Genomic DNA, 72,089 nt, shown 5'->3' with positions numbered 1-72,089 from the left:
GACAGAGCCAAGCCTCCATGAACCAATGTACATCTTCCTCTCTTTCCTGGCTGTCATTGATCTGTTCTTATCCACTTCCACTATGCCCAAAATGCTGTGATGCTGCTGTGGTTTGATAGAACAGAAATCTCTTTTGATGCCTGTCTGATCCAGATGTTCTTGATTCCTTTCCTGTCAGCCGTTGAGTCTACAATTTTGGTGGCCATGGCTTTTGATCGCTTCATTGCCATATGTCATCCCCTGAGGCATGCTTCCATTCTAACCAATCCACTCACAGCCAAAATTGCTCTGATGGCAGTGGTCCGTGGTGCGCTGTTCTTTGTCCCCCTTTCCCCTTCTGATTAAGAGGTTGCCCTTTTGCAAAAACAATGTTCTCTCACATTCTTATTGTGTGCACCAAGATGTAATGAAACTGGCCTGTGCTGATACAACCCCCAATATAGTATATGGTTTACTGGCCATTCTAATGGTCATGGGTATAGATTCATTGCTCATTTTCTTGTCCTATGTTATGATTTTAAGGGCAGTCCTGAAGCTTGCATCCAACAAGGAACGCCTTAAGACATTTAACACCTGCGTGTCCCATCTTTTTGCAGTCTTGACATTCTACCTTCCCCTGATTGGCTTATCGGTGATACACCGGTTTGGAAACAGCTTAGCTCCTATCGCTCATAATTATATGGGCAATGTCTACCTTTTTATCCCCCCTGCACTAAATCCTATAGTGTACGGTGCAAAAACCAAGCAGATCCGAAGAAGGGTACTGAAGATAGTCCATCATATTATGGTTAGATCTTGATATTGTCTTTAGTATGACCCAATCCTCCAATTCATAGGAGGTTTTCCAGTGCTGAATAGCTGATCAATGGTTGCCATTCTTTCCAGCTAAGTAAGAGATATGGGCTCGACTACTAGCTTAGACCATGGCTCCTTGGCCCAAATGTGCTGTAGAATCCAAACTCATGGTGGAAAGAATAAAACAACTTCTAGAAGATTAGTTTCAGACTATAACATAACTAAGTTTCAATTGGTCTTCTAAAATGTTCAAGTAATGCAATGCATTTCACTGCAGACTATTGATTAACTCTCTAGTAGAGAATGACACGGTGACAGAATTGATCACCATTTCCTTCCCCCTGGATAACTGTGGGAAACCATCCCGTGTCATTCTTTAGTGTCTATCTCAACCTCAGTCCTTCTCCACCAGCATCTTCAATGCAAGGCTTGAGGGTCAGTGGTTTGCCCATTCATACTCTGATTCTTCCCTCTCTCCTTAAAGAATGACATGGGGATGGTTTCCCATGGTTAACCGCAGGATGGGGACAAATTCTGTCACCATTGTCATTCTCTATGAGGCTGGCAGAAACCCAAATAGTAGCAACATTCAGCAAAAGACATACAAAGCAATAAAACTATATGACGAACTACTAGCCACCAGAGCAGCGAAAATAGTCTGCCACCTCTCCAAGCTACAAACGACCAACTACAAAACATTCAGGAAAAAACTGAAAACTATACTTTTAAAAAAATTTGTCAAATGAGCTAACTAAAACCTTATAAACCTTCCCCCAGATCCCATCGCTCATGCTAGTCTTCAATTTGTGTAAGCTCACTCTTTGTATCAACTCAGTTAGCTCATCCACATGGCTCACCACTTTCAGAATCCCCCTCCCTCTCTCCTCTGGTCAAGTTATAACTCCATGTCCCTTTCTTTCCATCTTCTAGCAACTTCTTATTCCAGCTCTCTTCCCTCCTGCCCTCCTATGGGTCCATCTCTGCTCCTCTATCCCCATGGTCCAACATTTTGCTCCCTCTCTTTTCTGTTTTTCTTCCCTCCCCCCTTGATGCTGAACAATGAAATGAAGGGGGGGGGAAGAGATGCTGCATCTCTCTGCCTTCCATTTCTCCCTTCCATCACCAGATCCAACTTCTCTCCCTTTCTCTTCCCAACTGCACCCCTTCCCATCTCTCCCAACTCCTCCCTTCCCCAGGTCCACCATTTTCTCCCTTTCTCTTCCCAACAGTTCTCCCTTCAAGTATGTCTTTCCCTCTTCCTCCACACCACCCCAGGTCCAACGTCTCTCCCATCAGACCATTGCCCACCATCTCTCTCTGTCCTCTGTTTCTGGCCCCATAAGCTCTCTCCCATGCCCAATCTAGCACTTATTTTAATAACCTCCCCTCTGTACTTAAAAAAAAAAGACCAGGAGGCTTCCTCGGCCCAGTATGTTCTCCCCCTTCTCTCCGCACCCATGCATCTCTACCTCATTCCTCTCCCACCACCATGTCCAATAATTCTTTCTCTCCCACCCTCCTCTCTCTACCCAATAGTTCTCCTCTTTCTTCATCTCCCCTGTGCACCATCTCTTTCCTTCTCTCAGACACCCAATTCTCCCTTTCTATTCTCTCCAGCATCTCTTTCCTTCACTCCCTCTATTCTTCCATCTTATGGCTCATGCTCCCCTCCCTCTTTCCCTCCTAAGTTCATGCCCCTCCTTCCTTTCCTTGTCCTGTTTGTGCTCTCAAGTCCCAACACGTCATTCTCCCTCCCTCCCTTCTCCCTCCCTTCTTGCCGGCTCCCTTCTCTGTCTTGCTGCAGTGTTCACTCAAAGCCACGGGCTCCCGCGGCTGATCTGGAAGCCTTCTTTCTGATATCACAAAACATCCTCCCACACTAGATTATGGCAATGCCCTATTCACGGGAATTACAAAAAAGGAAATTCAACGCCTTCAGATTATCCAGAACACCGCTGTTAAAATAATCTTTAACGCAAAAACATTCGACCATGTTACGCCTCTGATGGTCAAAGCACACAGGTTGCCCATTCCCCATCACATCACCTATAAAATAATGCTGTTAACCTTCAAAACTAGACAAACAGAACAGCTAGAATTCATCAACAGACTCCTAGTACCCCTAACTTCACAACGTACTCTCCAGTCATCAAATCAAAATCTGCTAACAATTCCATCGCTAAAAATGATCAATACTATGTACAATAATATTTTCTCTGTTATGGCTCCCATGCTCTGGAATTTAGCACTGGCATACTTACGAGAGATTTGCACGTTGAATAATTTCAAGAAAAGCTTAAAAACAACGGGGCTCATAATAAAAAAAACCAAACATCTAAAAAGTGGCCTAAATGGGTACTTGGACGATCAAAAAGCCTGATCGTCCAAGTACCCATAATCAAAGCTGGTTTTAGACGTATCTAAAACCAGCTTAGGCCTTTTCCCTGCCTCTAAACGCATAGAGCGAAAAGAGGCATTTTGAGAGGAGGGAAAAGGGCGGGAGGTGGACGGGAGATGGGCTGACCTACACCTAGGCGTGCAGCAGGTATAACCAAAACTTTAGGCAGGTTGCCTAGTCGGCATTTATACGTTTTGACTTAGACCAAGTCAAAACAGGTATAAGTGCTGAAAAGGGGCTGCTGAGCTGATCAAGGGGGAGGTCCACCGATGGATCAAAAACTGGCTGGCGGACAGGAAGCAGAGGGTTGGAATAAAGGGACATTACTCAGACTGGAAATGGGTCACAAGCGGAGTTCCGCAGGGGTCAGTGCTAGGACCGCTCCTGTTCAATATCTACATAAACGACCTAGAGGTGGGAACAAAATGTGAGGTCATTAAATTTGCGGATGACACCAAACTATACAGCAGGGTTAAAACCATGGAAGACTGCGAAGATCTCTAAAAGGATCTAACGACACTGGAAGAGTGGGCCAAAAAGTGGCAAATGAGCTTCAACATAGGGAAATGCAAGGTCATGCATGTGGGGAAAAAGAACCTGATGTTCAGCTACAAAATGGGGGTATCACTACTAGGGGTAAGTAACCTTGAAAGAGACCTGGGAGTGATGGTAGACACAACACTGAAGGCGTCGGCGCAGTGCGCCACAGCCTCTAGGAAAGCAAACAAAATGTTGGGTATCATTAAAAAGGGTATCACGACCAGGTCGAAAGAAGTCATCCTGCCACTGTATCGTGCAATGGTGCGGCCGCATCTGGAATACTGTGTCCAGTACTGGTTGCCGTACCTCAAGAAGGACATGGCAGTACTTGAGGGAGTCCAGAGAAGAGCAACTAAGCTGATAAAGGATATGGAAAATCTCTCATATACTGACAGATTGAAACAGTTAGGACTGTTCTCCCTGGAGAAGCGGAGACTTAGAGGAGACATGATAGAAACCTTCAAGATCCTGAAAGGCATAGAGAAAGTAGACAGGGACAGATTTTTCAAACTAAAGGGGACCACAAGTACAAGGGGGCACTCGGAGAAATTGAAAGGGGACAGGTTTAGAACAAACGCTAGGAAGTTCTTTTTCACCCAGAGGGTGGTGGATACATGGAATGTGCTTCCAGAGGCCGTGGTAGACAGGAGCACTGTACAGGGCTTCAAACAAGGTTTGGATAGGTTCCTAGAGGACAAAGGGATTGAGGGGTATAGATAGGTGTAGAGATGGGTTATAGGGATGGGAGTAGAGGTAAGTTATAGGAATAGGAGTAGAGATAGGTTATAGAGCTAGTCAGGGACCACTGCTCAGGCAATGGGCCTGATGGGCTGCCGCGGGAGCGGACCGCTGGGCAAGATGGACCTCTGGTCTGCCTCAGCGGAGGCAACTTCTTATGTTCTTATGTTCTTAACCTGCCTACCCCCTACAGAAATGATCGCGGCAGGAGAGATGGCTCATCTCCCCTGCCGCGATCCACACCCCCCCCCCCCCCCCCCGACAACGATCAGGACAGGAGGGAGCCCAAGCCCTCCTGTCCCGCGGCACCTCGACGTTCCCCGACTGTATCGGGGCAAGAGGAAGCCCAAGCCCTCTTGCCCTGGCGATTCCACTCCACCCCTCCACTCCTTCGATTACGATGGGGCCAAGAGGGAGCCCAAGCCCTCCTGGCCAGCGACACACCCTACCCCCCCCCCCCACTAAGATACAGGCAGGAGGGATCCCAGGCCCTCCTGCCCTCGACGAACCTCCCTCCCCCCCGCCGATCCCTCAATTCCCCCACCACCAATCCCCCCCTTACCTTTAAATCATTGGCTGGAGAGATAGGTGGCAAGCCCGTCCGTCTAGCAGGCCAGTCATGAGTTGAATGGCTGGTCTTGGGGCCTAATTTTCCCAGGTGGCTCAAACTCCACCCACAGGTGGGGCCTGAGGCGCCTGGGCCAACCGGAATAGGCCCAGTAGCTTTAGGCCCCTCCTGTGGGCGGGACCTTAGGCACATGGACCGGGTTGTTTTGGACAGACATTGGTTACAGAATCCAGCTTTTAGGCGAAGGACTGGCTCCTCCTTCACCTAAAAGCCCTTGTTTTGGGCGTTTGGGACTTAGGCTTTTTTGGGGTTCATTATATGTAGCAAGTGTAGACGTAGTGGTGGTCTGGGCGATTAAACAGCTGAAGGTAGAGGCAGGCCATTATCAATAGACATTTTCCCTGCTTCTACTTTCAACGTTTAAGGCCTTAGGCCAAAAGGGGACTTAGACTTTTTTTTTATTATGCCCCTCCATGCTTTTTAAAGATGCCTTTGCAGTATGACTGTCCTTTTAAGGACATTTAAATTGATTTCTAGCCCAGCTTCTGTGGCAATTATAGCAATACAGTTTAAATTTTTACCCCTTACCTTCCATTTTTTCCTTAACTGTTTTTTTCTTTCTGCTTATTGTAGTTCTACCCTTTTTCCTTTCGTGTGAGTTTGATTTGTGAGACTTTGTAGATGTCTTTATTGGACAATAATTAGTTACTAATTTTAATGTGTCTGTACTACCCTGCTTTCTGTTTTTTTATGTATTGTAAAGCTGTTTTGTCATTTAAAAAGGCAGATAACAAATTTTTAATAAACTTGAAAAACTTAAACTTTCAACCAAGGTATATCCTTTAATAAAATCTTCCAACTGGGCTGGATCTAAAAACACATAAGAACATAAGAGACGCTGCTGCTGGGTCAGACCAGTGGTCACGCGGCGGCCCTTTTGGTCAATGACTGAGACTAGCCCTACCAGTGTACGTCCTTGTTCAGTAGGAACATGTCTATCACTCGCATACAGGATAAGGCACTTACACGGAAATGTTTTAAAAAGGTCGCTCCGACTGCCAGAACTTTTGGCATAAGCAGTAGGAACTGCCTCCTTTTAAACTGAGTCTGTCTAGAGACATGAGGAAAAATTATTACCCGTTGGCCACAAAACAAGTCTTGCTTTTTCACAAAATATAACTTCAAAATAGCCTGTTTCTCTAACTCTGTCTTGAAAGCCACCTTTATTTATTGTCTTTTGAGTATTCAAGAAACTGGGATATATTCAAACTATCAGGTGAAACTAATTTATCCATTTCTTCTTCCTCTGCTATTTCCTTAGCAGCTCTTGGAATGTAATAGAGGTTATCAGGTTTAAAAGTTTCCACATTAGGATTTACCAGTAATTGGTATTTAATGGTGCAATTGATTATCACCCCACGAAAAAACAATTCAAACACTTAAGTTAGGTGCTGGGAGCCACCTAACTTTCGGCAGCCTGTGATTTTCAATATCACTAGTTCTCACAGGGACTGTGGAATTCACCAGAGTCATCTAGGCTGGTTTTGATGTGCAAAACTATAGTATTAATTCCTAATAAAGGTGCTGTAATTAACAGAGGGTAGAGGCGCTCCCTTAAAGACTTGCTGTTATATTCAAGCTAAGTACTCCTACTAAATATGAATTGCTAAAAATGAAACAATAAGTAGAAAATATATTGAAATACATTGAAGAAAATTAAAAAAAATTTTGATCCAATGAAGATCGGGTTCAGTGATTTGTTTAACCCTCTGAGGATCATCACCATTCCTAATTGTTATAAGGTCTGGTTGATATAAAATATTATTTTGCCTATAGTACTGGAAGTTTTTTGATGTTGAAATCAGCACAAGGGAACCACACATTTCTCCAATGCACACTTCAGTTTCTCATCTATCATATACGTGAAATATGGACCCAGATAGTGATCTGTCAGAGAGAAATCCCATTGAAGATGATGGCAAAAATACCGGCATTTGAGGCTCTCTTTCTGCCTCCTCTTGGTTTGCCCAGGGAAGGAAAGAGCTAATTAAAGTTTGCATACTCTCTTTAATTCCTTAAGCTGCAAAGCAGCCACCTTGCTATTGAGATTCAGATTAGCCATGCCACTGGGGTGATTAATGTGTCCCTGTGCAGCTTTGCAGGAACATGTTATATAGGTACCATCCCTGTCTGTCTGTCTCTGTGTAATTGCAAGCAAGGTGGAGGTTGTGCTTTTTCCTCAAATATGCTGGATCTGGTGAGTCGGCTGGGTGATCTGACAGCATCAGGAAGTGAAACAGTCGGGAAACAGAGAGCCTCGCTTGAAGCTAATGCTCTGGTCTGCTTTAAGTCAGGCAATGCTGAGAACTGGCCTGGCATTTTTTGCAAGAGCTGAAGGTGTCCAGGATTGTAGCTAGAGATGTGTTAATCCCTTTGAAAAGTCAATGCATTAAGAACCTAAGAAGAGCCTTACTGGGTCAGACCAATGGTCCATCAAGCCCAGTAGCCCGTTCTCACGGTAGCCAATCCAGGCCACTAGTATCTGGCCAAGGTAGAGCAATATTCCATGCTACCGATCCAGGGCTAGCAGTGCCTTCCCCGTATCTTTAGAGGTCAATATTCAAAGGCACTAATTAGTTAGAAGACAGTGCTGTGTCTTACCACCTCAGCACTATCCAGACATTGTTAGGGTGGTCTGTGGGTACATAAGAACATAAGAATTGCCGCAGCTGGGTCAGACCAATGGTCCATCGTGCCTAGCAGTTCGCTCACGCGGCAGCCCTTTGGTCAAAGACTAGCGCCCTAACTGAGACTAGCCCTACCAGCATACGTCCTTGTTCAGCAGGAACTTGTCTAACTTTGTCTTGAATCCCTGGAGGGTGTTTCCCCCTATAACAGACTCCAGAAGAGCGTTCCAGTTTTCTACCACTCTCTGGGTGAAGAAGAACTTCCTTACGTTTGTACGGAATCCATCCCCATTTAACTTTAGAGAGTGTCCTCTCGTTCTCTCTACCTTGGAGAGGGTGAACAATCTGCCTTTATCTGCTAAGTCTATTCCCTTCAGTATTTTGAATGTTTCGATCATGTCCCCTTGGGTGAAGCTGCAGGTTACCTGGTTAGCAGCTAACTGGATAACAAACCAGTTAAAGTTAGGATAGGCAGCTCCAAATTGTGCAAAATACTGCTATTAAGATTATTTGCGGGGCAAAGAAATATGATCACATCTCACCTCTTTTGTTCAACGCACATTGGTTACCAGTTGAACATAGAGTTATAGAATCCTACTTCTATCATTCACAACAAAATCAAACAACCAACCCGATTTCATCAACAGACTTTTAATTCCTTATAATACATCAAAACCTCTTCGTTCGACATCACAGAATCTCTTCGCTATACCTTTCTTAAAAATGATTAATACATTGCACTCTAATAATTTTGCCGTCACAGCCCCTACTCTTTGGAACTCGATGCCTAATTATTTGCGTAGTGAACTAGACTTAAAACAATTCAAAGCAAAACTGAAAACTTTTTTGTTCCAAGACGCCTTTGGACAATAACTGTCCTTTTAAGGGCATATTTTAATATTTTCAATGTTTTAATATTTTAAAATTTTTAAATTTCAAAAATCTTAAATTCCTAAATTTTGAAAATTTAAAATATAAAATAAACTGCTATCTTACCCTAGCCTACTGTACTTTCCTTTTATGTTTTACCTTTTCTATAAAAATTGTAGTTCTTCCCCACTTCCCTATTGTTTGCATAGGTCCGTATGTCTGTGTTTTTGTTTGCTTTTTTTTTATACTTAGATTCTCTTCCAGTACCCCGTTTATATCTGTTTTTATAATGATGTACATTTTTTCTATGTATTACTACATTGTAAACCGCTTAGATATTTGATTAAGCGGTCTAAAAAATATTTTAATAAACTTGAAACTTGATAGCAAACAAATTGCCATACCTTTTACATTTCGCTATCCGGTTGGAGATCTGAATATCGCCGTGAACTGGAAAGCAATATCACTTAGTGCTAAACTGGATATTCAGCTCCGACCAGCGTCTGGATACCAGAGATGAATATCTGGTGGTACTCGACGATTTAAGATACAGTGAACTCTGGGCTGACTATCAGTGCCTTTGACTCTGTTCACCAAGGGGCTTATTTCCCAAGCACTTAGACACATAAAGTACCGTAGGGTATTTCCCCTAGTCTTACAGTATGGAAGAAAGTCTTAGGCAGCTTTTATTTGTGCATAAATGAAGTTCACCTCCTTAAATTGGAGATATTAGGGTCAAAGGAATATTAGAGCTATTTGTAAGTGTGGTTGGAAACTGCATTTTCAGTTCCATTTTAGAAACTTAAGACTTGCCATATTGGGACAGACTGAAGGTCCGTCAGGTCTAGAATCCTGTTTCCAACAGTGGCCAACCCAGATCCCAAATAGTAAAATAGATTTTATGCTGTTTATCCTAGAACTAAGGAGTGCATTCCCCAAGTTATCTCAATAATGGCCTATGGACTTCCCTTTTAGGAAATTAGCCAAAGCTTTTTTAAACCCTGCAATGAATTCTAGAGTTTAAGGACACATTGTATGAAGAAATGTTTTCTCCAGTTTGTTGTAAATCTACTACTTACTAGCATTTTTGGAAAGAGTGAACAAGCAATTCACATCTATCATATCCCCCCTGAGCCGTCTCTTCCCCAGAGGCCAAACTGACGAGAGCTAGCCTCCTTAGCCTCTCCTCATAGGGAAGTCATCCCAAACATTTTATCGTTTTTGCCACCCTTCTCTGAGGCAAAGGCATACTGGATATTAGATCGACATCTGTGTTATCCACGTAGCAAATGAAGATTGTGTTGTATGTGGGTACTTTGGGCTTGACATAGGCTGATGTGTGTGGCCAGAATTTACATCCAGATTGCCTGGGCTGAATAAAGGGAGTAAAATTATTTATTATTTTTATTGATTTAAAAAATTTCTATACATAGTTTTAAAACAGAAACATGATAAAATAAACATAAAAACAACCTTAAAAACATGTCTAAACTAAACCTTAATTTTATGTACCGCATTCTCTATAAAGATATAGCTCGGCACGGTTTACAGGAACTTTAATAAAAGGAAGGAAAAACAGAATAAGATTTAGGGCTCCTTTTACTAATCATGGGGGGGGACAGAAGGAGGCCATGCAGCAGGCAGGCATGGCACAACAGGGGGAGAGGGAAAGGGGGCTGCTTTGGGAGGAGGGGTGTACTGGGGGCAGACAGCAATCATGTGTCCCATGCTGGTAAGAAGTGAAGGGGGAGAGGGAAAGGGGGCTGCTTTAGGGGGAGGGGTGTGCTGGGGGGCAGAAAGCAATCATGCTTTGCTCTGGGAGGGGGGAACAGAAGGGGGCTACGGAGAGACAGGCAGGCATGGCGCAACAGAGAAATACAGGTAGACAGGGGGCCAGGGAGACAGACAGACAGACAGACAGGGGACCAGGAAGAGACACAGACAGAACAAATGACAGACAGACAGACAGCGTCCAAGGAGAGAGAGACAAAGAAAAAAAAACAGACAGACATCTATTCTAGCACCCATTAATGTAACAGGCTTAAACACAATTCTGCCAAAGAAGCAGATTATGCCTAAAAATAGCATCTACAAATAACTGCGTTTTAAGTCATTTTCTAAACGTACCCTTTTCATGTCAATTCCGTATCTGACCCACCAAAGAGTTCCATATTTTAACTCCAGTATCAACAAGCCTTGGATTCACAGTCGTCTTCAGTAAAGCCAAATTCTCAGAATGCAATGATCTATTTGATGAATAACGAACGATGTTATTTTTCAATAATTCTGGAAGCGCCTTCAAACTTGGAGCACAAAGGATGAGAATCGCCAAGATACCAACATAACGCTGGATTAGTCACCGCTAGAAACAGGATGTTGGGCTACACTAGAGAGACCTTTGCTCTGACCCTGTAGAGCAGCTCTTATGTTCACCAGCAGCTGAAGATATCAGAGGCTAAAATGTAATTTTGATAGTATTGGAATGCTGACATGAGAAAGATGAACTTTTGGAGTTAACCAGACAAAATCCCCTCTCCTCAACTCTGCAGGTAAATTTTGTGTCTCTTAATTCATAGTGCATGGAAGATTTAACCAAATAAACAGATGCTAAAGGGGAGACCTTCCTAAAACGTAGTTCTACTTTCTTCACTCACTGGTAGCAGATTAAGTATTGCACAAGAGTCTGGTTTAGGTGAAAGGCTGCCTTAAAGCATATAATTGTAACCAGCAAAGTAATCATGTGCTCAAGTTCCACTGATTATTTCGAGAGTTTTGTGCACGTAACTTTTCTGCTCACCAGTTTACTTAATATCAACAGATTAGACCCACTGGGTCATCCAGTCTGCCCAGTTATTTCTGTCTACATGGCCAGGATGTAGCCCAGCTGCCAGCTGTAATTGTTTGATTACTTGTAGGATATCACACCTTCTTCAGCCAGTTTTTGAAAACTTGTACGTTTCATGTCTCCACATCATCCTCTTCTTGGTTGGACCGAGAACTTTTCCTTCTGCGTGTCTCCCCATTCACATTACCCTAGCCACTTTATTCCAGAGCATCTCACCTCCTGTACATTATCATATAAGTATTTAAACATCTCTATCATATCTCCCCTCTCCCCCTTTCTTCCAAAGTATACAGATTGAGATCTATATGTATTATGATGGGGACCACTGACCAATTTAATAGCCGCCATCTGGACCGTCTCCATCCTGTTTATATCTTTTTAAGGTGTGGTCTCCAGAATTGTACACAATATTCTAAATGAGATCTCACCAGAGTCTTATACAGGGGCATCAATACCTCCTTTTCCCTAGCGTCCTTCTATCTTTCGCCATCTCCTTTTCAACCTGTTTAGCCACCTTAAGATCAACACACACTATCACACCCAAGTCGCACTCCTCTTTCGTCCATAAACATTCTTCAGCCCACCACAGGAATTCTGTTCTTCGAGTAAGTCTCTCTTGTCTGTACCCTTCGCCTCTACTGACAACTCCTGACTCCACCTCTTCTGCCTTGTTGCTCCGTAAGCTTGGAACAACCTGCCTGAATCAGTACGCCAGGCACATCTCTGGCAGTATTCAAATCCAGGCTCAAAGCTACGTTTAGGTCCTAACCCTTCCCACTTGTTATACACTATATTTATTTCTCATTCCCTCTGTAGCCCTACCCTTCATGAACAGTTTATATTGATCCACCCTGTGTCCTGTGTGTCTGTCATCATTAGATTGTAAGCTCTTTTGAGTAGGGACCATCTCTTGCATGTTTAATGTACAGCACGACATGCATCTGGCAGTGGTATCGCTTACAAAAATCTTAAAAAGAAGCAGCCCAAGAACAGGAGCTTGTAGCCCACCACTGCCTCAGAGCGAGCTCCTCTGTCGTCCTCCATTCAACCAGTTCCTAACCCAGTCAGTTTATTTATTAGTGGTCTGTGTAGAGTTGTGTTAAAGTCTAAATACAGCACATCTAGCGCTCTCCCTCTATCCAATTCTCAGGCCACCCAGTCAAAGAAATTGACAAAACCTGCCTCTAGTGAAACCATGTTGCTTTGGGTTCCATAATCCAATGGATTCTAGAAACTTCACCATTGTCTGGGTTTTTTAAGTCTTAGAATTTTTATTAAAGATTTTGCAAAGAATAAACAACATGTAACATATGAAAAAAATCCCAACATAGTAAAAATGTTTCCCATTTATGGAAACAAAGCATAACATACATAAATTAAAGGATCCAACTTAATGTAATAACCCGAGCAATTAAAACAAATGAGTATTTTATATAATTTTTCAAAGCAGACCATTTTAACATAGAACAATGAGCAATATTTGATTTCTTGGCTAAATATGCCTCATACCTATAGGTAAGGTTCACCATATTCCACCATGAAATATGATTAGCAAGATTTAAATTCTTCCTGAAGCTAAAATAACTTTAAGAGATAACGATAGTGACGTATCTAACGGAGAACTATTAGCTTCAGAGTGTTTAGATTGAAAACAACTGAATCGAACAAAAGAATTTTATACTGCAGATCCTCTTTTTCAGGTAACAAAATTACCCCCCCTCCCCTTTATGAAACCTCATTAGGCTTTTTTATTGCCGGATGCGGCGGTAAAAGCTTCGATACTCATAGGAATTCCATAAGAACCTAAGAAGAGCCTTCCTGGGTCAGACCAATGGTCCATCTAGCCCAGTAGCCTGTCCTCATGGTGGCTAATCCAGATCATTAGTACCACCATGGCCAGCGATAACAAAAAAGCCTAATGCGGCTTCATAAAAGGGAGAAGGGGTTAATTGGAAGAAGACATAATTAATGTCATTAAATGACAAATGTATCCCTTTTTATATTGATAACTATTGTGTATTTTAAAAGTGTTTGCAATATTTTATTTACTAGAGAAGTCCGATTTACTGGCCTGTTGTTCCCTACCTCTTCCTTACTTTCGCTGTTGTGGAGAGAGACCACATCCGTCCCTCTACAGTCCTCCGGTACCACTCCCAGCCCTAGAGAAGCATTGAAAAATGTCAGCTAGTGGAGCCGCCAGAACTTTCCCTAAGTTCCCTCCGATGTATGCCATCTGGTTCCACCATTCGTTTAGCTAGCTCCTCTGAAAATCGTTCAGGGTCTAGCACACCTCCATACCTGTTTGTGTTTGCCTTCTGCAGTCCTGCTCCTGACCCTTCAGCTGTAAACATAGAACAGAAATATTTGCTAAGCAATTTAGCCCTGTCTTTATTAGCTTCTACATGTTTCTCCCTTTCACCTTTGCACCTCCTTCATTCGCTAACATATCTAAAAAAAATTCTTGTCCCCCCATTTTACCTTATTGGCTATTTTTTTTCTTTCATTTGCATCTTAGCTTTTCTGACTGCTTTACCAGCTTCTCTTTGCTTTTCCAGATATTGTTGCCTGTCTTCTTCTTTTACTGTATGAAGGCTAAACTCTTTTTGTTTACTTTTTCAGCTACTATTTTGAGAACCAAACCATCCTTATTTTCCTCATACTTTTATTTCCTTACAAATTAGGTCTGTTGCCCTTAAAGTAGCTCCTTTCAGTTTTGTCTTTAGCTTTGCTATTTTTTCCTAGTATAAGACAAGACAGATTGGGGGGAAGGAGTAAAACACGGACCTTGCGGATCTAAACCTGAAGTCTGTGCCACTTTTAGTCTCAGCCTAGGTTATGGCTCTGACAGACCTCTGTGACAATTAACTGACAGATCCTAATGCTTCTCCCTCCCTATGCTGAGACTAAAAGTGGCGGGTGCTAGGTTTATCTATTTTGTATTTTGGTTCTACTTTGTTGTTATTCCACAGTTGCCTGTACTTTGTAGGTTGCTTTTCTGTTTGAAGAGAAAAATTGATTACACATAAAAAGTGGCACGGATCTCAGATTTTTAAGGACGTGTGGGTTTAGGTCCGCAAGGTCCACGTTTTCCCCCTTCCCCAGATTCAATGGCAACTCCAGTACTTCAAATGGCAAAGAAAGACCAGGATCAAAGTACTTTTATACCACATTCATCGTGAGTGTGACTGTTGGGCAGACTGAATGAACCATGTAGGCCTTTCTGTGTCAACATCTACTATGTTACTACTTTACAGAAATGGGTAAGCGCACACTTATGTGTACAAACGACACCAAATTAACTGAATGCTATTTCATAAGGATGCACATAAGTGGCATTGCAGTTGCACCTAAGGAAGCTTTGGGAATGATGCAAAGGTTGAGAACTCCAGTGGTGAAATGAGAGTACTTACAGGTCATGGACCTGGGGGGCCGCCGCGGGTGCGGACTGATGGGCACGATGGACCTCTGCTCTGACCCGGCAGAGGCAATTCTTATGTTCTTATGAGAGGTGCTTTAACCCTTTCAGGACCATAAGGATCGTAGGCCAATTTTTGTGGTTTTGACGACATTTTTATGGTAAAAAGGGCTTGCAGATGCCAAAAAATTGATTTTTTTTGTGAAATATCATTATTTTTATTTAAAAAATCACACTTCTGGCTTATGGACAGTGTGGCAAGTGAATCTTCTCGTCAATCTGGCAACGACGCTAATGAATGAATGTCGGAACCAGTTTGTTTACATAAAGGCAGTATCCTATGGAATCCATACATATCAAATTTAGAACTGTAGACTATCCCAATCAAAATTTATAGGATTTTAAAGTTATGGGACAAATAGGTCCCTTGGTCCTGAAAGGGTTAAGGAACCTTGAGGAATGGTTGAGTTCTTGGCGGAATTATACATTTAAAAGCTTGCAGAGTTCTGCATTTGGGGTTCAGAAATGCAAGGGCTGAAACACTGATTCTATCTGATGATTTCAAAGGAGGGAAATGGTGTGATGACATTGTCTAGTGCCAGAGGGATGCAGGAGGTATAGGGAGGGATTTAACTTGTAGAAAAGAGGATGTGATTATGACCTTGGTTAACTTTACCACATTTAAGAATTGACCATGAGCGTTTCCACTGATTAACATATAAACGTTATCATAATAGACAGGAATCTGAGACTTTTCCTTCTTCCAAATAGAAAATTTATTTCTTTAAATTTATCTGTGTTTTTTAAATTGATTGATAGCTATTCTGCATAGATTTCAGAGGGAGGATTGTATTTTGATAAATAGTGGGGCTGGGACCGCTGTTTTTTTTTACCATATTTATCAATGATCTAGAGATGGGAATAACCAGTAAGATCATTAAATTTGCTGGTTGCATTTTTCCGGGTCAAGCAGAACCGATGTTTCAGTCATCATGCTGTGGCTTTCTTCAGGGCATGCTGTGAAGTCTGCAGTTTGTCTTTATATAGTAGGTCCTCAAACCCAATCGGTTGGGGCTTGAGGTGAATGAGGCAGGAAAGTCCGTTGGTCACCAATTTGAATTTTGGTAGGAAAATCAATTGGTCTCTTTTTCCCATGGAATGGAAAAGTCTCTGGTGAGTTTAAAGATGTTCTCCCCATGAAGCTGGGTTATATGGTCTCTCAGGGTTTTTGCAGCTGGCGTCATGCTGGTTACAGGTTTCAAATTGGTGACCAACTGACTTTCCCACCAAAATTCAAATTGGTGACCAACTGACTTTCCTGCCTCATTCATCTCAAGCCCCAACCAATCAGGTTTGAGGACCTATTGTATAAAGACAAACTGCAGCCCTCACAGCATACCCTGAAGAAAGCCACAGCATGATGGCTGAAATGTTGGTTCTACCTGACAAGACGCAGTGAGACCCAGAAACCTGTAGCCAGCATGATACCAGCTGCAGGAACCCTGAGAGAACATTAAATTTGCTGATGACACAAAATTGTTAAATTGCAAGAGGATAGTGCCTCTGAATATCCCAGTCAGCAGCATTTATCTGGATATCAGATGTTATTATCTGCTTTTCAATACTGATGAATCTATCGGTCTCTTAATTGTAGGACATGAAGATATTTTGATCCAGCATGTCAGCACTCAACGTAACCTCTGACACAGGTTTCACTGCGTTCATCTTGATTGGCTTTCCTAGCCTGGGTGAGGCCCAATTCTGGATCTCCTTCCCTCTGTGCTGCATTTACCTGATTGCAATCACGGGGAACTGCACCATTGTATTCATCATCAAAACGGAGTCTAGCCTCCATGAGCCCATGTACTTCTTCCTCGCAATGCTCGCAGCCATTGACATCCTTGTGGTCAATTCAGTGATACCCAAAATGTTGGGGATCCTCTGGTTTAATGCCAGAGAAATATCCTTCAATGCTTGCCTAGTACAGATGTACTGCATTCACTCCCTCTCAGCTACGGAATCCACTATCCTTGTGGCCATGGCCTACGATCGTTATGTTGCCATTTGCAACCCCCTAAGACATGCTTCCATCCTCACTGGCTCAGTCGTAGCCAAAATAGGGCTGGTGGCTGTAATCCGAGGGGCGGCACTCATAGCTCCCTTGCCCTGCCTCATTAATAGGTTGCCATACTGTAAGGCCACCGTGCTATCCCACTCATATTGCTTACATCAGGATGTGATGAAGTTCTCCTGTGCTGACATCAGTGTTAATATCATCTATGGCCTCATTGTCATTATTTCGGCAATGGGGGTGGACTCCCTGTTAATTTTCTTGTCATACTTCCTGATTCTGAAGGCGGTTCTCAGACTCAGCTGGGAGGCCCGACTCAAGACCTTCAGCACCTGTATCTCCCATCTCTGTGCTGTGCTAATTTTCTATATCCCCTTTATTGGGCTCTCCATGGTCCATCGCTTTGGCAAACATTCCGCCCCAAGCATCGCTATCGCCATGGCCAACGTCTACCTCCTGGTCCCTCCCGTCCTGAACCCTCTTGTCTATGGCTTGAAAACAAAACAGATTCGACAAAGGGTTTTGAAGGTGTTCCATCACAATGTTACCAGACCTGCTCGGCTTAGCTGATCAATGTTTGTGATTTGCATCAGAAATAAAGATGATTAAATTGATAAAGAAGTGGTGCTTTCATACAATATAATCAAAGGATAGCATCATTGATTATTCCCTCTGACAGCCTTGACATTATATGGTTAGAGCCAGGATGGTCCTTTGGGAAGCTCGAAGTTTTAGAGAATGACACAGTGACAGAATTTGTCACCATCCCCTTGGATAACTGCATGAGACCATCCCCATGTCATTCTTTAAGGAGAGAGGGAAGAATCAGAGTCTGAATGGCCCAGCCACTGACCCTCAAGCCCTGCATTGAAGAATGCTAGTGTAGAAGGACCGAGTTTGAGAGAGACACTAAAGAATGACACGGGATGGTTTCCAGCGGAGACAGGGATGGTGACACTACAGAGTGGCACAGTGACAGAATTTGTCGCTTTCCCCTTGGATAACCACAAGGAAACCATCCTTGTGTCATTCTTTAAGGAGAGAGGGAAGAATCAGAGTCTGAATGGGCCCAGCCACTGACCCTCAAGCCTTGCATTGAAGAATGACACGGGATGGTTTTCTGCGGTTATCCACAGGGACAGGGACAAATTTGGTCTCATGTTATCCGTTGAGCAATCTGAATATCACCATTACCTGGACAGCATTGCTAGTTACCATTCGCTTGTATTTGGATGCTGGCGTTGAACAACCAGTGCTTTTTTACCCATGGCGACTGGCATTGTGACTGCTGCAGGCGGAGGATCAGCCCCAGGCTTTATTATTAAAGGAGAATTGAATTTTCCTCAGGATGAGGAATGAGGAAAACCTTCTTTCTTTACTTTGATATCAATCCTGTCCTGGGGACCCCCCAGCCAGCCGGGTTTTCAAGATATCCCTAATGACTATGTATGAGAGAGATTTGCATACCTGTCACTCCCATTATATGCAAATCTCTCTCATGCATATTCATTAGGCTGGCTGGGGGGTCCCCAGGACAGGGTTGAGAACCACTTTCTTAGACTGTCATGGATGCAGCATAATTCTGGGTGTAGCACAAAACAATATTTTTATTTATTTACTTAGTTCACACTTTCTCTGTCGCTAAAGCTGCGCAAACAGAACTAAGTGGCATGCAGACTAAAAAGTAAGGAAAGAGGAAAGGAAGGAAAAACATGCAAACCATATAGGGAAAAGAAATAAGGGCCTTCTGCAGGATCAACCCAACTGCATGACAAAGCTCTACTTAACGTGAAGTGTCCTAGGAGTAGCAAAGATGTAATTAAGTCATAAACACGCTCCTCTTCTATTCCAAGATCTCCTAAAGTTCTTATTCTCCTGTATCAGCTCTTCATGTTTCTCTCCATCCATAACACAGATTCACAGTAAATGATGGCAGATAAAGACCCTGACGGTCCATCCAGTCTGCCCAACAAGGTGGCCAGAGCCATGCCACCACTCTGCGCAGGCCCCCATCACCCTTGCTTAAGCACTGGTTGCTAAGCCTCCAGCATGCCATCCTTATAGGCAAGCAAACATGATGGAATCTTGGTTTGAACTGCATATCATCCCCAAGAGTTGGTGCAAATATTCAATGAAGCTACTAAGTAATAAATTTAAAACAAACTAGAGAAAATAATTTCTTCCCTCAATGAGTAATTAAATCACAGAACTCGTTGCCAGAGAATATGTTGAAAGCAGTTAGCTTAGCAGGGTTTAAAAAAGGTTCGGATACTTTCCTAAAAGAAAAGTCCATAAGCCATTATAAAGATGGGAAAATCCACTGCTTATTTCTAGGATATGCAGCATAAAATCTGTTTTACTCTCTTGGGATCGTGCCAGATCCGAATTGGCCACTGTTGATGGACCTTCTGTCTGTCATAGTGTGGCAACTCTTATACCTTATGTTCTTTTTCATCCATTTTCCCTGTGTGTGTAGAATGAGCAAAGCTGGAGTTGTGAAGTACATGTGTTTTTATAAAGCCTATATGTGCAGGACATACATAAAGACACACCAAAGAGCAGTAAAAGTCAATGGGTACTCAGAGGGGTTCACCCTGTATACGGGCACACTTAAAGAAACAATATGTGGTTGTGAGATTAACTAAATTAAATAAATGTGTGAGGCGGGGTGTCCGCAGTATGAGAAGTCAGCGAGGGGAGAAAATTCTCCAGCGCTTTACACAACAACCTCTGCCCACACATCATCACTGGTGTGCTCATGTGAGGTGTCCAGTGATGGTGTGTGGGCAGAGGTTGTTGTTGCTCTTTGGTGTGTCTTTAATGTATGTCCTGCACATACAGGCTTTGCAAATTAATAGTGTAATAACTTAGACAGTGATATACAATTCATCAATCACACAAGTGCCCAAGTCAACAGGGAGTTAAACTCAGACTTAGCTTGAAGATTTGTCCCTTGGTCTGTAGGGCAGCATTCCTACACCACCTAGTTACCAGGTTCAACCGAGCCAGCTGAGAGGACAGGAGAAGGTGTCAATTTGTGCAAAAAAAAACCCTAAGTTCACCTTTTGCCTTTAGAAGATAGATAGAAAAGAGGTGCCTTTTTAAGCCGCAATGATTCCCTGTTGAAAATTGTGGGATATAGGAAACTGTATTGGATTCTGAAATTAGCCCAAATAGATCGGCCTTCTTTAAAACCAACCCAGTAGGCCAATGCCAGTGAAAGCAAGAGCTCCGGGACGTCCACAGTCCTAGTAGCCAAATCTGAACAAGATTCATCTGAAACCACTGACTACTGAAAGAGCAGGAGATTGCCTGAATTCGGTGCTAGTCTACTTTGTGTTCCAATATGGTCAACCCAGTCCTCAGGGAGCACCTGGACACCCACCATGAATATGCATGAGAAATATTTGCATGCAGTGGAGAAAGAATATGCATATTCATGGCGGGTGTCCTGACAAGCCGACCGGCCAGGTGGTCCTGAGGCCTGCACTTAAAACCATTGGTTTAACAAATGCTGCAGCTAAATCGCATGTAATGCTGAGAATGGGCCATTTGTGTTCTAGTTCATTATTTTATTGAAGAATGTATTAACCGCATACAATCAAAAAGCAACAGGATCAAACCTTACAAATAAAAATAACCCTCAAGGGAATGCTTACTTGAATAAAATAGTCTTCACAAGTTTCCTAAACTGCAAAACACCTCACCGGGCAGCGAATTCCCAACCATTTCAGTACTGAAGAACTTTCTAGAATCCATTCAGATATAGGTCCAACAGGACATTCTTCACCCGAATACTTTCACTGCTCTACACCTCATGCTTCTTTTTCAAGGGTCCCACGACAACAAGAGGGCATCCGTTGAAAATCAGGGGCGGGAAACTACGAGGTGACACCAGGAAATTCTTTTTCACTGAAAGAGTGGTTGATCGCTGGAATAGTCTTCCACTACAGGTGATTGAGGCCAGCAGCGTGCCTGATTTTAAGGCCAAATGGGATCGGCACATGGGATCTCTTCACAGGGCAAAGGTAGGGGAGGGACATTAAGGTGGGCAGACTAGATGGGCCGTGGGCCCTTATCTGCCGTCTATTTCTATGTTTCTATGTTTCTATGTCGAAATGTGAAGTACAGCTTTATTACGTCACTTTAGCTCCCAGGGGAAGAGAAGCGCGCTGCTCTTTCTAGCAGGTGGGTTATATCTCCAGTTCCCTGGCAGGATCTCTCCAGCTCTTGGCTCATTTGTCAGCAAGGAGGCATTTGATTATATTTTGCCTAAGGAGAGCCTTCCTGGACTGGAATGGAGACGGAGAGGAGACCTGTGCTCCTACATCACCAGCCATCAGTCAAAAGCTTTTCTAAACATGGCTTTTAACTCCATTTCCAAATGTCCTAAAGATTTTCAGGGGGGGGGGGGGGTAAGTTATTTTTATTTCAGAGAGAATACTAGAAGTGATACAGCTTTGGAAAATGGAAAGGTTTGCAGCGACTATCTTGACCAGGGCTAGGCAGTTCCAGTCCTCGAGAGCCACAGGCAGGTCAGGTTTTCAGGATATCCACAATAAATATGCCTGAGATAGATTCACAAGTTGCATGAAATTAGGTCCTGACATAAAAATAGTTTTTTTTCCAATATTCTTAAAAGACTGGAGACAAAAACCAACTTATCACCTTCATAGTTTCTGGCACTGCGGGGCTGTCCAGTAGACTTACTCTGGAAAGTATTTCAAGCCAATTTAAAAGGACTGAAAGAGATTTAGCTGCTGTAAATAAACATGAAGATGATTGCTCTCACTATAAACATCACTGCAGTGAGCAGAAGCTTCCAGAAGCAGAGTTTATTCCGTAATCTGTTTTAAACCAGTCATCATTATTTGTTTTTTTATAGCTGACTCACTAAATTCCATGGGAAACTGAGTATCACCACATGATGAGTGACCGTCAGACATCTGAAGAGAATCAGCAGTTTAAGAATTTGTCTATGAATCGTAAGAATGATAGATAAGAGCTGAGGAAAAGGAAATAAAAATCAAAGAGAGGCTCCCCTGGAAAAAGTTTGGTTCTCTGCGGTCTCTCATATGCTATATTGGGGAGTGTGTGACACAGTGGTTAGAGTTACAGCCTCAGCACCCTGAGGTTGTGGATTCAAATCCCTACGCTGCTCCTTGCGACCCTGGACAAGTCACTTAATCCCCCTATTGCCCCCGGTACATTAGGTAGACTGTGATCACATGTAAATTGCTTTGAGTGTGGCTGTAAAACTATAAAAAGACTGTATACAAGTCCCAATCCCTTTCCCTGAGGAGGAGAGTGTGGTGTAGTGGTTAGAGCTACAGCCTCAGCACCCTGAGGTTGTAGGTTCAAATCCCACACTGCTCCTTGTGACCCTGGGCAAGTCACTTAATCTCCCCCATTGCCCCAGATAGATTGTGAGCTCACCGGGACAGACAGGGGAAATGCTTGAGTACTTGAATGTAAACCATTTAGGCCAGGGGTGTCTAACCTGCGGCCCCGTGAAGTATTTTGTACTGCCCCGCAGTGTTTTCCTCTGCTGCCTCCGGGTGTTTACCGTCTTGCCAGCTCCCTCCTCTCTTGCTGCAGCATTTGCGCGGCCCCAGAAACATTTTTTTCGACCAATGCGGCACAGGGAAGCCAAAAGGTTGGACACCCCTGACTTAGGCTATAAGTGGTATATCAATGATGAATATCAGTTTCTGAGATTCCGATTTGAAAGTGGTATTAAGTCTAGGTTTATTAAAAACGTGATATATCGCATTTGCCAGACATATGGATCTGTGCAGTGTACAATGTAAAATCAATAATTAAAAAAAGGAAACCAACAGATCCCACGAAGGTAAATAGTCAAGAAAAATAGGGACAGATGAAAAGGGAAAGAAATTCCAACAACAAATTTATTAAACAGTAGCTTAAAAAAAGCTCTCGAGGTCCACCACAAAGCCCCCCCCTTTCTTTTTTGGAGGGAAGACCATTTATCCGGTCCTAATAAAAAAGCAAAAAAGAAAGGAACTCCATTAAGTTTCAAGGTTACATTATGAGGTATTCAGGAAACGCCTCAAAACTCACCTATTCCTGAAATACCTAGACAGCTGACCCACTTCCCTCCTTCCCCTCTCTTGCCCTTTCTCCCCATTGTTCCCACATCCCTTAAGTTAACTCAACTTGTACGTCAACTCAACTTGTACCCCACTAATCTTATGTAAACCGCACAGAATGTAACGGTATTGCGGTATATAAACTGTTATTATTATTATTAATTTGATAAACCACCTAAAGCAAAGCCATCAAGGCAGTGTACATTATAATAAAATTCAGCAAAGGAAAGAGAAATACAACATATGCATTTCAAGAGAGGATTTTCCAAGTCTACAACGTTCAAGTGGTCAACAGCAGTCCACCCATAGCGTCAACTGCTGTATATCATATCTTGAAGGCACTTTGAAATGTACAGGACAAGTAAACATTCAACCCAAACGAGAGTAAGAAATGATCTAACCCACACACCCCAGTCAAAAATGATCTATACAAATTTATAGGATATGATTTCTTACCAATATATTCCAAACTATTCTCTTTAACTTAATTCTCCATTTTCAAAGAATGATCAAAAAAATGTCCAGACTATTGAAGAAAATATAAACTTAATCACTGCAAGAAGTTTGATTTCATGTATGTTATAGCTCAAAGTTTGTGGAGTTGTTAAATATTGACCAATATTATGTTATAAAGATCTAGTTGTGCTCATGTATTTGGTATGTCCTGTGGGATTTTGTCCTCTTTTGCATTTCCTTGGACCATTTGTTCCAATAAAATTTTACGTAGTTGCCATACTGCCATACTACGTTTCGTGTTTCGTGGGCTGGTGCCACTACCATTGCCGTTATTGTGGATATCTTGACAACTTGACTGGCTGTCCTAGAACGATAGTTCTACGTTCAACACACCAAGGCCCAGATTCTGGAAACGATGCCTACATCAGCCAGCACCTCCAAAAACAGTGCCAGTCACATGTCAATCATGCGTAGGCGCTGTTACCAGAATCACAGCTTAAGTCAAACTTAGGCAACATTCATTAATGTAGGCCAGGGGTTTAAAGGCCTACATTACTGGCAGCTATGTTTGATGAAGAATCAAGTCGAATGGCGCCTAAGGTCATTTCTGGCAATAACACCTACTTTGACCTTAGGTACTGCGAGGTGATTCTGGCCCCTTTTGGAGTAGGTGCCTACCAGCACCTACTTAATTTTTAAATGGATTTTTAATTGGTTTTTAAAAGGCACAGTCAATTTCTGCACCAATTAAAGCAAGTAAACGGTGACTAACTTATGGCCCCAAATGTCTATTCCTCTGGAGAAAATGAACATAGCTAGCTCTGGCTTATCCAAGACACTCTGCTGAGTGTTAACCATAATGAAATAAATTAGTTGCAAAGGTCAGATCTAAGAGCATTCTGATGGAATATTTTCATGATCCTGTTACGAATTTGTTTGGTTTTTATACCATAAACTATGGGGTTCAACACAGGAGGGACCAGGAGGTAGATGTCTGCCATAATGATATGAGTCCTTGATGTACTTCGTGTTCCAAATCTGTGTATTACTGAGAGACCAATCAGTGGGATGTAGAACATAAGGACAGCACATATGTGGGATATACAAGTGTTAAAGGCCTTCATGCCTGCTTCTCTTGATGAAAGGCTTAAGACAGACCTCACAATTAGAATATATGAGAGGATGATGAAGAGGGAGTCTATTCCCATCACAGACAGAATGATGAACAGACCATACACAATGTTGACTGTCTTATCAATGCAAGACAACTTCATCATGTCTTGATGTAGGCAGAAGGAATGGGACAGTACATTAGTCCTACAGTATGACAGTCTTTTAAGTAGGAAGGGTAATGGGAAAAAAAAGATGAAGCCTCGAATCAAGGTGACCAGTCCAATCTTTGCGACCATCCTATTGGTGAGGATGGACGAATGCCTCAATGGATTGCAGATAGCAATGTAGCGATCGAAGGCCATGGCCAGCAAGATGGTGGACTCCATGGCCGAAAGGGAATGGATGAAGAACATCTGAGTGAGACAGGCACCAAACTCAATTTCTTTAGCATCAAACCAGAAGAGCCCTATCATTTTGGGCATTGTGAAAGAGGAGAGAATCAGATCGATGATGGCCAGCATGCAGAGGAACAAGTACATAGGCTCATGGAGGCTATGCTCAGCTCTGACGATGAATAATATGGTACAATTGCCAAGCAGTGCCAAGAAGTACATGCAGCAGAGGGGGAAACTGAATAAGTAATGCATAGATTCCAGCCCAGGGAACCCAACCAAAACGAAGACTGATGGATGGAAAATGGTGGTGTTGAAAAACAACATGATCAAATATTGAGACTGGATTTCATAGAACTTCATTTCCTGCAAAACAAAGAAAGTTGCTGTTATTCCAACAGTGTTTGCTGTGTGGCTACCGTAAGACAGGATTCAGGGGAAGATTTCAAAGTCAACAAATTTTTAGCAGCCACTGACTGCAGAACTTTATATCCAGTTTTACGAGCGGAGTTGAAAAGTTCTCAGCCCAACCAACCGACTTCCTAAATTCTGACCATTACTTTGCCACTGTAGCTGAAAAGAGTGTTATCTTATTTTGTTAAGTGCTAATTTGCAGAAACCAAATTCTCTGTTAAGACATTGTTTCAGATGGTTGATTGAACCATATCCATGTCATTCTCCTCTCGGTTGGGCTGAGAACTTTGCAGCACCCTCTTGTATGTATCAGCAGTTGGAAATACATAAGTTCTACCAATAGAAATCTATTGTTGTGCCTGAATTTCATCTCTGAATGAATAACTTTTTGGTCTGCCTCTAACTTGCCACAAATCTTGCCCAACTTTTCAATGCCTAACTTTGGGCAGAAAGAGGAACTTCTATAAAGGATCAACTGGATCTAGGCACCTCGAGAACACCTATGTGAATCCTATTCTAGAAAAGAAGATGCTTACTTTCCTTTCAAGAATACAGGCAGAACTGACTGCTATAGGTGGCCATACATATGATATAGGTGTGACCACTTATATGAGCCATAGTATCTGCATAAAAGCATTCAGCCAAATTGTTGAAAAATGCACATAGACCTGGATTTTCATCAGGATGCCATAAATTAGGTAGTGGTAGGCTTCCTGCTGCTGCCTAACTTAATTGTTTTAATTGGTGCATCGTTTAAAACCAATTAAAAAGTAATTGCAACAAAAAATATGCTGCTATGTGGCCTCTGGGACTACTGCCTAGGTCCTTTGCGGCTAGCAGTGCATAGTGACACTGAAGCCCGGGAGTGAACATAAGAAGTGCCTCTGCTGGGTCAGACCAGAGGTCCATCGTGCCGATCAGTACGCTCGCGCGGCGGCCCAACAGGTCCAGGACCTGTGTAGTAGTCCTCTATCTATACCCCTTTATCCCCTTTTCCTTCAGAAAACTGTCCAATCCCTTCTTGAACCCTAATACTGTACTCTGTCCTATCACACCCTCTGGAAGCGCATTCCAGGTGTCCACTACCCGTTGGGTGAAGAAAAACTTCCCTAGCATTGGTTTTGAATCTGTCCCCTTTCAACTTTTCCGAATGCCCTCTCGTTCTTGTGGTTTTCAAAAGTTTGAAGAATCTGTCCCTCTCTACTCTCTCTATGCCCTTCATGATCTTGTAAGTCTCTATCATATCCCCTCTAAGTCTCCTCTTCTCCAGGGAAAAGAGTCCCAGTTTCTCCAATCTCTCAGCATATGAAAGGTTTTCCATCCCTTTTATCAGACGTGTCACTCTCCTCTGAACCCTCTCGAGTATCGCCATATCCTTCTTAAGGTACGGCGACCAATATTGGTCGCAGTACTCCAGATGTGGATGCACCATCGCCCGATACATCGGCAGGATAACTTCTTTCGTTCTGGTTGTAATACCCTTCTTGATTATACCTAGCATTCTATTCGCTCTCTTAGCGGCTGCTGCGCACTGTGCTGATGGCTTCATTGTCTTGTCCACTATTACCCCCAAGTTCCTTTCTTGGGTACTCTCGCTCAATAACATCCCTTCCATCGTGTAGCTGTACCTTGGGTTTCTGCTTCCTAAATGCAATACTTTACATTTCTCTACATTAAACTTCATCTGCCATCTCGTCGCTCACTCCCCTAGTTTGTTTAGGTCCCTTTGTAATTCTTCGCAGTCTTCTTTAGTCTGAGCACCACTAAATAGTTTGGTGTTGTCTGCAAATTTTATTATTTCGCACTTTGTCCGTGTTTCTATATCATTTATAAATATATTGAATAACAGCGGTCCAAGCACCGACCCCTGCGGAACATCACTCCTCCAGTCCGAGTAGTGGCCTTTTACTCCTACACTCTGCTGCCTACCCACCAACCAATGTCTGATCCATCTATGTACATATCCTTCCACCCCATGGTTTTTCAGTTTCCGAAGTAGGTGTTCATGGGGTACCTTGTCAAAGGCTTTTTGGAAATCTAAATATACGATATCTATGGGGTCCCCTTTGTCCATCCCTTTGTTAATTCCTTCGAAGAAGTGCAGTAAGTTCATTAGGCATGATCTCCCCTTGCAGAAGCCATGTTGGCTTGTGTTTAGAAGTTTATTTCTTTTGAAATACTCATCGATACTATCTTTTATCAGTGCTTCCGCCATTTTCCCTGGAACCGAGGTCACACTCACCGGTCTGTAGTTCCCCAGGTCACCTCTCGATCCCTTTTTAAAGATGGGCATAACATTGGCTATCTTCCAATCCTCCGGGATCACTCCTGTTTTCAGGGATAGATTGCAAACTTGCTGTAGTAGTTCCGCTATTTCCTCCTTTAGTTCTTTCAGAATAATTGGGTGGATTCTGTCCGGATCCGGCGATTTAAGAACATAAGCATTGCCTCCGCTGGGTCAGACCAGGGGTCCATCGCGCCCGGCAGTCCGCTCCCGCGGCGGCCCTCCAGGTCCATGACCTGAAAATGTTCCCTACCTAACCTAAAAAGTCCATATCCTATTTGCTCAGTGTCCTGTGAGGTAAACCTCTATCTGTACCCCGTTATTCCCTTCGCTTCCAGGAAGTCATCCAGTCCCTTTTTGAACCCCAGAATTGTACTCTGGCTTATCACCTCTCCGGGAAGCGCGTTCCAGGTGTCTACCACCCGTTGAGTGAAGAAGAACTTTCTTGCATTCGTTTTGAATCTGTCTCCTCTCAGTTTTTCTGAGTGACCTCTTGTTTTAGTTGCCCCTGCTAGTTTAAAGAATCTGTCCCTCTCCACCTTCTCTATGCCTTTCATGATTTTATAAGTCTGTATCATGTCCCCTCTCAGTCTCCGCTTTTCCAGGGTAAAGAGCCCCAGCCTGTCTAACCGTTCGGCATATGAGAGGTTCTCCATACCCTTTATCATCCTCGTTGCTCTCCTCTGGACCCTCTCGAGTATTGCCATGTCCTTCTTGAGGTATGGCGACCAGTATTGGACGCAGTATTCCAGATGTGGGCGCACCATTGCTCGATACAGTGGCAGGATAACTTCCTTCGTTCTGGTAGTGATACCCTTTTTGATAATGCCCAGCATTCTGCTCGCTTTTTTTGAGGCCGCTGCACATTGCGCCTCCGGCTTCATTGTGTTATCCACCAATACCCCCAGATCTTTTTCTTGGCTGCCTTCCCCGAGTACCCTCCCTCCCATCGTATAGCTGTACCTGGAGTTCCCCTTCCCTATGTGCAAGACCTTACATTTCTCCACATTGAAGCTCATCTGCAATTTTTTTGCCCACTCACTCAGTTTGTTCAGGTCGCTCTGCAGGTCTTTGCATTCCTCAACAGTTCTGACCGTTCTGGAGAGTTTTGTGTCATCCGCGAACTTGATAACTTCGCACTTTGTCCCCGTTTCTAGATCATTAATAAATATATTGAACAACAGTGGTCCCAGCAGTGACCCCTGCGGAACACCACTTGTGACCCCTATCCAGTCAGAGTAGTGCCCCTTTTCTCCTACCCTCTGCTTCCTGTCCGCCAGCTAATTTTTGATCCATCTGTGCACGTCCCCTTCCACCCCGTGACTCCACAGTTTCTTCAGTAGGCGTTCGTGGGGCACCTTGTCGAAGGCTTTTTGGAAATCTAGATATACGATGTCTACGGGGTCACCTTGGTCCAATTGTTTACTTATCCCCTCAAAGAAATGCAGTAGATTCGTCTGGCATGATCGGCCTTTACAGAAACCATGCTGGCTTGATCTCATCAGATTATTTTTTTCTATATGCTCATTGATACCTTCCCTGATCAGTGATTCGGCCATCTTCCCCGGAACAGAGGTTAAGCTCACCGGTCTGTAGTTTCCCGGGTCGCCTCTCGATCCTTTCTTGAAGATCGGTGTAACATTCGCTATCTTCCAGTCCTCCGGGATTACCCCTGTTCTCAAGGACAGGTTGCAAATATGCCGCAGTAACTCTGCTGTTTCATCTCTGAGCTCTTTCAGTATTCTCGGGTGGATCCCGTCTGGGCCCGGAGCTTTGTCAGTTTTTAATCTATCTATCTGCCTGAGAACGTCTTCGAGGCTTACCTCCATGCATGATAATTTCCCCTCTTGATCTCCCCTGAAGATTTTTTCTGGTTCTGGCACACTGGATGTGTCTTCTATTGTAAAGACTGACGAGAAGAACTCGTTTTGTCAGTTTTTAATTTTTCTATCTGCCTGCGTACGTCTTCAAGGCTTACTTCCATGGATGTCAATTTATCTGTTTGGTCTCCTTTGAAGATTGATGTCAATTTATCTGTTTGGTCTCCTTTGAAGATTTGCTCAGGTTCTGGTATGTTGGATGTGTCCTCTTTTGTAAATACAGATGAAAAGAACATGTTTAGTCTTTCTGCCACTTCTTTTTCCTCCTTCACCACTCCCTTCCTGTCTCCGTCATCCAGCGGTCCCACCTCCTCCCTAGACGGCTGCTTCCCTTTAACATATCTGAAGAACGGTTTGAAATTTCGTGCTTCCTTGGCTAGCTTTTCTTCATATTCTCTTTTAGCTTTTCTAACCACACGGTGACATTCTTTTTGATACTTCCTGTGCTCGTTCCAGTTCTCCTCAGTTTTGCCCTTTTTCAATTTCCTGAATGAATTCTTCTTATCACCTATCGCTTTCTTCACTTCTTTGGTTATCCATTCCGGGTCTTTTGTTCGATTCTTTTTGCACCCTTTTCTGAATCTTGGGATATGCAGATTTTGTGCCTCGGTCACTATGTCCTTGAATAAAGACCAGGCTTGCTCTACAGTCTGCCATTTCTTTGAGGTGTTCCTAAGTTTCTTCCTTACCATTACTCTCATCGCTTCGGAGTTTCCTTTCTTGAAGTTAAAAGTTGACGCTATGGTTCTCTTTCCCTTCGGTATTCCTACCTCAACTTTGAACTTGATCATATTGTGATCGCTGGGTCTGGTAAGGGGCGGCACCGGACTTCGGTGTCTCTATGCATCACTGGCTGCATTTCTGACGGGATCCTAGGTGCTAGAAATATAGGTCTGTGAAACCCTGGCCCTACATTTCTAGCGCCTAGGGTCTCGTCAAGCTGTGATTCTGGAAGCAGCGCCTGACAGCGATTGACACGGCAGATGCCACTTACAGAATCAGCCCCATAAATTATAGTGTTACATAATTTATGAAGATAACCGCTCCCCAGCCACTGTACAACCTCTTCAAACTAAGCACCATCCCATCCTAAGCACCGCCCTCTAAATGACACTTTGAGTTGGGCACCATTTACAGAACAGCATTTAATGCCAGGATCTGTGCCCAATTATTGGCACAAGGATTTATACCAACTGCAATATGGTATAAATTGTCACGCCTAAATTGGGTGCTAATCTGTCAAATTCTAAAATACTACTTGCAAAACCTAGGAACATATATACCTCATTCCCTCAATTCTTTTAATGGCACTCAAAATTTGAAGCTTAGTCAGCCAATGGGTGCTGGGAAAAATAGGACTGAAAGTTGCTAGCAGGGTGCTAAAGTACTATCTCTATAGCTACTGATCCTGCCTCCCCCTGCACCCCATTGGTCACATTAAGGAAGCTTAGTTAGCCAATAGGCTGCAGGAAAAACCAGGACTGAAGGTTAATTGGTTCTGTCTCCTCTGCAGCTTATTGGCTAGCTAAGGAAGAATCCCTGCAGTGGGAAAGAGAGGCTGAGAGAAGATAATGTAAAAGGGAGAACACAGCTGAAGTTAATGCAAGCTGGGGGAGGCATGAAAACTGAGAAAAATAACTGCAGCACATTGGTCAGACATTCCTAAGGAAGCATAGTCAGCCAATAGGCCGCAGGGAAAAACCAAGGCTCAAAGATGCTAAGGCACTGTCTCTGTAGCTACTGCTCCCGCCTCCCCCTCCCCTGCAGCCTATTGGTTAGACATTCCTACGGAAGCATAGTCAGCCAATAGGCCACAGGGAAAAACCAAGAGTCAAAGATGCTAAGGCACTGTCTCTGTAGCTACTGCTCCCGCCTCCCCCTCCCCTGCAGCCTATTGGTTAGACATTCCTACGGAAGCATAGTCAGCCAATAGGCTGCAGGGAAAAACCAAGAGTCAAAGATGCTAAGGCACTGTCTCTGTAGCTACTGCTCCCGCCTCCCCCTCCCCTGCAGCCTATTGGTTAGACATTCCTACGGAAGCATAGTCAGCCAATAGGCCACAGGGAAAAACCAAGAGTCAAAGATGCTAAGGCACTGTCTCTGTAGCTACTGCTCCCGCCTCCCCCTCCCCTGCAGCCCATTGGTTAGACATTCCTACGGAAGTATAGTCAGCCAATAGGCTACAGGGAAAAACCAAGACTCAAAGATGCTAAGGCACTGTCTCTGTAGCTACTGCTCCCGCCTCCCCCTCCCCTGCAGCCTATTGGTTAGACATTCCTACGGAAGAATAGTCAGCCAATAGGCCACAGGGAAAAACCAAGAGTCAAAGATGCTAAGGCACTGTCTCTGTAGCTACTAAATTCAGTGTTCCCGCTAAGCTGCGCTGGGGTGCGCTGACGCACAAAATATTACCTCGCAGCCACAAGTTTCTCGTCACAGCGCACACAGTGTAGAGCACAGTTCTTCAACCGCCGGTCCGCAAACAAAATCTTGCCGGTCCGCGAAGGATTCGGTCCCCGCCGCAACGAAAGGCCGGCGTCAGCTGACTTGCAACTTCCTGTTGCAGTCGCTGTGCCGGGACTCCTGCCTTCGCCGGGACTCCTGCCTTCCACCGCGTTTGCCTCCTGCCTTGTCTCCGCACCTCCAGACCAGCAGCGGCAGCTGTGTATGCTTTTAACTTCGGCACAGAGCTGCCCCTAATCAATAGTTTAGCGCGGTTTCATAAGGCAGCCTCGGGGCCTTTGCTAGGCCGGCCCACATCGCATCATCGAAGCGGGCCGGCTATCAAAGGCCCCGAGGCTGCCTCATGAAACCGCGCTAAACTATTGATTAGGGGCAGCTCTGTGCCGAAGTTAAAAGCATACAGAGCTGCCGCTGCTGGTCTGAACTCTTGGGCCGCTGAAGGAGGGCAAAAAGCAGCTGTCCTGGAGGTTTCCCTTCCTCTCGCCTTTACAGGTTCCTTTTTTCCACCTTTTTTTTTTTCCTTCAAACGGCAACGGGCCCCAGCATCGACATCAATCAAGTAAGTTCCACTGTCAATCAAGCGGTTCTGCTCGGCCAAAGCTTCCCCTGTGACATGAGCCACCCTCAGGGGAAAGAAAGTGACCCACAAAGGTGAGGGGAAGGGGGGCAGATGATGGAAGTTGGGGGGGGGGAGAGAGAGAGAGAGAGAGAGAGAAGGGGCAGATGATGGAATGGAGGAGATGAGAGAGAGAGAGAAGGGGACAGATGATGGAAGTGAGAAGAAGGGAGAGAGAGCAGAAGGCAGATGGATGTCAGTTGAGAAGGGAGAGCAGATGCTGAATGGAAGTGGGGAAAGAACACATACTGGATGGAAGGAGGAGATAAATAAAGGGGGAAGAAAATAGTAAGATAATGGAGGGGTGAGGGAAAGGGGTGACAAGCTGTGTGTAGACACAGTGAAAAGAGGGAAACGGGACTAAATAGTAAGAAAGAATTTAATTTAGATGGAGGCAGAAAATAGAGAAGGAAGACCAGAGAAGAAAAGGGAAGAGAGAGCAGAGAATGATCAGATCTGAGTGGAGGAAATGAGAAGAGAGATATGCTAAAAACCACAGGGGGGAGGGAAGGATAGAGATACCAGACCATGAGGGGAACAGAAGGAAGATGATGGATGCTAGACCAAATTGGGGGGTGGGGGGGGGCAGGAGGAGAGATGGCAGGGAAAGACAGACAGTGAATGGAAGGGGCAGATGCTGGACTGAAGAGACAGAGAAGGTTATCATGCTGCTGTACCGGGCCATGGTACGCCCTCACCTGGAGTACTGCGTCCAGCACTGGTACTTTAAGAAGGACACGGTACTACTCGAAAGGATCCAGAGAAGAGCAACTAAAATGGTTAAGGGGCTGGAGGAGTTGCCGTACAGCGAAAGATTAGAGAAACTGGGCCTCTTCTCCCTTGAGCAGAGGAGATTGAGAGGGGACATGATAGAAACATTCAAGGTACTGAAGGGAATAGACTTAGTAGCTAAGGCAGGGAGAACGAGAGGGCACTCTCTAAAGTTGAAAGGGGATAGATTCCATACAAACGTAAGGAAGTTCTGTGGTAGAAAGCAACATATTTATTTGGCTCATAACTTGCTGGCGCCCGATATTTTTAGCTCACAGTGAAAAAAGTTTGCTCACAACACCCGCCCGCTTAGAGGGAACACTGCTCCCGCCTCCCCCTCCCCTGCAGCCTATTGGTTAGACATTCCTACGGAAGCATAGTCAGCCAATAGGCCACAGGGAAAAACCAAGAGTCAAAGATGCTAAGGCACTGTCTCTATAGCTACTGCTCCCGCCTCCCCCTTCCCTGCAGCCTATTGGTTAGACATTCCTACGGAAGCATAGTCAGCCAATAGGCTACAGGGAAAAACCAAGAGTCAAAGATGCTAAGGCACTGTCTCTGTAGCTACTGCTCCCGCCTCCCCCTTCTCTGCAGCCCATTCCTACATTCCTACAGAAGCTTAGCCAGCCAATAGGCTACAGGGATAACCGGGACTAAAGATTGATGTTTCATAACCCAAACAACAACCTCATCATAAGCTCAGTCTTCCAGGTACTCAACAGTTAATTGGCCAAGTGCTGACTCTGCCCCCAAAATAGCCAGTTTTTGGATGGGCACAAACCAGATATTTTCAGCAGCACTAATTAGTTAACTGCCGCTGAACATGACTGATTAGCCCTGAACGGGTGACTTAAGCAGCCAGGAACCATTTCCGTCTGGTTAAACTGCAGCTCTGCCCCTCCCTTGTTCAAGCTATGCCCTGGGAAAATCACAAAAAAGGCGGTTACGTCCTGCACAACTATAACCACACCCAGTCTTATAAGAGCCGGTTTCCATGAGTAAAACATGATTTGATGTGCAGTATTTTGTTTATTATGCTTGATATACTGCCTCATTGAATGGATCACCGAGGCAGTTTACAATAAAAGCATATACAATCAGAATGAAGAACAGAACATGAATTAAATAACAAGAAAGAAGGAAAAAGACACAGTCAACGCAATGTTAGACTCTGTCTCTGAGGGATCAGGGCTAGTTGCTAACAACCCAGTTGCCAAAGACCCTGATAAAGAGTCGGGATCTGTTCTAAATTTGGGCCAGGTATATTCAGAGGAACCAGCTTAAAAACTGTCCCCCAGACACTGGATGGAATGGATTACTGGAGACTTACCACAGAAAATGGTTTTTCTTTCACGTTAAAAAAGGTCATTACTTTTCTATGTCTCTTCCTATTTTGAGATTGGTTTTTTTTTGTTTTATAGGGAGAGGGGGATGGGATGGGATATACAGTACCGATTTGATCCTTTTTGGCTGTACATACGGTATATAAAGTTTTTTAAAATAAACATTCGGCCTTTCTGTAATTTTTTCACATAAGAGCATGGGGTTTTGACTGTCAAATTACAAATAATTTGCTCCAACAGAATTGATCAAAACCTCATTTTTTGGATTCTGGTGACTTTAGTCACATGTACCAGAGATGGTCAGAAATGTTAGAGCCCTAGGCACATGCCTAATTTGCCTGTGCCTTAACCCTGCCCTGAATGTGTGCAGCTGAAATATGCGCAGATGTGTACTTTAATAACCTAGAACCCCGCCCACAATCTGCACATACTCCTTCCCACACATGCCTACTTGGCATACCCTATGTGGGGATAATTTTATACGTAGCATCCTTTGCGTGCAGGCAAGTGCTTGAAGAGTTCATTGGAAGGTTCTTGCCTTACCATCTTGTTTTAATTTACTGATTGATTTTAATATTTACTGTGTATTCTGCAGAATCTCAAATGCTAAGAGGTTCATAATCGAAATGGAAATACGTCTAAAATCCCGCCTAAATTGGCACTTGGACAATCAAAAACACAGGTCGTCCAAGTGCTGATAATCGAAACGGGTTTTTAGACGTATCTAAAAGCAGCTTAGGCCTTTTCACTGATGCTCTGCACCCATATCTACTACAGCGGACAGAACATGGTCTCAATTCCCCAACATACAATGGTCCGAATTCAATAAACTCTACAAAAAATACAGCCACGCCTCCTGTGACCTCAACCACTGCCCAGCATATCTCCTTACCACCTCCAGTATAAAATTCCGTACTCTACTTCTGCAATGGATACAAACAACACTCACAGACGGCTTTTTCCCTACTGACTTCAGCGAAATTATCATCACCCCAATTCAAAAAGACCCAAAAGGACCAACAGACCAACCATCCAACTTCAGACCCATTGCCTCTATACCGCTATATGTCAAAATTACAGAAGGCCTAGTAGCCAAACTCCTCACAAACTATCTAGATGACCATAACCTACTCCACCCCATGCAATCAGGATTCAGAACCAACTTCAGCACAGAGACACTCCTGGGCTCCCTTATGGACACAGCCAGACAACACCTCAGCACAGGAAAAAAAATGCTTCTCATACAACTGGACCTAACTGCAGCATTCGACCTAGTTGATCATAACATCCTTCTCCAAATCTTGGATGCAATAGGTATCTCAGATACAGTATATTCTTGGTTTGAAGGCTTCCTAAAATCCAGAACCTACAGAGTAAAATCAAACAAAGAAAAATCTGATCCTTGGTCAAACCCTTGCGGCGTACCACAGGGATCCCCACTATCCCCTACTCTCTTCAACCTATACACTGCCTCTCTCGGGGCATACCTGGATAACCTAGGCATTACCACCTATAGTTATGCGGATGACATCACCATCCTCATACCATATGATCAGCCAAAGACCACCATGACAAACATAATACACCAAACAATAGAAACAGTTACAACCTGGATGAAAGAACACAAACTAAAACTCAACCCAGATAAAACTAAATTCATCCTCCTTGAAAATGACAAAGTCCCAACTATAACCAATTTAGAACTAAACTCAATCAACTATCCAATCCAAACCACCATAAAACTACTAGGAATGACAATAGACAGATGCTGCACTATGCAACTGCAAATAAATAAAACCATACAGAAATCCTTTGCAATAATGAGAAACCTGAGACAAGTCCGGAAATTCTTTGAAAGATCACAATTCCAGCTCATAGTGCAATCCCTAATCCTAGGAGTGCTAGACTACTGCAACATCCTCTACCTCCCCTGCCCTGCCACGATGACCAAGCAACTACAAACAATCCAAAACACTGCTCTGAGACTCATCTACTCACTGAGGAAACATGATCATATCACAGAAGCCTACATCAACTCACACTGGCTACCAATCCAAGAAAGAATATTATTTAAATTCTACTGCATGATATTCAAAACCCTAAATGGAAACAGCCCAGCCTACCTAAACAATCGCCTCATCCAAGCAACCTCAACCAGACATAGAAAAACGCACTCCCCTTTCACACCTCCCCCGATCAAGGAAGTAAAACGGTCAAAACAATACGACGGCCTCCTAGCCACTCAAGCTGCAAGAATGGATAACCAAATCTCCAACCTACTGTTAACCACCCCAGACTACAAGATTTTCAGAAAACAAATAAAAACTATACTCTTCAAGAAAGCCCTGAAACAGTCCTAACCACACCCACCCTTAAAACCTCTTACTCTTAACAACACTTTTACCTATCAAATGCTATCTAAAACCCATAATTTCATCATATTCTTACCTCCTAAAGACCTCCACTTCCCTTTGGTAACTCTTTATCCAATGTTTATTACCTTAAAAAATTCTATGTCATCGCTTATTCTACTCCTTTTAATTTGTATGTAATTCCCGTTTTTTAGTTGGAATGTAATCCGCCTTGAACCGCAAGGTAATGGCGGAATAGAAATCACTAATGTAATGTAATGTAATGTAATGTATTCATGGTGAAAAATGAGCACCCACCAAAACTCCCAAAACCCTACTGTCCTACCATATAGGTGCCACCTGCAGCCATAAGGGCTATTGGGTTGGTAGGCAGGTGGGTCTAGTAGGTTTTGGGGGGCTCACTATGACCTATAAGGGAGTTGTGGTGAGATGTTTATGTGGCACCCTTTTTGTGAAGCTCACACAAGTGACCTGTAAGGTGCCCCACTACTCTGTTGCCATGTCTGGGTGGCCAGTCCATCACTTTTTGCTGACCCCTCCCATGTCCGAAAGGTCTTTTTTTAGGTGTTTTGGACTTGGACAATATTATGGATGAGAAATGGGGTATAAAGATAGATGATTTTGCGTTCCTGGATGATCAAATGGCTGGACATAGAGGTAGATGATTCTCGAAAAAAAAAATAAAAAAATTTTGGGATGTATTTTTCGAGAATAGACTTTGGACACTGCTGACTTTGGACGACTAGCACCCTGGGCCCAAACGGACTTAGACGGATTTTTTTATTATGCCACTCCATACATAATTAAAACCAATGATATTCATCTGGATAGAAAAACCACATCATAATCTTTCATTGATGCAAACAACTGCATGCCGTGATCTCTGCATTCTTCCTTCAACATCCCCATCTCACCTTAGCCAAATGTCTGCTGGAAAAGTAAGGCATATGATAACGTCCCTCAGTTTGCATGCTTAATTTCTAAAGTATTTTACAAAAGGTTTTGCAAAATCGGGAAGCAGTCTACATCCCGTGCGGTGGAGATGCTTGCTTGCTAAGGAGGAACGGCAATCCTTCTCTATGTAAGTGGTGGCTTTGCAATGACATTTACACTTGTAAATGATGGATTTACAAAACCAGAAGTCCAGATAAGGAACAAGCTATAAAACTTGAAGCTGCTCTTGCAGACTCCGGACCCAGTTACATGACACATATCTGCCGTGGAGTCATATCTGTCACATCCATATTTTTTTAAAGTAAGAAGGTATTACTGTTGGAAGATTGGAACTACATGCATCCCAACTGTGTGCTGCAATATAGAAAAACCTGCCCCTCCTACCTCCTTCCCCTCACCCACACAGTCATTGCCCCTGGTGTCTAGTAGCACCTCCACCCCATCCACCAACATGGTACCTCTTGATGGGGCAAGAATGATGCCCACTCACTCTTGCCTCTGGCTCTGTCATCTTCAAAATGGGGTCCAGCCTGCAAAGAGATCATCAGCCAAAGCCACAGGAGAGCCTTCGGTGGCTCCAGAGCAAAGAAGAGAAAGCTTGCCATCACAAGGAAGCATCAGGCTGGCAAAGACAGGTTTAGTAAAGTCAAAAGCAAGAGATGGCAAAAGAGAGATCTACAGGCACATTGAAGCTGGTAGTCAGTTCAGAGTAAAGAAAGTTGGCCTAGTGGTTAGAGCTCCAGCCTCAGTACCCTGAGGTTGTGGGTTCAAATCCTGCGCTGCTGCTTGCGACCCTGGGCAAGTCACTTAATCCTCCACTGCCCCAGGACGACAGGGGAAAATGCCTGAGTGCCTGAATAAATTCATGTAAAACCGTTCTGAGCTCCTCTGGGAGAATGGTCTAGGAAACTGAATAAATAAATCCAGTTTGCACAATCACTGTTCCTACTATTCTTGAATTCAAATGATTAATCAACATTAATTAAAAGGTAAAAAATTACAACTGGAACGTCCATTTCCAGATATTTTGACGTAGATTGCTTTGTGTCACTGTTTCCTTCTCTGTCATCTTGGTCCCAGTTCTACAGTCTAAGTCCAGCTGCCCGTGAGCCAGACAAATAGGATCCAACGAACTCAATGCACAGCAGAGCGGAAATGTTGAACTTGAAAGCATATCTTAAAACTTTCTATAGAAACTCTCAAGTTTCCTAAAATATGCATCACCTCTCGAACCCCTCCCTGGGGCTGCCAGATAAAGACACACATACATGAGTAACTTTATACAAATACTGAATGCTTATTCTGAGACAAATACAGCAACGCACACATGCAGCCACCCTGGTGTGTGACCGCCAGGCGCAAGCTTTGTAAGGTCATTTTGTTCCTTACTCATGGACACGGAGGGGTAGGAATGTGGGGAGGGAGACATTATACTAATGGATGTTGTGACAGTCTCGTGTGAACTTCAAAGGAAGCACACATTGACACAAGACGAAGCAATCCCTGCACTGCGCCTGATTTTCAGACTACAGGCAGAAAACGACAGAGCTGGGATTAGTACTGAGATGTAGGGAGATAAAGTGACTCCCTCAAATTAAAACTGAGATTCAGTGTGATGGTCACTGCAATGGGTAGGGAACCTGTAGCTCCTTGTGACTCTGGCCAAGTCACTTAACCCACGTTGATTGTAACCTTTCAATGGCATAGCTGGGATTAGAACTCCTAAGGCCCTTGGTGAAATGCCAGTCGTGTGTCTCTCAAGAATTAACCCTTAAGGCTTCCTGACATTTTAATAATTAAATGACATTCATGATGGCCCCAAGGTTTGTTTTTTTTAAAAAAATAATAATTTATATTCCGCATATCCTAAAATTTTCTGCAGATTATAAATTATTGAGGTGCTCAAACATTATTCCCTAATGTTTGTGTGGATATTTTCAGCTGTTCTTTGATTCTAGCAGCAGCTGCTGGGTGAGGCCATTGCCTAGTGGTTAAGCATTCCCTGCAGTCCACAGCTTCTCAGTCTCAGCATTTTTGCCCAAATTTTAATGACAAGAACATTCAATTTGATGGAGGATAAAACAGAATTAGAAACAGACTTAACCTCAATAACTACCTTATGGTGAGTCTCAGCATTTAACACAGTCGGTAACCAGGACCTGCCATTCCCCCAAATAGAGCAGAAATGATTTGTGCAGAAGTGAATTAGGAAATGTTTGAATTAGGCATCCTCAGGAGTCCATCTCTGGCACACGGCAGTGAAAGGCAGTAATTCAAACCAGAGACAATTGGTTCTGTACTAGAACCAAAGGCAGAGAGGTGGAAGAAGAATAAATCAATCCTGAAAATAGAACACGTCCCAAGTAATAAATTCCCCTTCGGTATTTATAGCTCTCTTTCCACCTCCCTCCCCCCTCCCTCCCTGTTTTTTGCTGGTCTCTGGACAGCTGTGGTTGGTTCTGCCTCTTTTTTAAATGTTATTGTCATTATTTCCAACACTACAGAAGTTGGAAAGAATGATACAAAAGGGATTGAGAATATCCATCTGCTTGGGGGCAAAATAGCTCTCTGAAAATTTAACAGAATGGGATTAAATGTAGGAAAAAAACCCCCAAACACATGTTCAAAATGGGTGAAATGCCCCTTCCCCTGATGCATTTCTTTTGGAGGAGTTCCAGCTTATGTAGTGTTGCAGAATTTGGGAGCTGCAGACCCTTGTTATGAGCCAGAATCTGCACCAGGTTCCAGTTGATATAAGTGGACATTGGAAGAGGAGGAAAGGGTTTGGGACTCGTATACTGCCTTTTTGTAGTTATACAACCACACTCAAAGCAGTTTCCTTATCTGTCCTGGTGGGCTCACAATCTATCTAATGTACCTGGGGCAATGGAGGATTAAGTAACTTGCCCAGGGTCAGAGGGAGCAGCACAGGGTTTGAACCCACAACCTCAGGGTGCTGAGGCTGTTGCTTTAACCCACTGTGCCACACTCTCCTCCAAAACAGTATCAGAAGTGAGCCAAGTATAGAACAATGAAGCCATTGTGACATCACTGATGAGGCTGGTTCGTATTGGTGGAATGAGACATTATGACATCACAATCTCAGCTCTGGAATGTTGCTACTCTTTGGGTTTCTGCTAGGTACTTGGGATCTAGGTTGACCACTGTTGGAAACAGGATACTGGGCTTGATGAACCTTCGGTCTGTCCCAGTAGGGCAACTCTTATGTTCTTAGGTGAGCCAAGTAAAGGACAATCAAGCCTTTGTGACATCACTGATGAGGTTGTCTCTGTGGAATAAGCATTATGACATCATAATCTCAGCTCTGGAATGTTGCTACTCTTTGGGTTTCTTCCAGGTACTTGGAATCTCGGTTGGCCACTGTTGGAAACAGGTTACTGGCCTTGATGGACCTTTGGTCTGTCCCAGTAGGACAATGCTTATGTTCTTATGTGTCAATCAATGCTTATGTCTAGGTCAATCAAGCCATTGTGACATCACTGCTGATGTTGGCTTTGAGGCAGTGGTGGAATAAGGCAATATGACATCACAATCTCAGCTCTAGAATAGTGTTCTCATTGGGGTTCCGGAATCTTGCTATTCTTTGAGATGTTGGAATGTTGCTACTCCTTGGGTTTTGGCCAGGTACTAGGGACCTGGATTGGCCACTGTGAGAACGAGCTACTGGGCTTGATGGACCATTGGTGTCCCCTTCTCCTCCTCTTTATCCTTTTCTCATTCACCTGTCTTCTAGGAATGCCTTTGTCCTGTAATTTGTTATGAATGTCAATTGTAAGCTGTTCTGAGCCCCTGGGATTGAATTAAATAAATATTCTTATGCTATCCTGATCCTTTCTCACATGTCTTCTTCTGCCCTCTTTTACTAAACTGCGGTAGAAGTTACTACTGTGGCCCAGAGCACTAAATGCTCCAACGCTCATATGAACTTAGAAACATAGAAATAGACGGCAGATAAGGGCCCACGGCCCATCTAGTCTGCCCACCTTAATGTCCCTTCCCTTACCTTTGCCCTGTGAATAGATCCCATATGCCGATCCCATTTGGCCTTAAAATCAGGCACGCTGCTGGCCTCAATCACCTGTAGTGGAAGACTATTCCAGCGATCAACCACTCTTTCAGTGAAAAAGAATTTCCTGGTGTCACCTCATAGTTTCCCGCCCCTGATTTTCAACGGATGCCCTCTTGTTGTCGTGGGACCCTTGAAAAAGAAGATATCTTCCTCCGCCTCGATGCGGCCCGTAAGATACTTGAACGTCTCGATCATGTCCCCCCTCTCTCTGCGCTCCTCGAGCGAGTATAGCTGTAATTTGTCAAGCCGTTTTTCGTATGGTAGATCCTAAAAACGGCTTGACAAACTTGAGAGCATTTAGCACTCCGGGCTGTGGTAGAAACTTCTACCTCGGATTAGTAAGAAAAAAGTGTGTGGGGGGGGGGAAGGGGGGAGTAAGTGATTAAATGCTTTACTAAATAGATGAGTTTTAAGGAGTGCCTTCAATTTTGCAAATGTTGGCTCTTGTCGAATATAGGATGGAAAACCATTTCATAATTTATGGACTATGAAGAACAAATTAAAAATAAAGAAACCCTGAAGAAAATGAACATTCACAGAAACAAAATGATTCTTTTCTGGCTGCATACAGAGAAATTTTGCTCTCTTCACACACCAGTGACTGATGCTTTCAAATGGCAACTGCCAACTCAGCTTTTATTTCTTCTCCATTATACTCGGAGAACCCTTGGCACAGGCTGGCATTCAACCTCTTGGTCACCCCTTCTGTGGCTCCTTTCATCACCTGCATCGTTGTTTGTTGAAAAGGCCGACTTGAAATTTCACAAACTGGTTTGGTGATCATTTAACTTTCTTGGAAACTGCTCTGGCTATTTCTGAGTTACACTAATTGTATTTCTTTGAACGTGACATTTGTCTTGTGTTGTCGACCACTCAGATCAGTTTTTATTGGATGTACAGTCTATAAGCCCATGTAAAATGAAACGTGGCCTTTCCAAATTATCATGTTTTTAGTATATGCTGCTACATTAACCAAACTATATGGCATTCTCCACCAAGTTTTAGGGTCCCTAGATACCATATCTAAAGGCAGAATGGATTCATTTACATGATCTTGCTGTTGACATGAGATTTTAGTTGGCTGAACTGTGAGTTTTAATCATAACAAATATGTTAGTCGAGAGACCGACAGCATCTTAAGGAGTCCGTCTTGGTTACCAGTAACGGTTGTATGGTCGTATTATGTAGATTGCAGGTGCAAAGGTGCTCTGCTGTGGTTCTCTCTCTGCTGCAGGTGGAATATTTAATTGCCGAGGCATCAACTCTTTCCTTCTGAACCTCGGTTACGCTGCTTCTTATAGAATGCAGAACTTCTAGTAAACTTTTGTAGCAGTGAGGCCAAGCAATGGTGACTTGCGGACAGGGTTGATGCTTTTGTTTAACCAGTAGGGGGTGCTCCGCTGCAGCTGTCTTTTGCTCAGAAGGCTGCTGGTGCTGGTCCCATGATATGGTTTACTGTAGTATTCCTGAGCTTGGCAGCAGTGGGTAGGAAAGGATAGCGAACTTGAATCACAGGGTAAACAGTGCTGACGGGTGATCAAATAACCTTGCTGAAGTGCAAAATTCCTCTCCTCTAACCGTGAGCTTGTGCTGTAGGCAGGTGGGTATAGTTGGTTTTGGGGGGCTCACCATAAATTATAAGGGGGTTATGGTGAGATCTGGCACCCTTTAAGTGACATTCATAGCAGTGCCCTCTAAGGTACCCCACTTCTCTGTGGATATGTCTGTGTGGTCAACCTATCACAATGCTGGTCCTGCTCACGTCTAAATGGTCTGGCTTTGGATGTTTTGAACTTGGATGTTTCTGTGGTTAAAGATGGGAATGAAGTTGGACATCGTAAGGTTGGACATCCTGGTGGCCAAGATATCCAAACAGGCGATTTTCGGGGGAAAAAAATAAAAATTTAGATGTCTAGCGGTTTCGAAAATGGATGTTTCTTCACCCCCCATTTGGACGTCTTGCGGGAAACATCCAAAGTCGGACTTGGATCCACTATTGAAAATGCCCCTCCATATATCTGGAACACTATGAAAGATAATCATATGGTCACCCGGTGAGCCACTTATTGAGTGGAAGTGAGTTCTCTTATTAATAATTATAGAATGTTTTTACGAGTATTTAATTATAAACTATATACTGAATCTGTTTTTTGATTAATTCTGAACTGAGGCATTCATTTGCTAGTACATACAGAGAGCTATTGGAAGGGATGAGTGGCCTTTACGAAAGCACGAGACTGTTAAAACACATCGTGTGAGAAAGACAGTGAGATACAGATCAGTGAATGGGACTGTGTGATATTATAAATGAATACTCAAGAAAATACCATAAGGTTTATGGTGTGTACAATGCAGAGCAACGTTAGCGTCTACATAACAGTGGTGTAGCCACAGGGAGGCCTCGGGAACCTGGGTCTCCTCATCTTCAGCTCAGGCCTCCTCTGCTCAGGCTAGTGGGGATGATGGCACTCTCACGCATGCTTAGCTCAGTGACTGTACAGGAGTGCCAACCTCAGCAGCTGAAGTGTGCCATCAACTTGAGTGGTGCTCTGGCAGTACAAGCAGGATTTGCTTAGGAGACTCTTTGGCTGGTGGGGCTTGGTATGTTTTAAAGTGACTGCGGCAGTGGCGGTTGTGGGGGGCGAGAGAATACTTGGCCCCTTCAGTCCACCTTTGGGCTTCCCTAAAATGGTCTTCTTGCTACATTCCTGCTGAATAATCACCATTTCACTCACAATAGGTTGTCATCCAGGGTATCCACACTATATGTTGTGCTAAAGTTCATTGAAATAGAAAGGTCCTAGAGTAACTCAGCCAAACCCAATTATTAAATCTATAAAACATTTTATTAACAATGCATGCAAAGTTTAGATCTTGATATTCTTTTATGATGTAGCATTTTAACGATTGTATTGCGGATCTGTTTAGTTTTCACACCATATACAATAGGGTTTAGCACAGGTGGGACAAGAAGGTAGATGTTAGCCATATAGATGGGGGTGTGGTGGAAGCTATTGTTGCCAAACCGATGGACCACTGACAAGCCAATCATGGGGATATAGAATATTAGGACAGCACAGATATGGGCTGTGCAGGTACCAAATGCCTTGGTACTTGTCTCATCTGTTGCCAGGCTGATCACACTTTTGATGATCAAGATATAAGATATAGCAATAAATAACGAGTCAATCCCCATGACAGATAGCATGACAAACAAGCCATAGATGATGTTAACTTGGATGTTCTCACATGCCAAATTCATAGCATCTTGATGCAAACAGAAGGAATGAGTCAGAAGATTACTTCTATTGAACTGGAGTCGCTTGATAAGAAGAGGGATGGGGACCATTACTGCTATACCTCTTCCTATAATGACCAGTCCAATTTTTGCAATTGATGAGTGGGTTAAGATGGAGGTGTATCTCAGTGGGTGACATATGGCGATGTAGCGATCAACAGCCATGGCCACAAGTATCCCGGACTCTAGGGCTGAAAGGAAATGAATGAAGAACATCTGGACCAGGCAGGCATCAAAAGCAATTTCTCTCCAGTTGAACCAAAGGAGACCTAGCATTCTCGGCATAGTGCAAGATGACAAGAGTAGATCGATGAAGGACAGCATACAGAGGAAGATATACATGGGCTCATGGAGGCTGGGTTCTGTCTTTATCGCAAATATAACTGTGCAGTTTCCTAAAAGTGCAATGATATACAGGGAGCACAGGAAGAAGGCAATCCAGATGTGAGCAGCTTCCAGTCCAGGAAATCCAGTCAGGATAAATGTTGAAAAGCTGATGTTAGTTGTGTTGATTGAACACATCATGTGATTTCGATCCCACTTGTTGTGCCAAAGAAGTTTCATTTCCTGGAAATGAGAAAACACGAGACTCACTGATCAGCCCCATGTGTTTCTGCATATCACTTCTGGAGAAACAGAATCCAGGGGGGAGATAAGGATTTCCACCCCTGTGCTCTTGTTTAACTCTTGCCACAGTTAAAGATCTTCTGGGCTAGACCCTTCCCTAATTTTTCCTCTAGCTCCTGCCCACAATGCTATTTCATGGATCTACCCACTTGAGCTGGATCCTCTAAATAGCGCCATTATCGACAGCCACCTTCAAAAGAGGGGCTGATCCCATGTCAATCACGCAACGACACTGTTTTGAGAATCTCAGTTATGGGAAAGGTAATGCCAGAAGTGAAGGCTGGGGTTTTAAAGGTCTACCTTCCATGGAAATCACACCTAAGAAGGCGCCTAATGGTGCCTCCGGCCATTTCTGGCATTAACCTTGCCTACAGTGGCTTTAAGCACCACAAGGTGCTTCCTAAGATGGGACAATGGCATCCCCTTCATTTTTAATAACTTTTTAACTGTTTTTTAATCAGCGCAGTCAATTACTGGGCTGATTGAACCAATTAAAACAAGTAAGCTGCTGCTGCATAACTAACTGTGCCATTCTGAGAATCCGGGCCTTGGTGTTCCATCTTATCTACACCCGGGAAGGAGAACTATGCACAGATCACTTAGCTGGGGCAATGAATATCAAAATCTGTCAATTTAAAAGTACTTCAGTATTAGAAAAAGTAAGTTCTGAACCTCTTGTTGTCTGCTTGGCTTTGAGCACATAGGAGGCTCATGAAGTTAAGACCCCAAATTAGGGTTACCATATGGTTCCAGAAAAAGGAGGACTGATTTAGACATCCGGGTTTTACGTCCATTGAAAGCAATGGACGTAAAACCCGGATGTTTTAATTCATTCTCCTTTTTCTGGAGCCATATGGTAACCGTACCCAAAATGGAGAACTGGATTAGAAACTGGTTCACTGACTGATGATAGAGAGGGTGCTAAGTGGAATTCTCTTGGAGGAATAAAAAGTGAGTGGTGGAGTGTTTCAGAGATTGGCAAAGGGACTAATTCTATTCAGTATGTTTGTGAGTGGTACTGCCAAAGCGTTAGAAGGAAAGGTTTCCCTTTTTATGGGTCACACGAAGATTCGCAATGGACGAAGGGAGTGAACAATATGAGAAGTGTTCTACACAAAGTAGAGGAATGATCTAGTGTTTATCAGTTAAAATTTAACATAAGAAATGACAGACCAGTATCCTGTTTCCAACAGTGGTCGATCCAGGTCCCAAGGATCTGGCAAGATCCCAAGAAGTAAAACAGATTTTAGGTTGCTTACACTAGGAATAAAAAGTGGATTTTCCCCAAGTCCATCTTTAATGAAAAGAAGTGCAGAGACAGAGAAAGCAAAGGAGAGGCTGATAGGGACTTCGGGACTATAATGTCTGAGGATCTGAAGGCGGTGAAACAATAACAAGACGATGGCCGTAGCTGAAGGATGCTGGGCTGCAGAGAGAGGCATTGCCATCAGAAGAAAGAAGATGTTGATGCCCCTGTAGAAGTCATTGGCAAAGCCCCACTTGGAATACTGTGTTCATTTCTGGGGGGCCATAGGAGGGGGGCCACTGAAATGTTTTAAGCCCAGTCAACAAAGTTGGGACAGTCTATCAAGGGCTATGCACTTAGTCCAGTGATTTCTACTTTTTTTGTTCTGTTGGAAAAATAGGTGTATAACCCTCGATGGAAACTGCCCCAACTTTGTTGGACTCACAAAGGATGTAAAAAGACTTGAAGTGGTTCAGAGAGAGACAACAAAAATGATATGGGGTTTACCCCAAAAGATTTATCTGTATTAAAACAAATTTAACCTCAGTTAACAATCTGTAGAATTTGTAACTAGAGGATGTAGTGAAGGTTAATAGCACAGATAGATGTCAGAGATGTTTGAATGAACTTGTGAAGAGCAGATCTTCTAACAAGGAGAAAGGAAAGGACCAAGGTCAGTCTGATTGTTAGAAGCCAAAACCAATGAGAAATGAAACAGAATGAAATGAATAGTCTCCAATTGGAAATTTCAAGTTTATATATGGCTTGATATACCAACCATCACATGTATCTGGATGGTTTACAATATTAAAAATTAGGAAAAAACCTAATAAAATTTTAGATATAGGTGAAATAAAATAAGAGGAGGGTAAAACTAAAACTATGACAAATTAAGACTTATTAGAAATGAAAGGTACTAGAGGATAGGGAAGTTTTAAATACAATGATAAATAAAAATAAAAAGGAGGGTTAGAGGGATGGGAAGTAACGAGAGGGAGACGGGGATGTCGCTTCTTAAAAGCTTTTTTGGTAGACATCTTTAAAAAGAACGATTCCCCCTGCAGCGCCTTGTGACCCCAGAAAGGCGGTATATCAAGTCCCATCCCTTCTCCCCTATATAGCTCACACATCCCTTTAGTCCAGTGGTCTCCAACTCAAACCCTTTGCAGGGCCACATTTTGGATTTGTCGGTACTTGAAGGGCCTCAGAAAAAAATAGTTCATGTCTTATGAAAGAAATGACAATTTTTCATGAGGTAAAACTCTTGATAGTTTATAAATCTTTCCTTTTGGCTAAGTCTTAATAACAATATTGTCATTTATAGCTAAAGAGACGTATGATGAAGAAACGGTTTTATTTGACTTTTGTGATGATGATAAACATACCCAGGGCCTCAAAATAGGGCCTGGCGGGCTGCATGTGGCCACTGCTTTAGTCTGAGTAATGCACCATTCAATAACTGCATATTTTGTGTTATAAGAACCAGAAAAATATTTCACTAAGCTTGGTATGAAAAAACACGACCACTGGCAGTTGTAGGCAAGAGACAGAGTGACCAGCCCTCGAATCCCTGTGCAGTGAGGCAGCAGCTGGGAAACTGTAGCTGAAGTTAAAGTCGGTATCGGCTCAGGTGAGACCCAGGGCTCCTCTCCGTGCATTGCACCCCTCTGCAGGCTCACAAAGATACAACCCCCGATATCTTTCAAGCTCTATGCTATTTCAGACACAACCCATCATACCAACTCACCAGGCACTGTGCAGAGCAGGGCAGGGAGTGCTTATCCACACCTTCACATGGAGAGAAAGCGGAAGGATGAAGGATGCGTACAGAGACCAGAGCAGGGAAAGACTGAGCGTGGGAATATTTATAGCGCTCTCCTCGAGGTGCCTGTGGGGTCATCGGGACCGCTGGGAATCTCAGCTCATCCTGCAGATACACTGAGTTGCCAGGATGGCGAGGGCTGGATGCCTGGCTTTGTGCAAGGAAATCAGGATCTGCCTTCTCTTTCAAAAATAGGTTGCTTACTTATGATATTTCCAGAGAAGAGGATAAATCATTTTCCACAGGAAAAAAAACAAAAAACTTGGAATACAATATTAAACAAATCATCTATCCAGAACTAACACAAAATTGCTCAGTTTAAAACACTTTTACTTGGCCTCTATAATAATAATAATGTTAGCTTTAAGATTCTCTCCCATTCTAAAATCTAAAAAAGCATATATTGATTTACCATTTTTGTCCAGTGTGTCTGTCATCACTAGATTGTAAGCTCTTTCAAGCAGGGACCGTCTCTTGAGTATTTAATGTACTGCGCTGGGTGCATTTGGTAGTGCTATAGAGATAAAAAATACTAGAAGTAAGAATCCTAGATCTTGTAATTGTTGTCTCTGGGGAAACATTGGGTCATCTTTGCGTTTTCAAATTGTATCTGTTTTGTTTCCTCAATCTGACTCTTTTTTATACTGATCTAGGCCGATTTCAAAAAATGAGGGTAAAATTGAGGAACAGAAAATGGAAAACTGATCAAATGTTTGCCCCTAGACAGCAATTTCAAGGCCCAAAGGGTTGTAGAATCATAAAACATCTTCCAGAAAGCCCTTAAGGTTCTTATGTTCTTACCTATCATGGATTTACAGCTTGAACTGTTGGATGACACGATGTAACATGATTTTTTTTCATGAACAGTACCGTATTTTCACTCATATACCGCGAACCCGTGTAAAACGCGCACACGGGTATAGCGCGCGGGAAACTGTAATGTATGTAAAGAAATTTTTATATACCGCACACACCCGTATACCGCGCATGCCACCCTGACTCTCCCGTCGCTGCCCGACTCTCCTTTCACCCGCCCCGACTCTCCTCTGGCCGCCCCTTGACTCTCCTTTCGCCCGCCCTGACTCTCCTCTCCCCCTTGAAGTCCTGTCCCCACCCTGAAAGCCTGATGCCCCCCTCCCGACGTCCAATTCACCCCCCCGCAGGACCACTCGCACCCCCACCCCGAAGGACCGCTTGCGCTCGCACCCGCACCCCCACCCTGAAGGATCGCTCGCACCCCCACCCCGAAGGACCGCTCGCACCACCACAGCCCCCCCCCATCATGTAGAAGCTGCCTACCGTCGTCCTGCTGCTTCCTCTGCCGGCGGTCCTGCCCCTTCTCTTAGCCCTGCGTCTATGCTGCTTCCTCTTCCGGCGGTCCCACCCTTTCTCTGATGTCAGAAAAAGGGCGGGACCGCCGGAAGAGGAAGCAGCGTAGACTTAGGGCTAAGAGAAGGGGCAGGACCGCCGGCAGAAGAAGCAGCAGGACGACGGTAGGCAGCTTCTACATGATGGGGGTGGGGGGTGGGGAGGCTGTGGGGGTGCGAGCGGTCCTTCGGGGTGGGGGTGGGGGTGCGAGCGGTCCTTCGGGGGGGGGGTGTGAGCAGTCCTGCGGGATGAATCGGACGTCGGGGGGGGAACTATGTAAAAAAAAAGGGGAAAACCCGCTCACGCGTATAACGCACAAGGTTATGCACAATTTGTAAAAATCGTGTATAACGCACGCATTATATGCGTGAAAATACGGTAATCCCCCTCCTTTACTAATGCGCAGCGTGGGTTTTAGCGCCAGCAGCGGCAATAACTGCTCTGACGCTCATAGACGTCCTATGCGCTTCAGAGCAGTTACCACTGCTGCCGGTGCTAAAACCCACGCTACCTATTAGTAAAGGAGGGGGTTAATGCCTACAAAGTATAGAAAATGTCTCTGATTTCCATAAAACTTCTTTTGTGACCAGGATAGTTACATTTTGCAATTGATCTATTTAAAAGGTGAAAATGTGGAATTTTCATCTTTTCATTCTTATGAAGTCATAAAAAGCAACGTATGAATCACAATTAACATGTACTTCCATTGAAGTTATCCAAAGATGACCACAGAAGATTTAGAAGTGAGTAGTGTTTCTAGATTTGTGATTATATTGTAAGTCACTTTCACAAATCAGCCCCCAGATGGAGTCTCCCATGATGTTCTTGGTAGCGGCATTCAAAGTTCAGTATATCCTGGTGGAAGCACTTACAGTACCTTACTCCTCTGAGTATGCTTCCATGTTCTCCTTGAATGTCTCAAGATGAGTATCGAGAACATGGACTTTGAGAGACATCCTACAGCCCATTTTACTGTAATTCTTCACCAGATTCTCAACCAACTCCAAGTAGTTTTCGGCCTTGTAATTGCCACTGCAACAAAGTTGTTCCAAACCACTTTCTCCTTCTCAGTTAGCTTCTTGGGAAATTTCTTGTACTCGAGGATCTTCTTTATTTGTGGTCTGATGAAGACACCAGCTTTGACCTTTACCTCAGACAGATTAGGGAAGATGTCTTGAAGGTACTTGATGGTTGCTGACTCCTTATCTAGAGCTCTGACAAATTGTTTCATTAGACACAATTTGATGTGCAGTGGTGGCGCTGGTACTTGTTCCCGTTATAGAGCAGCACAGTTTTGATGCTGCTGGATGAGCTGTCAATGAAGAGATGCCACTCTTTTGGGTTACATGAGATTCCAGTCACATTGTTGCAGAAGCAGAGCTCATCTTGAAGGATGAAAAAGATGGAAAAGCTTGGTGACACTTCTGATTTGTGTCTTACACACTTTCATCCAATAAATCCCACTGCCTGAGCCTAGACGTCAAATGCTCGGCATTGGACTTGGTGAGATCAAGATCTCTGATCAAGTTTCTGAGGTTTTTTTGGTATGGATAATATAGGTTTCTCTCATCAGCTGTACCAATGATATTGTAAACTGGATCTACAACATCTCCCTCATTCTCTGACATGCTGCTCTCTTCTGAAGACAGCACCTCTCTCTCTGGGGGAGTGGGTCTGGAGAGCTCAGGGCAATGTGGCACTGGGGCGATGGATGAAGGATGAAGGAATGTCCAAATAAAGTGATTGCAGATGCATGCTTGCCAGTTAGATGATTGGAAGGGTCTACCATGTAGAAGTAGCAGTTAATTGAGTGGTCAGTGGGCTCCTGCCAAATTCTTGGGATAGCAAACTTCATGGCTCTCTTTTCTTGTCTGTACCATCCTGTAGAACAAAATGAAATTATGGTAATGAAAATAATACATTTATTAATATGTACGAGATTCTCACAACATATTTCATATATGATATATTTTCAAATAACATTGAAAATTTTTGAATATAAATCTTAATTAAACATTCTAAGAAATTTTATAGCAGAAAATTCTGCCATCCTAGTGAGAAACAAAATTATCTTACCTTCCAGAGTCTTTTGGCAGTGCTCGCATGTGAAGTGAAATGCCCAAGGTTTGTCTTGCTCTCCAACAGTCATGCCGAAATATGCCTTGTAGGCATCACGCATTTTAGCAGATGTTTCTATGCAATAAGTTTCCCTCTTGTTTTGATAAATTGCCAACATATATAGCAAAATACATCTGCCAGATGTTTTCAGCCTCTGGATGCCATCTAAAACAATGTAAATATCTTACCAGTTAAACAGTTGGAACTGAACTGTTCTGGTGGGCTTAAGATCTCCATAGTTATACTATATTAGCATTTATATTGATGGAAAGTTCTAGAAAGTTCTTGAAGTTACTCTATGGGGCCCTTTCACTAATTTCAAAGTATCAATGTCCTCCTCAGAAAAGCAAAATTTGAGGGGAATGGTAGCCATTTTCTATACTTTTGTGGCATAGACGATTAAGAAAGAACAAAATAAAAATAAAAATTGTTATGCAGTGTAATCTAGACCAGAAAGCTCAAAAACTGATGACAATGCATCATACTTTGTACCTCCAAAGCGACAAAGACCGGCTATATTGATCATAAAATATTGGTGGTTGGGATATGTTCCAAGTTAGAGGAAACACGAAAATTGAATTATTACATGAAGATCAGCAATGAGAAAATGTTAATGAGAACATCATCAAGTTGAAAGAGACAAAAATGAGTGTAGAATTTAACAACTGCTGGAAACCTGATTAGCTAACAGGAAAAACAAGGCCTTATATCAGTGTCTCGCAAACTTTCCAGCTGGCGGCACACTAAGAACATAAGAATTGCCGCTGTTGGGTCAGACCAGTGGTCCATCCTGCCCGGCAGTCCGCTCACGTGGCGGCCCTCAAGTCAAAGACCGGTGCTCTAAATGAGTCCAGCCTCACCCGCGTACGTCCCAGTTTAGCAGGAACTTGCCCAACTTTGTCTTGAAACCCTGGAGGGTGTTTCCCCCTATAACAGACTCTGGAAGAGCGTTCCAGTTTTCCACCACTCTCTGGAAGGCACTCGGAAGTGTGCAGATGTCGATGCGGAGGTCCATCTGGCCGCGACCCTCTTTAGTGGAGGGATCCGGGAGGTGCAGGGAGAGGAGGAGAGACACCGGCCAGGAGGAGAGTCATCTATGCCGGCTGACTTCCTGCAGGACGTGCCTCTCGCCGCGAGAGGCACGTCCTGTAAGCAGTCAGCCGGCGTGGACGACGCTCCTCCTCGCCAGTGTGTCGCGGCACACCTGAAATCTCAGGAGGGACACAGTTTGCGATACACTGCCTTACACGGACAATATCTTAGAGAAATTAAGACCAACTTGAGCTGCCTGAGGACTTCACAAAGGCAAGAAAGAATCAGCTCAGGAACAAGTTTTACAAGCTACCTGCATGAAAACATATTTGTATGTAACACATTGCCTTATGTTCCAGCAGCGTTTGATTCTCCACACACCAGTTTTTCCACGTATTCATCATCATAGGACTCTTAGGGACCCCTGAAGAAGACATCTTGTCGAAACGTGGACCGTGTTGGGTTCTGTGCCACTAGCCAATTAGGTCCTTTTGATTTGTATGTGGCTTTATATTCTTTATGTGGATTGTTTATTTGGAACTTCGATTAAAGTCCACTTCAGGATCATTGTCTCTCCACAGTACTCTTTTGCAGGCAATGTAATGAAAAAGATGAAACTTGTTTAGTGGATGCAGTAAAATTACCCAAACTGAATACAAAGAACTTCACAACAAGGTAGTTCCCCTACCTGGACAACTGGCTCATCAAAGATTCAACATCTCAGGGGGTTATTGTAGCGACCCAACGGACTATGTGGTTCCTACAAAGCTTGGGATTCAAAATCCACTTTCCCAAATCCCACCTTCAGCCCTCTCAGAACTTGCTGTTCTGGACACTGTGCAACTCAGAGCATTCCTTCCTCAGCAACGTCTGGATGCTCTCCTTTAGCTTTGCTGCACGGTGTCTTCCCTTCCTTCACTGTCGGCGAGACACATGATGGTACTACTCAGTCACATGGCCTCGACCATTCACGTGACTTCTTTTGACAGACTTCAACTCAGAATTCTTCAGTGGACCCTGGACCCTGGGCAAGAAAAATGGCTTTAGAGTCAAGAAATATGATATAACCGCCATGTAGAAAAAAGTTAGAGAAAATAACAAAGAAAAGACTATGGGATTTTCAAATTCAAATAGACCAGCCGAAGCTCATGTAAATCGCTCTGAATTGACTCCCCAGTCATTAGTGGTGGTACAGAAGCGTTCAATAAACAATATAACACACCTGATATCACAGTAAATAATAATAACAGAAATAAATACTGTGATTTTCATCAGCATTGTGGTACCAGGAGGCACAAACATTCAAGACAAAGAATTGGAAAATGAATAAAGTTTTGAGACTCGACAGTAGAAATGGAAGACTCTGTTGGACCTCACGTCAAGCCATGGTGGGTTTTCCCTATTGTTATGGGAGCCTTAGGCAGCTTTACACCAAGGCTGGACAAATTTCTGCAAAACCTCAAAATTTCAGATTTGACCATAGCCGACTTGAAGTAACTATATTTTATAATACCTGGATATCAGACAAATCTCTGTTTCTGTTTTGTACCATGTCTGATAATAACGGTGACAACATCCAGCCCACAGCTATCAGCATTTGTTAGAACACAGATATCCAGCAAGTGCCGATGATAAGCAGCCAGTCTTTTTGCTTTCATCCGGGTTGTTACATGATTGGGTAACTCTTGGCTCCCTAGACCACACTGGCATTGCCTGGATAGTGCCACTGTGGACTGGTTTGGCTTTCAGCAGCAGTAGCCAGGTATGTGCAGGTGAAAATCCAGGAATGGTCCTGTCAGTGGGATGGACCCGGACTTGCTCTTTCCCAGATAAGTCCCACTGAATATTGGCCCCCAGTTATAAAGGCGTATAATATGGCTATTATAATCATGTTCTTTCTTTCTTTATACAAGTCTCAATCCCATTCACCTAGGGGAGCTCAGAACGGTTTATATGAATTTATTCAGGTGCTCAAGCATTATATACTGCCTTTCTGAGGTACAGTCAAAGCGTTTTAGATATTGCATTCACAATCCAGTGGGCATTTGCTGCTGAGAGAAAGCCATTCATTGAGCAGGAGCAGATCGCTAGTTTTGAATAGCGATTTTTCCCTTCTTGCAAAGAGAAAAGGAGCCCTTACCAGACATATAAGAACATAAGCATTGCCTCTACCGGGTCAGACCAGGGGTTCATCGTGCCCAGCAGTCCGCTCCTGTGGTGGCCCCCCAGGTCCATGACCTGTAAGTGATCCTTTACCTAAAACGTGTATTCCCTATTCATTTAGTGTCCTGTATAGTTACCCTCTATCTGTATCCTTCAATCCCCTTCACCTTCAGGAAGTCATCCAATCCCTTTTTGAAACCCAATATTCTACTCTGTCCTATCACCTCTTCAGGGAGCGCATTCCAGGTGTCCACCTTCCTAGCATTCGTTTTGAAACTGTCTCCTTTCAATTTTTCTGAATGCCCTCTTGTTTTTGTTGCTTCCGCTAGTCTGAAGAATCTGTCCCTCTCCACCTTCTCTATGCGTTTCATGGTCTTATAAGTCTCTATCATGTCCACTCTAAGTCCCCGCTTTTCCAGGGAAAAGAGCCCCAGCTTCTCTAGCCTTTCAGCATATGAAAGGTTTTCCATGCCTATTATCATCCTTGTTGCTCTTTTCTGGACCTTCTCGAGTATTGCCATATCCTTCTTAAGGTACAGCGACCAGTATTGGATGCAGTATTCCAGATGTGGGCACACCATCGCCCGATACAGTGGCAGGATAACCTCCTTCGTTCTGGTCGTGATACCTTTTTTGATAATGCCCAACATTCTGTTCGCCTTTTTTGAGGCCACTGCGCATTTTGCCGCTGGCTTCATTGTTATATCTACCAATACCCCCAAGTCCTTTTCTAGGTTGCCTTCCCCCCAGTACCATCCCTCTTTGAGAAGTCTTTAAGCAAGGAAAACTCTACACAATCCTGGGGGAAAGAGGAGAAATAGATGAGAGAAAAAAAAAAATAAATCAAAAGACTTCTTAAACAATGTGCCAGATCAGATTTGAAATCTGGACACCCCAACCGATAAGAGAAAGGATTCAGAGCCACGTTTTTAACCCCAGCTCCAACAATCAGCATTAAAGAACCAGGCCTTACTCCAGCACAGCCTATGTGATTGGTAATCAAACCTTGCATTCCAAAAGGGCGTCAAGTACTACTGTGACCCTTAAACCAGAAGAGAAATGTGAATTTTTAAGAAGGTGTCAGCTGTTTTAATCGATCACTAATCCATCTAGTGCTCTGAAGGGCTGAGCCTGGCAGTGTCCAGCTAACAGCAGGCCTCATTAATTTACAGCAGCTAATGCGTTGGTAATTGAGAAGGGAACAGCACAGATTGGCAGCTTTCTTCCCTTTGCATGATGCTAAACTAAACTAAACCTTAAGTTTGTATACCGCATCATCTCCACAGAAGTAGAGCTCGGCACGGTTTACAGGAGTTGGTATAGAAAGGAACTACAATGAAAAGTAGAAGGACTTAGAGAGAGAAGTTTAGAGGGACTTCGTATATCGATGAGGGAGGGGTCATTGCATTTTAGAGAAAAGCCAAGTCTTCAAATGTTTTCGGAAGAGTTGGAGGGAGGTCAGGCTCCAAAGCGGGGTAGTAAAGCTGTTCCAGAGTTCGGTGATCCTGAAGAAGAGGGAAGTCCCTAATTTTCCTGCATGGGATATGCCTTTTAAAGAGGGGAAGGATAGTTTGAATTTTTGAGTGGATCTGGTGGTGTTGGGATTAGAGGAGTTCCAGGATAACGGAAAAAGGGGAGGCAGGATACACTGTGTCCCTTCAGCACTCCCAGAGGGGCTTAAATCTTGATACACACAGGTGTGCTCATGACAAATACACATCAAAATGCTCTTGACATGAGAGAATGCTTTTTTTCTTTTTACCCCTTTTAATAAATATGCTACATTTTCACCAGAATGTGCTGAGCGTGTATGGCTCATCTTTCCTGGCCCCACAGCCTCCCTCCCTCACCTTACCACAGAGACTTTCAATGTGCAAATCTTAGCATGCACGAAAGACCCTCAACATAGAAACCAGGGTTTAAGGGGCAATGCCGTAATGGTGCCCAGAAAGCAAGCATTAGGAGTCTGTTCTATAAGGGATTGTAGGTGCCTACGTTCCTTTATACATTGCTAGCAGAACCAGGTGTCCTCGTATCTGCTCTTGTCAGCCGTAGAGGTGTGAGTGCCTAAGTGTTCTATGAGTGGGAGCCCCGCCCATGCCCCACCTCCATTGCAAATACACACAGTGTAAGTTAAGTGGGCATTTTCAGAGGTGTCATGCTGGCATTTGCGTGTGTAGCATCATACATGTGGATTCCAATGCTTTTTTCTAAACATCTTCACAAGTAAAGTGTGTGGAAACGCTAATGTCTAAGTTCTAGAATTGCCCCATTTAGTCTTCTCTGAGTCAGGCATGGGGGACGACGACCCACTGCTGTCCCTGGGATCGGTAGCATGGAGATTCCGCATAGAATCTTGTCATTGTTTGAGATCCTGCCTGGAATCCTGCTACTCTTTCAGATTCTGGAATCTTGCTTCTATTGGACACAGGATTCTGGGCTAGGTGGACCATTGGTCTGACCCAAGATGGCTATTCTTATGTTCTTATGACCTGTACAGGGCTGATACAGTTTTAGATGTAATAGGTTTCTGTTGAAGAGAGCTTGCAATCCAGGTGAATAACTGAGGCAATGGAGATAAACGGCTTCTTTAACCAAAGTTGCTTTATGTGAATTTGTTCATGAGTTGATGTATGTTTATGCTGTAACCCACTAAGGTTTTAGGCGAGAACATTTTTTTAAATAAATAAATTACTGGAGGCAGCTGGTAACGCACAACTATAGTAACTGTTTCTGCCTTGCGCCATCGGTGTGGGCACATTTGCATATTAAGAGCATTTTGTGTTGGGGAGGAACTTAAGAACATAAGAGTAGCCTTATTGAGTCAGGCCAATGGTCCATCAAGCCCAGTAGCCCGCTCTCACGGTGGCCAATTCAGGTCCTTAGTACCTGGCCAAAACCCAATGAGTAGCAACATTCCATACAGAATCTCAAAGAATAGCAAGATTCCGGAATCCCATAGAGTAACAAGATTCTAGAATCCCAAAGAGTAGCTACATTCCATATTGAATCTCAAAGAATAGCAAGATTCCGGAATCCCAGAGAGAAACAAGATTCTAGAATCCCAAAGAGTAGCTACATTCCATATTGAATCTCAAAGAATAGCAAGATTCCGGAATCCCAGAGAGAAACAAGATTCTAGAATCCCAAAGAGTAGCAACATTCCATACAGAATCTCAAAGAATAGCAAGATTCCGGAATCCCATAGAGTAACAAGATTCTAGAATCCTAAAGAGTAGCAACATTTCATACAGAATCTCAAAGAATATAAAGATTCCGGAATCCCAGAGAGAAACAAGATTCTAGAATCCCAAAGAGTAGCTACATTCCATATTGAATCTCAAAGAATAGCAAGATTCCGGAATCCCAGAGAGAAACAAGATTCTAGAATCCCAAAGAGTAGCAACATTCCATACAGAATCTCAAAGAATAGCAAGATTCCGGAATCCCAGAGGGTAACAAGATTCTAGAATCCCAAAGAGTAGCTACATTCCATGCTATTGATCCAAGACAAGCAGTGGCTTCCCCCCTGTCTTTGTCAATAACAGACTATGGACTTTTCCTCCAGTAAATTGTCCAAACCTTTCTTAAAACCAGCTACCAGGAGGGGCAATTAGATGCGGCATGGGTGGAGAGTAGGTGTGGAGAGAAAATTCCAGGTAGTATGTGGCATATAACTAAATAGGAGATGCTAAAAGTAGCATTTTCAATAGGACGTACAAATCTCATTTTGGACATTTTGAAAAAAATAAAAATATATAGATATAGATATAAATATATTTTGGGTGTTCAATAGCTCTGAGATTGGAAAACAATAAGATTAATTACAGTGCCAAACAATTGCATTCATTTCGATCAAATCACTTTTATGTCCTTGTCAATACTGAATATACAATTTTAAAAATGTCTTATTAGTTGTGAGTTGTTTTCACTTGAGATATAGGTGCATTCATGCTATTCCGTCTCTTTGCATTGTAGATCGTTTGAGTCCTGACGGGTTTGAGCCTGATCCCTGTGTGTGTATCTGATTTGGACTCTGTTTAAAGGACTCTTGCTTCTTTTGGCATTAGTCCCTCACTATTCTGCTTCCCATAACCTACCCTAATTTGTACCCTTTAGTACATCTGCCCCTAAATAAATACATAGATTTAATCAAAATATGGGATATAGAAGGATGAAATTTATGATGTCACAGGTGAGGAAATCTGGCTCTTTCATAAGAACATAAGAACATAAGCAGTGCCTCCGCCGGGTCAGACCATAGGTCCATCCTGCCCGGCAGTCCGCTCCCGCGGCGGCCCAAACAGGTCACGACCTGTCTGAATCACCAAACCCCTTGCCACCTTGGTTTCTCATTGAAGTCCTATCTTCCCATCAAAGTCCTCACCCTCTGGTCTTGCCCATGCACGACCTGGTTGGCTTTCTATACTTATTACCTGGTTAGCTTTCTATACTTGTGTTACATCCCAGCACCTCTCTCAGTATCCCACGATCCCTTTATCCCTCAGGAATCCGTCCAATCCCTGTTTGAATCCCTGTACCGTACTCTGCCTGATCACTTCCTCCGGTAGCGCATTCCAAGTGTCCACGACCCTTTGGGTGAAAAAAACTTCCTTGCATTTGTTTTGAACCTGTCTCCCTTCAGTTTCTCCGAATGCCCCCTCGTACCTGTTGTCCCCTTCAGCCTGAAGAATCTGTCCCTATCCACCCTCTCTATGCCCCTCATGATCTTGAAGGTCTCTATCATATCTCCCCTGAGCCTCCTTTTTTCCAGAGAGAAGAGCCCCAGCCTATCCAACCTCTCGGCGTATGGGCAGTGTTCCAGCCCTTTTACCATTTTTGTTGCTCTCCTTTGGACTCTCTCAAGTACCGCCATGTCCTTCTTGAGGTGCGGCGACCAATACTGAACGTAGTATTCCAGATGTGGACGCACCATCGCTCGATACAATGGCATGATGACTTCCCGTGTTCTGGTTGTTATGCCCCTCTTTATGATGCCCAGCATCCTGTTGGCTTTTTTCGAGGCTGCTGCGCACTGTGCAGATGGCTTCAGTGATGCATCCACCAGCACACCCAAGTCTCTCTCAAGTCTGCTGTCTCCCAACAATGCCCCCCCCAATTTGTAGTTGAATAACGGGTTCTTTTTCCCTATATGCATGACCTTGCATTTGTCCACGTTAAAGCGCATTTGCCATTTGTTTGCCCAGTCTTCCAGCTTGTCCAGGTCCCTTTGCAGGTCCTCACACTCCTCCCTGGACCTAACTCTACCGCACAGTTTGGTATCGTCTGCAAATTTTATAACCTCGCACTTTGCCTCCTTTTCCAGCAAACTATCTTAGAAGGACCAACAGTGGCAAACAGAAGGAATAAGTCTATAACATTAACACTGTGTTATCTTATCCAGATCAGTCTTCAATGTGGTTTTAAATCTGTATATTTTTTACCTTTGTTCTTCGCCTAGAAATTTTTGATAGACAATTAAATAAAATTTTAATAAAACTTGAAGATACAATGTACGTTGCTGGAGACTCCCCCGTGCCCAAGAGCCCCATAAGATTTGATAAGCATTTGTGATAAATATCCTCACACCGGTAGAGCGGCAGAGACATCTGGACAGCTTCTACGATGCACTGACTCCTCTTCATGGTAGGTCTCATTGCTGATGATGTGTCATTTTGCCTACATTGTAGAAAGAGGAGTTGTTCAGAGTGGCAAAGGGCTGTGGAAAGAGCTGGAGGGATGTCAGGATGCACAGGGAGAGGCAAAACCAGCAGAAGAAAGAGCTAATTATGCCTTTGTGCAGGTTGCTGCACTTTCACGGGGACATAGAGAGAGCAAAGGCAGCCCAGAAAAAGAGTTCAAGATAGTGTGAGACTAAGGAAGTTCAACAGGGGAAAGAAATTGAGCGACATCTGAAAGAGTACAAAAAAACACAGATTTGTCTTTTGTAAAGAAATTAGAAAATTGTACATCAAGAACAATAGCCGAGTATCTCCATTTGTACGGAAAATAAAGTAATTCAAACAATTAGTCAAAAGAAAAGAAACTATTTTCAGACAAAATAAATAACACCCTCTAAACACCACAACATAAGGACTGGAACTCCAAGATTAAGAGGCTCATTTTCAAAAAAGAAAAATGTCCACAAGTGGTCTAAAGGGCTAGATGGACATTTTTCTTGCCAAATGCTTCCAATTCACTATTTTCAAAACCTATGTTCTAGACAGATATCCACGTTAATAATAATAATAACTTTATTTTTGTATACCGCAATACCACAAGCAGTTCAGAGCGGTTTACAGAGGAAGAGACTGTATACAGACAGCGATGTTACAAAAAAAAAGACTTTCAGATTACATTAGCATGCCAAGAGTAGACAAGATTTATCTGGAAGCATTTCAAAGATACAAGACAGGAAAGCAGGTTTCTGGGTCTCGCTGCGTCTGTGTAGAAAGAACCAACGTTTGAGCCATTGTACCCTGAAGAAAGCCACAGCATGATGGCTGAAACAGACGCAGCGAGACCCAGAAATCTGCTACAATCATGACGCTAGCCGCGGAGGCCTAAGAGAACAGATATCCATGGCGCCCATCCACAGTTTGTGTAAATTTCAAGGGGGTGTGGGTAGGACATGGATGTTTTTCTGCCATTTTAGGCATTTGGTGGGTTCTGGAAGGCTCACCATATAAAGGGGTTATGGTGAAGGGGGTACCTGGGACTTTAGTGCCCTCTGAGATGCCCTGGGATATCTGTGTGGCTACAAATCTCAGCCTCATCAGAGCAATTTGCGAATCAGAAAAATGTTTATATTTTTGTTGCAAAAATGGCTATTTTCCAGATATTTTTTTGCCATCCTAGAGAAAAAAAGCACCAAAACAAGCCCTAGGAATCGGTGTCGTAGCGAGGGTACGAGGTGCCTGGGGCGGTGGTGCCCTCCCCGCTCTCTTCTCTGCCCCCCATCTTGCCTCCTGCATCGCTGTTGACTCTCCCTCTGACGTCACTTCATAGGCGTGGGACCCAGAAGTGATGTCAGAGGGAGACCCGGTGCTGGCGCCTGCAAAGCGGAGGAAGTGTGGCGGGGGAGGGGCGGAGAGGAGGGCGGGAGCTGCCCCCCACCCTCCCCTTACTATGCCATTGATGAGAATGGCTCGATGACACCATTCTTAGTAAAACACCCATGCAGAGCAGTGGACGTCACATAATGGGACCCGGGTATAAATCCCAGTTTAAGACCCTTATTTTGTACTGGATAATTCTGCTTAGGGTTGTCAAATTTTCCTTTCGGAAAATCCGGGCCCCCTTAGCCCCACCCCCAGGCCTGCCTAGTTACATCCACCCCTGCCTTAAACCCAGCTCCACCTACCACAGCCGGCTCATGTCAGGCAGGGAGGAAGTCCACGCCTGCGCAGACGCTACACGATGACATCATGTGTGGCGGCCGCGCATGCCTGAACTTCCTGCCTGACAGCTTTTTCAAAACCTGGACAAAGTGCCGGGTTTTGAAAAGCCGTCCGGACCCCTGGAGGACGTGTCCAGGGCAGTCTGGACTTCTGGTAACCCTAATTCTGGTCAATTTCGGGCTGAATATCTGCATCAACAATCAGAAACACGTGTCCCGTTAACCTTCACAGTATTTACCAACCACTGGTGACTAGAAGTCCCTCAGAATCTAAGACAGTGATGGGTGACAGAAGACTGTTTTGATAGGGAAAAAGGGAGAAATCTGGAAGAACAATACTGCATGTTAGAGGCAGTGAGTGGTTCTGTCCCTGCCCCATTCCTGCAAGCTCTGCGTTAACCACACTAGTGCTGCCCGATTCATTTTGGGTGAATCGATTCGAATCGATTGAAAACAAAAAAACATTGGCCTCCTGATTTGATGACTGACCCTTCCCCCTTAAGCTGGAGCGGCAGCGCTGCCTCTTGCTGGACGGCCGCTACCGCACCTGCTTTAAAGGGAAAGGGGGAAGGGTCAGTATGGGAAGTGCTGGTGTCCGGCTTCCCTCCTGGCCTCCCATGCATCCATTTACCTTATTTCAGCAGCCTGCAGAGAGGATCACTTGTGCAAACTGCTATAGGTCTTCGGAGCTGTTTCCTCTGCCGCGATCCTGCCTCTGACATTAGAGGAGGGGGTGGAACTGAGGCAGAGGGAAGACAGCTCCCAAGGCCTATAGCAGTTTGCAGAAATCGCTAGCACAAGAGATCCTCTCTACAGGCTACTGAAGTGAGGTAAATGGATGTAGGTCAGGGGGAACACTCAGGCCTTCCATGGAGGGGGAGGTGCAGTCCTTCGGGGGTGCTGGTACAGGCCTTCAGGGGGGACAGGCCTTTAAGGGAGCATGCAGGCCTTCAGGGGGGTACAGGCCTTCAGGGGGGGACAGACCTTCAGGGGAGGGGGGCCCTGGTGTAGAAGTACACAAAGGGATGGAGAGAGGGAAGGGGGTGGGGTTCAAAGAGACGTGCATATGCCAGACTTTGGGGGGAAGAAATAATGGGTCTAAAAACAGAGGAGAGGGAGAGAGATGGTGAACAATGGGATTTAGGGAGGGAAGGAACAGAAAGGGAGAGAAGTTGGACACAAGGGATGGTGTGGAGGGGGGATAGAGATACTGGATAGGAGGGTAGTTGGGAAGAGAAAGGGGAGAGATGGTGGACCCTGGGGTGGTGGGGAAGGAGGGAGAGATGTTGGATGAAAGAGTAGTTGAGAAAAGGTGGATCTATGGATGGAGACGAAAAAAAGGAAAGATGCCAGACCTCCAGGGGAGTGAAGGGAAACGGAAGGGGAGGACAGAGATGGAAGATGGAGGTAAGCACGGAGAAAGAAGAAAGGAGATCCTGGCAAGCAAGTTATCAGAAGACAACCAGAGCCTGGGACCAACAAGATTTGAATAATGACCAGACAACAAAAGGTAGAAAAAATAATTTTATTTTCTGTTTTGTGATTATAATATGTCAGATTTGAAACATGTATCCTGCCAGAGCAAATGTGAGCTAGGATTTAACAGAGAGAGGAAAAGTCATTTTTGTTTGTTTACACCACAGCGCCAGTGTGGGTAGGAGAGGGCAAAGGGGGTGAAGAGGCTAGAAAATAAATCCACCATGATGTCTGGAAAAAACCCCACCCACTTGGGCAGGAAAATCGAATCGCAAAATCGATTTAATAGGCTGAATTGAATTGAAAGTTTTATTCCTCAATCGGGCAACACTAAACCACACAAGCCTCAAATACTTATGAGACTTGTGCAGATGAGGACAGGGGCAGGGGCAGAGGCAGGAACAGAGTTCATGGGGATGGAACAGGACAGGGTGTGATGAATTCCCGGCCGGGTCTTCCAGGAATCCTGCACATTCACCCCCAACAGCACACTTAAACCACTTTAGAAGGTATAACAAATGCTTTTATTAAGATATATAACTGAGTCTATTCCCTCATAGGTTCAATGAAGGCAAAGAAATAGCCATAACTTTTATATCTTATATTCAATTCAACAACCTCAGCTTTTGATCAATTCTCCAGCTCTCCCAGTATTCAAGTAATATACGGTAGTTGGCTTACTGTAGACCTCAGCCAAATACTAACAGTCTCAAATAGGCAGTTCTTCCAGCTTCCTCTGCTCAAGGAAGTCTCTATCCCACAAGGACCTCTCTGAATGAATTCCAGACTGGAACAGATATATTGTTCTCTGCCTATGTCCCACCCCTCTGAGTCAGGCAGGATCTGTTCTGACCAGTTAGCGCCACCTCCTGGAGGATAGCCTAACTGTCAACTCAATGAACCAGCGCCCTCTGCTGCCTATTGATATAAATAGCATAATTTGTGAGGGAGAATCCCTAACTCTCTCACATGGGGATAAAGAGATGTGTAATAGCAGGAAAGTAGGATACAATCAGCAATTGAGAGAATGTGCAGACCTGATGGACCTGTGAGTCTTTTTCTGCCATTAGTTTCTATATTTTGATGATGGGGATTACCAGCTTCCCAAGAAAGAAAAATCTTCTTCTTTATCCCTTCAAATTTATTTCATGACCCCATGCCTTGGAGCTTCCATACTGAATCACTTAAGATTGGTTTGACTTAGTGTGACTGTTGGTTGTGGATGACATGGTAGAGATCCATGTCACTCAAGATGAGTTTAGATGGCTCAGGATAGGACTCTAGATGCAATCATTTCTGAAAGACTGTTTGCAGAACAATTGTTTGGGAAGGTTGCAACAGGGTATATCGTGTGGAGAAACCTAACTCTTCAAGTGACTCATTCTTTCTATACATCTTGTCCATTTGTTGTAATGAGCTGCTACAGTGATTTATTCATTTATTTTTTTAAATAGGAGAATTATAAAGTCATCCATCACAATGCTTAAGACAGAGCATGACTGTTCTTAATAACACCAATTTCGCTCCTTCAAACTTCATCTTGATTGGCATTCCTGGGCTGGAAGCTTCCCACATCTGGATCTCCATCCCATTCTGTTTATTTTACATTATTGCGCTCTCGGGAAACTGTGCTATTCTATTTATTATAAAAACAGAACGAAGCCTCCATGCACCTATGTACTTCTTCCTCTCCATGCTAGCTCTCAATGATATCGGCTTGTCGTTGACTACTCTACCTACAATGCTCAGTGTCTTTTGGTTCAATTGTAATGAGCTGGAATTTGATGTCTGCTTGGTCCAAATGTTCTTTCTTCACACTTTTTCATTTATGGAGTCCTCGATACTTTTCGCCATGGCCTTTGATCGCCTTATTGCAATCTGTAACCCTCTGAGATACGCCTACATTTTAACCAATCCCATCATAGCTAAGATTGGGGCGGCCATTGTAGTGAAAGGTATAGGTGTGGTAATCCCTGTGGTCTTTCTATTGAAGAGGCTGCCATTTTGTAAAACGAATCTCCTTTCTCATTCTTTCTGCTTCCATCCTGATATGCTAAAGCTTGTGTGTGCAGATACCAAAATCAATAATATTTATGGCTTATTTGTCGTTGTTGCGACAGCAGGAATAGACTCCGTTTCCATTGCCTTATCTTACGTGAGAATCCTCATGACTGTCCTGAGTATCGCTTCACGAGAAGAACGTCTGAAGGCATTTAACACCTGTGTGTCCCATATCTGCGCCGTCCTAATCTTCTACATCCCAATGATTGGACTATCAGTGGTGCACAGATTTGGGGAAAATGCTCCTCCTGCAATATATACAGTAATGGGCAACATCTATCTTCTCATCACGCCTGTGCTGAACCCAATAATCTATAGCATAAAAACAAAACAGATTCAGAAAGCAGTACTGAGAATATTCTGTCTGAGGCAGCGTCAAATCCATCTGTGAAATGCAACCTGATGGCTCCTGGAAAGAGCTTTTTCACAACCACAATTTATCTCATACATACCTTCATAGAGGAGGGACATGGAAATGAGGCACAAAAGTCTCAATTGAACAAAATCATGGCACCAACATCTAAACCCTGTCCTGTTTGGCTGTTAGAAGGGCATCAAAAGCACAGCATAAAGTAACATATAGTGATAATAATAATAATAGTTTATATACCGCAGGACCGTGAAGTTCTATGCGGTTTACAATGATTAAAAAATGTTACAGATTGAGAAGTACTAACAGAGTTAAAGTTTAGCAGTCAGTTGTTGTGGGGGAAAGACTGTGCAGTGCAGCTGCCTACGTACTTTAGGAACAGATATGTTTTTAGGTGTTTCCTAAATTCCCCATAAGTATTTGCAAGCATGAGCAATTTGCCCCCATAATGCTGCCTGATATGAGAAGAGATGTTGAAGGTGTCTTTTAAATTTACATCCTCTGACCGGTGGGGAAACAAAATTCAAGTTTGAGCTTCTGATATGTTGATTGGTTGAGAAAGAGAAAAGGTCGGTTCTATATCTGGGGACTAGGCCGAAAAGTACCTTAAAGCAGAAACATCCAAACTTAAACTTCACACGTGCCTCCATCGGTAGGAAGGAGTTACATGATCGAACTTCTTCAGCCCCAAAATCAGCCTGACCGCCGCATTTTGCACCACTTGTAATCGCCGCAAGTTCTTCTGGGTAATTGCCAGATAGGCGATATTGCAATAGTCAAGTTGGCTTCGTATAAGGGATTGTACCAGAATTCTGAATGATGAAGCATCAAAATATGCTCTGATGGACCGAAGCTTCCCTTTCTGGGTTAGGCCCTGGTCTAGTATTACTCCCAACACCTTCATGGTAGATTGGATGGTTCTCTTTATAGTCCATAGAGTTATAGTTACATGTTTCAGCTTATGTTTTTATCTATATATTGCTATTTATCATTTTATATATTTTTATATTCAATTGTTGGCTAAAATTATCATTATTTGTATTTTAAATTAAGTTTTAGGGCTCCTTTTACAAAGCCGCGCTAGCGGTTTAACGTGTGTAATACCGCGCACTAAACCGCCGGCGGCGCGCGAGGGTTAGTGCGTGATGAAAAGTCACGCGCGTTAACCCCGCTAGTGCAGCTTAAAAAAAGGAGACCTTAATTCATGTGTAAACAATTGTTCTATGATATCTATAGCAATGCTTTATATTTTCCATTCTAGACCTGATCCAAAAAATTGAATTAACACATTTTGCTTGTCCACAAGGCTAATTTTATTCCGTTATATAAAAATGAAAACCACATAAAATTGTACTTAAAACAAAGTTTAGAGGGCGTCCCACCTTGCTGGGTTTTTTATTTTTATTTTTTTTAACTACCGCTAAGCTTAACAGTATATTGTAATTCTTGGGCACTGAACAAATAATCAGTGGTCTACTCTTTCAAGTTTATTTAAAATTTCTTATACCGCCTAATCAAACCTTATAGGCGGTGTTCAAAAATGTTAAAACCATCTATTAACTAAAATACAGTTTAAAAACACACAACAGCACTAGGGAAAATACTAAATTTAAAAGACAAAAAAAAAAAAAAATTACAAACAGAGACAAGAGGGAAAGAAGGGCCAGAACTACAATAGGTAAAGAAAAAGAGAACATGTAAGGAAAAAAAAATTGGGAGGGGAGCAGGTATTAAGAATCCTTCAAGGTACCAGGTCGTCCTTAAAAGGACAGAAGGGCCGGGACCGCCGGCAGAGGAAGCAGCAGGACAACGGTAGGAGCTTCTCCATGATAGGAGGGGTGGGGAGGCTGTGGGGGTGCGAGCGGTCCTTCGGGATGGGGGTGTGAGCGGTCCTGCGGGGGGGGGGGGTGAATCGGATGTTGGGGGGGGGCATCAGGCTTTCAGGGTGGGGACAGGACTTCAAGGGGGAGAGGAGAGTTGGGGCGGGCGAAAGGAGAGTCGGGGCGGCCAGAGGAGAGTCGGGGCGGGCGAAAGGAGAGTCGGTCGGTGATGGGAGAGTCGGGGCGGCATGCGCGGTATATAAAAATTTCTTTACATAAATTACTGTTTCCCGCGCGCTATACCCGTGTGCGCATTTTACACGGGTGCGCGGTATATGAGTGAAAATACGGTATATGTTTCAGTGATGGGATAGTAAGAAGGTTTTGAGCTATAGATCGTAAAGTCCTTACAAGGTTATCAGTGGATACAAGCAAAATGTCACCTGCGTAGAACTAACATAATGTTCAAGTTCTCGTGCTTTTGCTTTAAACTGGTGAGGGGAATGGCCTCTACCTATCTCTTACCACATTTCGAGCTACACATCCCCACTAGGACTATCAGAAATTGCAATCTTTTTGCCTATCCAAGGATAACTGATTGCAAATACGGGTCCTTTCTGGACAGAACTTTTAAGTTTCAAGCTAGTAAACAGCAGACCTTGCTAGACAATTACATCAAAAGAGCAAGGTTGACCTATGGCACATTTCGGAAAGAAATTAAGACAACACTGTTCGATAGATTTATCTCCTAATCAGACACCATTTTAAAACTATTAACACCATGCTGATAACTTGAGAAATATGTGTATTTTTTACTAACTGTATTCTGTAATTCGCTGATTGTCCAGCTCTCTTCACTGTAAACCGCCTAGAAGTTGCAAGATTGTGGCGGTATAGAAAAAATAAAGATATTATTATTAGTGAAATTTTCGTATACTCAAAGCAAGCAGACTTTAAAAAGAGGGCAACGTGATGAGGTGGAGGAAGAAAAATGGACGGTGTAAGAATGATTGACTAGGAAATCTGAAACCAGGCCAGTCCTATCCCAGATTAAACAAGACAGAAGGAGAGAATGAGTCACCAGATCAAATGCAGCCGAAATTCTAAGGAATTCTAACCCTAACACTGCTTGATAAAAACTATTAGGAGAGGCAAGGGAGGAGTCCAATCAGCCAAGGAGATCCGTCTTTATTCAAAAAATACAATCCCAACAAGGATCCTAGTTTCAGCGTCCAAACGACGCCTTCCTCAGGGGACACTGAAACTGTATTGCACTCTTGAGAAGCGACAGATACATTAGTTGAGGTTGTCTAATTACAGATATCCAGTGGCACTTAACTGGATAGTGAATATCGGCGTTAACCTCTCCCATGCTATCTGAGTAGTACTGGGGGAGTCATGGGGTGGCGTTCTGGGCAGGCGCTATTGATCAGTGCTGTGTCTGGATAGTGAACTAGGCACACAGTACTACTATTATTTCTAGACCATCACAAAGGAGACAGTCCCTGCTCAAAAGAGCTTACAATCTAAACAAACAAGATGCTAGGGTGGAGGATACAGTTAGGGAGTTAATCTGCTGGCTTAGGTGGTGTCAGTGGGTTATGGATTGAAGGCTAGATCAAAAAGGTGGGTCTTCAGTCTGCTTTTAAACAAAGGAAGGGACTTGGCGGACAAAATCAGGGAATTTATTCCAGGCATAGGGTGCAGCTAGATGAAAGGAATGAAGTCTGGAATTGGCAGTGGAGGAGAAGGCTACAGCTAAGAGCGGCTTATCTGAGGAACGGAGTTCTCTGGGAGGTGTAAAGGAGAGAGAACAGAGGAAAAATATTGAGGGGCAACAGAGTAAACACACTTGTAGGTCAGCAATAGGAGCTTGAACTGTACGCGATGGCGGCTAGGGAACCAGTGAAGTGATTTAAGGAGAGGGGTAAGGTGAGTGTAGTCAGGTTGGCAGAAGATAAATCATGTAGCTGAGTTCTGCACAGATTGCAGAGGGGAGAGACGGTTCAGTGGGAGACTTGTTAGAAGTAAATTGCAGTAGTGATTTGGTGATGCTGTAGAGATAGAAGTGACAGGCTTTAACAATCTGTTGGATGAGAGGTCGGAGTAGAAGACGACTCCAAGGTTACGAGCAGAGAAACAGGAACAATAGCAGTATTATTTACAGAGACAAAGAACAGAGGGAGGAGTGGAGGGTTTAGAAAGAAAGAGGAGCAGCTCAGTCTTGGATAGGTTTAGTTTCAGACGGCAGCAGGACAGACTGAGCCTTTCTCTTGGACTTTAGTTGAAATTTGGGGTGTAGAGAGGTAGATCTGAGTGTCAACACCATATAGGTGATACTGGAAGCCATGGGAGGAGATCAGAGCTTTTACAATTACCATTTCAGTTACTTCCGGGATGGCTTCCAGTCTTTTAAAAGTTTTCTGAACCTGAGATAGTGGGCAAAAGATCATAGCGTAAGTGGTAGTTGGTTCCAGCATTTTGCTAGTTGATATTGGATGGATAAGGTCATTTGCCTGGTACACTTTATATTATTGCATGCTGGGAATTTTAAGTGGAAAGGATTTCTGGTGGAACATCTGTTGGAGGTCCCCTGGAGTAGGATGGCCACCTCTGTTAGGTAGTTGGATGACTGCCCAGGTCACCTTATTATCTTGAGTTAATGCCGCAGAGATCTGTACTGGGACGGTGCTAGTTAACATATTTATAAATGATCTGGAAACTGGAACAAGCGAGGTGATTAGATTTGCAGATGACACAAAACTATTCAAAGTTGTCATAACACATGCAGACTGAAAAAATGCAAGACCTTAGGACAGGGGTGGGGAATGAGGGCCACAGTCCAGTCGGGTTTTCAGGATTTCCCCAGAAAACTTTTGCTGAACTACTAAATTATCCATTACAGGGTTCTCAGTTTTATATATGGCTTCAATTAAGAACCGCAATTCGCAAAAGTGATATTTCTTATTCGACTTTACACATCATACCTGATCTATGCGCCCTATGCAATAAGCTGCCTCCCAACTCTACAAAATCCAAATCCTTCTAACTTACCCCACCGCCCTTTTATGAATCCGTGTTAGGCTTTTTTATCACTGGCCAAG

The 72,089-nt window shown here is 43.7% G+C and overlaps 5 protein-coding genes across 5 annotated transcripts in view; 3 read left to right on the top strand and 2 right to left on the bottom strand.

Moving 5' to 3' along the window:
* The window catches only part of LOC117362319 (olfactory receptor 51E2-like), a 7,546-nt gene extending 6,747 nt beyond the window's left edge, over window positions 1-799 (top strand). The window contains 3 exon segments of the mRNA XM_033948549.1: window positions 1-97; window positions 100-326; window positions 328-799. The exon segment at window positions 1-97 is cut by the window's left edge and continues 185 nt beyond it. Coding sequence (XP_033804440.1) covers window positions 1-97; window positions 100-326; window positions 328-799 — 796 coding nt within the window.
* Window positions 800-16,534: 15,735 nt separating this feature from the next.
* Window positions 16,535-17,497, top strand: LOC117362317 (olfactory receptor 51E1-like). The gene has a single exon (XM_033948548.1). It carries the CDS (start codon window positions 16,535-16,537, stop codon window positions 17,495-17,497), a length of 963 nt encoding a protein of 320 aa, XP_033804439.1.
* A 6,865-nt stretch (window positions 17,498-24,362) lies between these two features.
* On the bottom strand, window positions 24,363-25,325 carry LOC117362316 (olfactory receptor 51D1-like). Its single transcript, XM_033948547.1, has one exon. It carries the CDS (start codon window positions 25,323-25,325, stop codon window positions 24,363-24,365), a length of 963 nt encoding a protein of 320 aa, XP_033804438.1.
* A 19,708-nt stretch (window positions 25,326-45,033) lies between these two features.
* On the bottom strand, window positions 45,034-49,142 carry LOC117362315 (olfactory receptor 51E1-like). The gene is made up of 2 exons (XM_033948546.1): window positions 49,104-49,142; window positions 45,034-46,050 (listed from the first exon to the last, which is right to left on the bottom strand). The coding sequence occupies exon 2, from the start codon at window positions 46,045-46,047 to the stop codon at window positions 45,034-45,036; it is 1,014 nt and encodes a 337-aa protein (XP_033804437.1). The 5' UTR covers window positions 46,048-46,050; window positions 49,104-49,142.
* A 17,087-nt stretch (window positions 49,143-66,229) lies between these two features.
* On the top strand, window positions 66,230-67,186 carry LOC117362314 (olfactory receptor 51G2-like). Its single transcript, XM_033948545.1, is given in 3 exon segments — window positions 66,230-66,527; window positions 66,530-66,537; window positions 66,569-67,186. Coding segments are annotated over 3 exon segments (924 nt in total).
* The last annotated feature ends 4,903 nt before the right edge of the window (window positions 67,187-72,089 follow it).

This window comes from Geotrypetes seraphini, chromosome 6, assembly GCF_902459505.1.
Source record: "Geotrypetes seraphini chromosome 6, aGeoSer1.1, whole genome shotgun sequence".
Lineage (NCBI taxonomy): Eukaryota > Metazoa > Chordata > Amphibia > Gymnophiona > Dermophiidae > Geotrypetes > Geotrypetes seraphini.
Note: the sequence above shows the minus strand (reverse complement) of the source record. Positions and strands in the feature narration are given on the sequence as shown.

Bases quoted from the DNA above. Each gene is read 5' to 3' on its own strand.
- LOC117362317 (XM_033948548.1), top strand. From the start codon at position 16,535: ATGTCAGCACTCAACGTAACCTCTGACACAGGTTTCACTGCGTTCATC.
- LOC117362316 (XM_033948547.1), bottom strand. From the start codon at position 25,325: ATGTTGTTTTTCAACACCACCATTTTCCATCCATCAGTCTTCGTTTTG.
- LOC117362315 (XM_033948546.1), bottom strand. From the start codon at position 46,047: ATGAAACTTCTTTGGCACAACAAGTGGGATCGAAATCACATGATGTGT.